General features: G+C 46.7%; 1 long non-coding RNA gene across 1 annotated transcript; it reads right to left on the reverse strand.

Annotated features, from left to right (window-relative positions):
• Positions 1-17,330: 17,330 nt before the first annotated feature.
• On the reverse strand, positions 17,331-20,928 carry LOC123190238 (uncharacterized). Its single transcript, XR_006496224.1, has 3 exons — positions 20,295-20,928; positions 19,325-19,401; positions 17,331-17,812 (listed from the first exon to the last, which is right to left on the reverse strand). It is a non-coding gene; the product is annotated as an uncharacterized lncRNA (long non-coding RNA).
• Positions 20,929-72,089: the final 51,161 nt, after the last annotated feature.

Below are 72,089 nucleotides of genomic sequence, written 5' to 3' on the forward strand. Positions count from 1 at the left end.
GAAGCTTTTGTCCTTGGAGTCATCTCTACACCACCTACCGAAGATCAAGCCTGAGAGACGTTTAGTACTATGCATTTTTGAACTTTTTGGTAACTTGTTGCCAAAGGGGGAGAAAAATGTATAGATCATAGGCTTCGAGAGAGAGTGTTGCTTTTTATCTCTCTTGCTATTTTGGTCAAACTACTTTATTGCATGCTTGTGTGAGATACTTTATGTCCTTGTGAGATACTTGTTGATCATGTGTTTGATCATATGCTACCTTAATGCTTGTTGGATGATATTATCTCTCATATCTCATATCATTATATGATCATTCACTTGCTTGGTGATGAGTGCATGTTTTTAAGTTATATCATTTTGAGCTCTCCACCAAGATGTATGTGACATGGAAGAGTAACCCATGATCCTAATCGATTGTGCATTTGCATTCAAAAGCAAATTTCTAAATAATGCACAAATTTAGGGGGAGCTCTTGCTTATCACATACTTCTCAAAGCGATGATGTTTTTCAATCTTATGATCATTTGTCGAAGCTTTGATCTATATGCTATCATCAATTACCAAAAAGGGGGAGATTGAAAGTGCAACTATCCCTGGGTGGTTTTGGTAATTTCTAACAACATATAGCTCATTGAGCTAATGCTATTTCAAGATAAATATTTTAGGAAAGCACAATGTTTGGCATGGCATGGGTAAAGAAAGTGGACCCCTCAAAATACTAAGGACAAAAGGATTGGCTCAAGCTCAAAGCTCAAGACTCTGCATTTTCTATTTTAGTGATCCAAGATCACATTGAGTCCATAGGAAAGCCAATACTATTAAGAGGGGGTGAGGTGTTGCTTAATGAGGTTCTTGCTCAAAATGCTTAGTGATATGCTCCAAAATCCTCAACTACTTTCTCATATCCAAATATGTCCCAAACCAAAAGTCAAACTCGGCCCCACCAATTTGATCTATCTGGCGCCACCGAGTTCACTTGACATAGCCACTGCCACAAACCCTAGTCTTTTCGGTCTCACCGAGATGGGATTGTAATCTCTCTGTTTCCCTTCATAACGTTTTGGTCTAATCGAGATGAGCAATCGGTCCCACCGAGATTGCAATGGAAACTCTCTATTTCCCTTTTGTAACGTTTCGGTCCAACCAGGATGAGTGAATCGGTCCCACCGAGTTTGCCTGACCAACTCTCTGGTTAGCTTATTACCCAATCAGTCCCACCGAGTTTGTGTAATCGGTCTCACCGAGATTACGTTATGCCCTAACCCTAATGACATCGGTCCCACCGAGTTGACATGTCAGTCCCACCGAAAATCCTAACGGTCACATTATGAACCAAATCGGTCTGACCGAGTTTTCTGATTCGGTCCCACCGAGTTTGGTGATTTGTGTGTAACGATTAGATTTTGTGTGGAGGCTATATATATACCCCTCCACCCACTCTTCATTTGTGGAGAGAGCCATCAAAACATGCCTACACTTCCAACATACATTTTCTGAGAGAGAACCACCTACACTTGTGTTGAGGTCAAGATATTCCATTCCAACCACATAAATCTTGATCTCTAGCCTTCCAAGTTGCTTTCCACTCAAATCATCTTTCCACCAAAGCCTATCCTATGAGAGAGAGTTGAGTGTTGGGGAGACTATCATTTGAAGCACAAGAGCAAAGAGTTCATCATCAACACACCATCTATTACCTCTTGGAGAGTGGTGTCTCCTAGATTGGTTAGGTGTCACTTGGGAGCCTTCGTCAAGATTGTGGAGTTGAACCAAGGAGTTTTTACGAGTAAGGAGATCGCCTACTTCGTGAAGATCTACCCTAGTGAGGCAAGTCCTTCGTGGGTGACGGCCATGGTGGGATAGACAAGGTTGCTTCTTCATGGACCCTTCGTGGGTGGAGCCCTCCGTGGACTCGCGCAACCGTTACCCTTCGTGGGTTGAAGTCTCCATCAACGTGGATGTACGATAGCACCACCTATCGGAACCACGGATAAAAAATCTCCATGTCTACATTGCATTTGCTCCCTCCAAACTCCTCCCTTTACCTTCATATGAAATTGTTTTACATTCCGGTGCTATACTCTTAGAATTGCATGTGTAGGTTGATTGCTTGACTTGTGCTAAGTTGCTAAAATCTGCCAAGAATTAAAATTGGGAAAAGGCTAGATTTTATTTGGTCAAGTAGTCTAATCACCCCCCTCTAGACATACTTTCGATCCTACAACTACTCCCTCCTTCCATTTACTATACAGGGCCTAATGCGTTTTTTGAGACTAACTTTGACCAAATGTTAGAGTAATAATATATGACATGCAACTTACACAAAGCATACGGTCAAATTCGTATGTGAAAGGAGCTTCCAATGATATAATTTTCACATTATACATCTCATGTACTATTGATCTTGTCAATAGTCAAATGCGGTTTTGAAAAACGCATTAGAGCATGGTTAATAATATAGCCAGTCGATGGCTATAAGGAACTGCCATGTCATCTATAGCCATCATCTATTATATGCACTCATATAGTAGTGTGGGCTATAAGGTTGGCTATTTCCCGCAAAAAAATTATAAGGTTGGCTATTGTTTTAGTACTTTTTTCCATCTCCTCTCCATCTCTTTCTTCATATTTATTGTATCTAACTAGGAATGTGTATATAGCTAGGCTCTTGCATGAGAGCTCACTCCCCTTACTTTTTCACATCTCTCTCCTCCACATAGGCCCTATATAAATGGACGGAGGGAGTACTACTATGAGCACTTCATACTCTAGTATAGATGTTGTCAGTACTCCACTAGTACTATTGGATAGGGATCTTAAAAAAAGTTACTATTGGACTGGCTATACGTGGCGAAATCCTAGTAGGAAGAGCATGCGCGAGAACAAGCACATTCACATGGTTGCAAACAAATTGGAAACCATCTCGAGTACAAATCTAGGAGTACGTACGAATCTAACAATATTGATTGGGCGTTGTTGAATGTTGATACTTTTTTTATCAAAGTAGAGATACTTTGACTACACATAAAACTTATATGTAAACTAGAAAGGATAGGAGGGAGTATATTGTACGTTCAAAAATGAAACAAACATTGAATATCCTTTATATATGATTTGCGGATGCTATGATCACCGGTTGAAAATTTTGAATCCGCCTTAGGTATCACACATGCCCCCGCTCGTTCTCTCTCAATTTCATCTCGGGGTCCGGAGATCGACTGAAAGAGGACTAGGGTGGGTACAATACGTTTGTTTCCCTTATGAACGTACAATATACTCCCTCTGATCCCCACATACCCCCCCCCATGGGTCATTTCTATCATAGAAACAGACCAAACCTTTATCTCCTTACACGACACGCAATTGATCTCTGAACATCAATCGATCTCGTCAACATGTGCCGGGACATGAACTGAATGGGATGTCAAAACTAAGACGCGAAGCGACATGTAGTGGAGGCAAAGTGAAACTTTAAATGAGCCGTTTGTTTGTATGCATGTCGGACAGATTACAAAACATTGGAAATACAAGCATGGTCAAGGCCCACATGCGAATGATACTCAGCAGAATGTTCAAATGAGGCATGCGGGAGGATGGACTCGACCAGAGGGCGACATGATCGATGGAGAGGAGGGTTGGAGAGGAATGAGAAATAAGCAAAAGCTACATGATTATACTTGAACGGCTCAAATAAACAATAAGTTGTCTCGCTTGGCCTACATAGTGAAAGGTCTAATGCGCAATGCGGAGCACTGACGCTTGAATATGGCCGGGAAAACAGGGAAACCGACATGTGGGGCACACCTGTCGGGACGACGTAGCGCATACTAGTCCAATGGAGGAGCTCGCCCACGACCTCCTCACCACCGGCAACCGTTCATGTGGGTCGTGGGGGCCAACAACGTGGCGCGACTCCAGCACCGCCTCTGGACACGGTGACCACGGTGAGCGACATGCTCATCGTCGCTAGACACGGTCAGTTTCAGTGTGCCGAGGGTGGCGTTAGTGCTGTGGCATGACCAATAGTATGTTTGGTTTGTGCCCAAGGTTGCCCCATCAAAGCATTGGGTAGCCAAAATTTTGTTTGAGATTTTGGTTGCCCATGATTTGGCCGACGTTGGCAAGAAAAATGAAGTAGAGTTGGCTAGAGTTCATTGGCATGCCAAAAAATGGCAACCATCCAAACAAAGACCAATCTTTGGGTCATGACCAAAATTTTGGTAAGGTGCACTTTGGCCACCATCCAAACACACCCCAACACCCGGCTCGTCGAGGATGCACGGGGCGTCGGGACGCGTCCGCGGAGTGGTGTAGCATGGCCAACTGCATCCTCAGGACCTGAGACCATGCTAGGTCGTCTTGCTTTTTGAATGACATGCGTCGATCGCATGTGAGCAAAGGGCATCTCCAACGTTGCCATGACTGCAGTTGGCTACCCTGGCACACCAAAAACCCTCACGTCATCGCGTTGTGCGTTCCTAGCCGGCGCCAGCTGCCCGCATTCATGCCGTCCGTCCGTATGCCGTCATTAAGAGGATCGGTGCCCGAGGAACTAACTCCGGTGACTTAATGACGCACCAGGACGCTTGGCCTCACCGGAATGCGCTACTTAAAGCGGCAACGCCCAGCTAACCTCCACACTATAGCGCATCGTCCTCTTATCTGGCACCACATCCGCCATGACCACAAGGGCGAACGCTCTGCGGGAGAGCTTGTCTTCGGGGATGAAGCTCGAGGTCGCCGGACGCGACTGCACAAGCGGTGGCCACGCTGGCGGCCGACGACGGGAGCACCATCAACCACACGTCCTACTTGTCACCGTCCAACGTCTGGCATCGCCGAGGTCGGGGACTCCTCCGAGGATGAGTAGGGCATGGGAGGCGGCAGGGCATGGTGTGCCAACTAGCCGGTCCGTCTCCCGTGTTCTACTTTTCCTCGCCGAAGACCGCACCTTCACTTCACGGGTCTTGAACCCCTCCCCCGTACATGGACATCGCAGATGGAGGACGTCGGTCGCCGCCGTAGAATAGGTTTAGGGTCGGGTTTCTTTTGTTTCTGTCCTATAAAAGTTCGAAATGTAATGAAAATCTGCCATGTTTGCATTAATCTCGGCTGGTGTATATGAACTTTCACAATAATATAGTATATTGTAGGAGCACTAGCAAGATGCCCGTGCATTGCACGGAAGATCAAGATCTTGTGGGAGAAAAGGATGAACGAGGGATGGCCTTATCCGCAAATGCAGAGAGGAGTGCGGGTAAATTGTCATAGTTTCCTTCATATCCGTTAGATATAGATCTGACGACCTATATTGCAGGATGACAGGCACACCATCATCACCAACTCTGCTTTTTATTGAACCGAGACAAAGCTAACATGCGAAGTAAGATAAACACATAGGGTATATACATACACAATTTATCTTAGGCACTCCAAAAGTACATCCACTACACATTCACGCATTTCACATCTTTGTACATCTACGACAACCTACGAAAGGGTTAACGTAAATTGCCTCTCTCTCTCCTCCCCTGATTTTCATGGTGGTGGGCCCCTCCCTCCCCCCAATCTACAATCAACAGCTCACACATTTCACATTACGTTAATTACATAACTGGGATTACGTAGGTGTAGCATTACTCGTCCTAAAAAAACCCAACTAAGCCAATCTCCTAGCATATCGCGCGGGCAAAGACCCGACCACGCCGTTTTAGTCAGGATTACCGGATTACTAGTAGTAGTATTGATGGATGGCGCGAAGAAACAAGTGTTTTTTGAGGGGGCAAAGCACCTAGTTTAAAAGGAAAAAAGGCGGTACACTCATAGCACCCTTCTCGCGGTCGCATTGCACCCCACACATGTTCGGTCCTGCACACGGCTCACGCAAACGGAACGCGCTTTGGCTTGCCTCTTCACTGACACATGGGACTGCACTTGGAGAAACCGACCATCCGCCAAACTCCCCCTGCCCATCGCGCAAAAATCCTCCCCCTCCCCACCCAAAAATTCCCCCCAAATCCTAGATTCAACCGCCCTTCGGCCAACTAGCCAATAGTATTCCCCAAACACCCTCCCCCCGTCCCCCTCCACTCCATTCGCTCTGCCAAAGCCGCCCTCCCCGCCATGCCGATACGTCGGTGCCGTAGTTCATCGAGGGGGACGCACGGCGATCCTCTCGCTCCCACAGTACGCTCTTGTAGACTACCGTCCTCTAGCCGCGCCGCCACCACTGGCGACGTTCTTGTGGAGGCGCACGGCGGTCAGCGCGGCCACCGCTGGCGACGTTCGTGTGGAGACACACGATGGCCAGCTTCTCCCACGGTACGCGCATTCTAGACTGAGGCCCCGTGCATGTCGGTGTAGCGTTGAATGTTAGCTGATAGACGCTGTTAATCTCATTGTTTGCTGAAGTAGTTTATAGTCAATATGCTCTGCTTAATAAGCTTCCTTGCCTTGTTCTGTACTCAACCTGCTTAGCTGAGATGGCATGCCAAGGCCGATTAGTTGCTAAAATATCCTGCCATATATTTATTGTGATGTATATTGCCATGGTCTAGTAGCCAATCTGTTTGGTGAAATAGCTCTACACCATTTTATACTCGATCTTTGTTGCTGCGATGGCCTTCGATAGTTTGATGGCTGTGTGCTCGACCTCATTGACTGCTGAAACAGCCTGCCATAACTTAGCACTCAAATCTATTTGCTAAATTAGCTTTACATATATTTTGTTACTTAGATCTGCTCGTCCAAATATCTTGCCATAGCTTTAGACATCGACCTAGGTATTTTTTTCTGGACTTCATAAAAAAGCATATATGTTTTTCCTGTAATATCTAGTAGAAGAACTAATTTGTATGTCTAATAGATGGACAGGACTTGGATAACTTCTGCTCGAAGATTCTCCGCTGCATATATCGAGGGGGTTGAAAACTTCATGAACTTTATCAGAGCTGAGTACGGTGGTTCGAAATCAGATGTGCTCTGCCCGTGTAGCAGTTGTATGAAGTCAGTTACAAGACCCCAGTCAACTATGCAAAATCATCTACACTTGTATGGGATGTCGGTCACATATACTAGGTGGGTTCATCATCGTGAAGCTGTGAACGTCAATGTTATTGACTACGTGGAAGCAGCAGATCACCATCTTGATCTTCCTGATGCTCAGGTGGAAGAGGAGGAGGAGGAGGTGGTGGTGGAGCCAGTGAGTTTGACCAACATTGAAACAATCCTATGAAATGCTCGTTCATTCCGTGAACTTTCACCTGTAGAACAAAAACGATGGGCCCGCATGTTGGAACAATGCCACGTGGTTGTCACCCCAGGAAATAAGTTATTAGTATTCTCAGCTATGGTAACCTTTCTTCAGGTGAAGACATCTGAGCGGATGACCAACAAATCATTCGATGCGATGTTGGCTGCTTTCCACAAAGCTTTCACAGATGCGTCTGAGCTGCCACACACCTACAGTAAAATGAAGAATTTCCTTCGTGCAGTTGGAATTGGATATGATATGATCCATGTTTGTAAGAATAATTGTGTTCTGTTCCGGAAGGATTATGCCAACTTAAGTGAATGCCCGAAATGCAAATCATCAAGATGGAAAGATGGCGATGCTGTGAAGAGGATTCCTCATAATGTTCTGAGACATTCTCCAATTACACCAAGATGGCAGAGGTTGTTTCATGATGCTGAAACAAGAGAGGATGTATTGTGGCATTCTAGGAACCAGGAGTACAGAGATCAGAATGTAATGAGCCATCCATCATATGATAGTGAGTGGAAAAGCTTCAATCAGAAACATGAAAAGTTTGTTGCTGACCTGAGAAACATTAGACTTGGCTTAGCTTCAGATGGATTTAACCCATTTGGCCACCAGAGCGCCCCATATAGCATGTGGCCAGTGCTTGTTATCCCTTACAACATGCCTCCAAATGTCTGCACCAAAGAATCAAACTACATAATGACCTTGCTCATCCCAGGTCCAAAAAGTCTTGGAAAAGATTTTGATTTGTTCATGGAGACTCTTGTGGAGGAACTTCAACAGCTATGGAGCCGATTTTTTTCATAGCAATGATGAAGATGTTAAGATGATTGGTGTTTCTTCTATTGATTCCTTGTTTAGTAATATTAAACTTGATGATAAGAGGACTGAAGAACAGTCAATTTAGCTAGAAGGCATCCTCATAATCCGGAGGGTGAAAATCTTGTTGAAAATTTTGATAAAAGTGGGTTTGGAGAGGTAAAAACTTTAACTAGTGATGTGCCCACCCTCTTGGATTACAAAGACTTTAATTATGATAGTTGTTATTTGATTGAATGCATTTCTTTGTTACAATCCATGATAAATTCACCCAAATGCCTATGAACAAAATAAAGCTTTTACTAAACATATTGTGGATGCCATGCTGAAAGCTTTAGAAGAAAAGTTGGAATTAGAGATTTCAATTCCGGGAAAAATATATGATGAATGGGAACCCACCATTAAACTCATGATAAAAAATTATGAGTGCAATGCTTTATGTGATTTGGGTGCTAATGTTTCCACAATTCCGAAATCTCTATGTGATGTGCTCGGTTTTACCAATTTGGAAGAGCGTTCTCTTAATTTGCACTTGGCGAATTCTACTATTAAAAAGCCTTTGGGAAGAATTGATGATGTTATCATTCTTGAAAATATGAATTATGTGCCCATAGACTTTATTGTTCTTGATATCAATTGCAATCCGTCTTGTCCCATAATACTTGGTGGACCATTTTTATGAACTATAGGTGTCGTGATTGATATGAAAGAAGGGAATATTAAATTTTAGTTTCCTCTAAAGAAGGGTATGGAACACTTCACTAGAACTAAAATTAAGCCAACATATGGGTCAATCATGAGGGCAACCTATGGAGCAAAAACCAAAGATGACAATACTTGAATCTATGCATTATGCCTAGCTAAGGGCATAAAACAATAGCGCTTGTTGGGAGGCAACCCAATGAATAAAATAAAATTTTCACTTTTATTTCTATTCTTGTGTGTTTACACAATTATGCTACTGCTATGATTGTGTTTTAGTGTTTTAGTTAGTGTTTGTGCCAAGCAAAGCCTTTAGGATTGTGTTGGGTGATAGTTGATTTGATCTTGTTGGAAAACGGAAATTTTTACGTCCAGTAGAAGAATTTTGAAAATTCACAAAAGCGATGAAAAATTCTATTTTTTACACAAGATTTATATACAAATTGCCTACATTTTCCTAATTTTTCAGAATTGTTGGAGTTACATAAGTATAGTCAATATTCAGATTGCTACAGACTATTTTGTGTGATTTTGTTGATATTTTTTTGTTGTAGACGGAAGAGAAAGCAACTTCAAGTTGGCGAAGCAGGTAATGCACCTCAAATACTTTGCCTTTGTCTGATCAGTCTTTTTAGTGACATGAGTTATCATGGATTCGCGATCAGGTAGATTTGAATATAAGATTTGTGCTCAAAGTCATACGAAAATGATACCGAGACATTGGAATTATTATGCTAGAATGTGATCTCATAGACAAACATCCATCCTCCCAGAGAAACACACGCACACATACACACACGCAGGCACACGCACACACAGAGAGAGTTCCTTTTGGATTTACCGGTATTACTATGTTACATCAGGAGCATAAAACTTCAAGTAATATGTGTTTTTGAATTAGTATAAGCCTTCTCCAATTAATGCATGTGATACCTTCTTCGATCAAAAGAGGAAACACTTTCATTGATCAACTTAACAACTCACGGCGGGTGGACTAATGGGCGTGCTGTTGGGAAACGTAGTAATTTCAAAAAAATTCCTACGATCACACAAGATCTAGGTGATGCATAGCAATGAGCGGGGAGATTGTGTCCACGTACCCTCGTAGACCGAAAACGGAAGCGTTAACAAAACGCGGTTGATGTAGTCAGACATCTTCGCGATCCAATCGATCAAGTACCGAACGCACGGCACCTTCACGATCTGCACATGTTCAGCTCAGTGACGTCCATCGTACTCTTGATCCAGCTGAGGCCGAGGGAGAGTTCCGCCAGCACGACGGCGTGGTGACGGTGTTGATGAAGTTACCAACGCAGGGGTTCGTCTAAGCACTACAATGATATGACCGAGATGGAAATCTGTGGAGGGGGGCACCGCACACGGCTAAGACAATTGTCAACTTGTGTGTCTATGGGGTGCCCCCTCCCCCGTATATAAAGGAGGGGGGAGGGAAAGGGCCGGCCCTCTATGGCGCGCCCTACTCCCACTAGGAGTAGGTTTCCCCTTTCCCTAGTAGGAGTAGAGAAGAAGGAAGAGGGAGAGAGGGAGAAGGAGAGGGGGTCCGCCCCCCTACCCCAATTCGGATTGGGCTTGGGGGGCGCGCCCACCACCTGGCCGCCTCCTCCTCTCTTCCACTAAGGCCCAATAAGGCCCATTGACTCCCCGGGGGGTTCCGGTAACCTCCCGGTACTCTGGAAAATGCCCGAACTCATCCGGAACCCTTCCGGTGTCCAAACATAGCCTTCCAATATATCGATCTTCATGTACATGATCATATTCGGGACTCCGAACTACCTTTGGTACATCAAAACACATAAACTGATAATACCGATCGTCATCGAACGTTAAGCGTGCGGACCCTATGGGTTCGAGAACTATGTAGACATGACCGAGACTCATCTCCGGTCAATAACCAATAGCGGAACCTGGATGCTCATATTGGCTCCCACATATTCTACGACGATCTTTATCAGTCAAACGGCATAACAACATACGTTGTTCCCTTTGTCATCGGTATGTTACTTGCTCGAGATTCGATCGTCGGTATCTCAATACCTAGTTCAATCTCGTCACCGGCAAATCTCTTTACTCGTTCCGTAATGCATCATCCCGTAACTAACTCATTAGTCACATTGCTCGCAAGGCTTATAGTGATGTGCATTACCGAGAGGGCCCAAAGATACCTCTCCGATACACGGAGTGATAAATCCTAATCTCAATCTATGCCAACCCAACAAACACCTTCGAAGACACCTGTAGAGCATCTTTATAATCACCCAGTTACGTTGTGATGTTTGATAGCACACAAGGTGTTCCTACGGTATTCGGGAGTTGCATAATCGCATAGTCATAGGAACATGTATAAGTTATGAAGAAAGCAATAACAACAAATTAAACAATCATTGTGCTAAAACGGATGGGTCAAGTCAATCACATCATTCTCTAATGATGTGATCCCGTTCATCAAATGATAACTCATGTCTATGGCTAGGAAACTTAACCATCTTTGATTAATGAGCTAGTCAAGTAGAGGCATACTAGTGACACTTTGTCTGTCTATGTATTCACACATTTACTAAGTTTCCGGTTCATACAATTCTAGCATGAATAATAAACACTTATCATGATATAAGGAAATATGAATAACAACTTTATTGTTGCCTCTAGGGCATATTTCCTTCACGTGCTTCTCAAACCAAGGCCTGGAGAACTCCAAGGAGTTTGTCGACAAGCTGTTCGGGACATGTTGAGGAACATAGAGCCGGAGGAATGCATTAACAAGGATCATCTTAGCGAGTTCTAGATGGAAATGACGGGCCACATCTCTACTCGTAGCTACGCATATTGTTGGACTAAGGTATGTTCAGTTTAATATTCACATCACCTGGATTAAATCAATCTAACCTAATGATGCAAATTTTCCTTTAGCAGTGTCATCAACAAGTGGAACAGGAACGTTGATGGGATGCATGGAAGATGAGGTCAAGAAGGTGGCTACGCTGATGATGTATCGATACATGCATCAATACTCGCACAAAAATATTTTGATTAGTATCTTTTGCCACGCTTTAGTTTTGGTAAGAGATTTCGTTGCACGTAGCAACGCACGAGCATTGTCCTAGTTGATAAAACAATATTTGAGTAGTGATTTGATTTGGTAGGTAGTGATTTGTTTTGTTAGTAATGATATGAAGATAGTGATTTGATTTGGAAATAAAAATGCGCATCTGGCTATGTTGGTAAGTAGTGATTTGATTTGAATGAGTTAATGCATGATGTTATTTTAGGGAAGTGTTGATTTCATTGAGTTAATGTACGCATCAAATGGGCTGGCCAAAATTGGGTGTGGTTGAGCGAAAGGTCGCATGTAAGATGCTTATAGGCGTAATACCTGGCCATCTGCCGGGCTAAGACGGGCTTCGGGCCGGGCCTACCAAAGCCCGAGGCAGAAAACCTAGGCCCGAGCCTAGACCGGCCGATCGTCGGGCCTGGTTTTTGGGCCCAAGCCTGGCCCGAAAGTGATAAATCCCGTCGGGCCCCTTCAGTAAATCACGAAAACGGCGGGCCCGACCTTCGGGCTCAAAATCTAGGCTCGGGCCCGGCCCGGGTGCAGCGTTGGGTCGGGCCGAGTCGGGCTTTTTTGGGCCGGGTAGGGTCGGGCCGTTCGGGCCGGGCTGCCCATGGCCAGGACTAGGTGTAAGGTTTACTAATGGGTTGGTGGGAGGTGAAGTGAGACTACCAACTCCCCCTTTTGGAGTCGAGATTAAGGCGCATCTTTTAGTGAAGAACTGGAACAAAGAAATAACACATAGTGAATACATGAACTCCTCAAATTATGGTCATCCCTCGAGAGTATCCCAATTGTTGTCACCTTGGGGTCTACCGATCAGAATAATAACAGGTGCATATAACTTTCAGATAGGATGAAGAACTCAAATATATTCATGGAAACATAAAAGGATTCAGATCTGAAATCATGGCACTCGGACCCTAGTGACAAGCATTAAGCATAGCAAAGTCGATTACATGATCAATCTCATCCATCTCCATATACCTCCAGCATGCCTACGATGAAATTACTCATTCCCGGTGGTGAGCATCATGATTAACTTTTTTCAGTTACTTGTTCAACATTTTTTGAAATACTTGATTAACATTTTTTTATACATGATCTATTTTTTCATCATTTTCTTAATACATTGGTCAACATTTTCCTATACACATATAACATTTCCCGAATGCCTTATTAACATTTTTAAATACTTGTTCAACATTTTTTAAATGCTTGATTAACATTTTTATATACATGATCAAAATATTTCATCATTTTTAATACATTGGTCGACATTTTTTCTATACACATATAACATGTCCCAAATGCTTGATTAATATTTTTAAATACTTGTTATTTTTTTAAATGGTTGATTAACATTTTTATATACATGATCAAAATATTTCATTATTTTTTAAATACATGATCAACAATTTTTTTCTATACACGCTCAACATTTTCCCGAATGCTTGATTAACATTTTTCAAATATTTGTTCAACATTTTTCAAATGTGTTTTGTAGAGTGTTTTATAGTATAAACAAAAGTACAAAAATAAAGCAAAAAATGAAAACAGAAAGAAAAAGAAAAAAGAAAAAAAGAGGGCCCATCCCGCTCGCCCCTTCATCCAGTTGGAAACAAGCCTTGCTAAAGGCGAGATATCGCGAAATCACTAGTTGAGGAGTACCTAGTGCAGACATCACTCCCACCCAAGGTTGTCAGAATCACGATTCTTTTGTACGATTCTACGGCTTTACGATCCAAACTAACCCCTCTAATTTCTACGATTTTAGTTCACGGAATCAACGTTTTTACGATCCTGATAGTTAAGATCTACGATTTATGATACTACCATCGGAGCTCCGATCCGATTCAGAATCGCGATTCTGACAACCTTGCTCCCTCCTCCCAGGTTGCGACAAGTGGCGCGCTGCATGTGCGCCACTTGACGCAACCTGGGAGTTTTCCCTTTTTCTTAGATTCGTTTATTTAAAACGTTTTATCTCTTAAAGTGTCCAAATCTCGAACCATTTTCACCGTTAGATTCCTCGCGTCGAGATCTTCAAAACTAGATCCCATGTTGATAGGTTTCGACGAACTTTCTTTTCACGAAAAAACCAGACGAAAAAACCGAGCCGGGAGCACGGGTTTTTTCCTTTTCGAAAGAGGCACGCCCATGCCTCACACGAAATCACAACCGTGACTCTCACGGAAGCAAAACTGTGCCTCTCGCGGAAGGAAAAAAGAAGAAGAAAAAACACATTTTTTTTCGTTTCTGAGGAGGCATGGCCGTGCCTCTCGCGAAAAAAAAAACATAAACACGTTTTTTCCGTTTCCGAGAGGCACGACTGTGCCTCTCGTGAAAGCACAACTCGCAAAAGAAAAAAACGCATCTTTTCGTTTTCGAGAGGCACGGCCGTGACTCTCGCGAAACCAAAACCGTGCCTCTCGCGGAAGCAAAACCGTGACTCTCGCGAAAGGAAAAAAAATGAAAACGCGTTTTGGTCCAAAAGTTATGAAAGACCAGTGGAAAAACGGAAACTTAAAAAAAAATCATTTAAAAAGCCGAAGACGCATACGAAAAAAAATCTGGAGGAAGCGCCCAGAGCGTGACACGTGGCGGGCGGCTGAGAGCTTGATTAACATTTTTAAATACTTGTTCAATATTTTCTTAAATGTTTGATTTACATTTTTATATACATGATCAAAATATTTCATCATTTTTTTAATACATGATCAACCATTTTTTCTTCACACATTCAATATTTTTTCCGAATGCTTGATTAACATTTTCCAAATACTTGTTCAACATTTTCCAAATGTGTTTTGTAGAGTGTTTTTTAATATTTTATATATATGTATATGTATATTAGTAATAGTTTTTTATGTATAAGAAAAGTACAAAAATAAAGAAAAAACGAAAACAGAAAACAGAAAGAAAAAGAGGGCCCATTCTAAAAGAAGTGATCAAAACTCTCCTCCAGTGGGGATCCTGGCCCGATTTTGGAGGCCCGGCCAACAGAAAAACTCAGACTCCGTGTCTCAGGAAAAACAAACAACAACTCCGACTCCGACAATAGCTCTGTCTCTCTCTCTCCCCACGCGCAAAGAAAAGGCTCTGCCTTTTTATTCTCCAGCCCACGCCGGTTTCTCCCCACAATTCGAGAGCTAGGGTTCGTCAACTCTCCTCCAAATCTCGCGGCGCGTTGAGTGAGGCGAGGCGCAGGAGATCAGATCAACCGACCAATGGCCGGTGAGGAGGGTTCGCGCATCACAGGAAGCATGGCGGCGGATAAGAGGCCGGCCAAGGACGCGCTAGCCGCCGGCGAGTAGTGCCAGCCTGCTTCGGTGGACAAGCGCGCCGGCGAGGAGGGTTCGCGCATCGCCGGAAGCATGGCGGCGGATCTAGTTGGGCCGGCAAAGGATTCGCTGGCCGCCGGCAAGGAGTGCCTGTGCCTGCTGAAGCGGTCTTCGGTGGAGAAGCGCGCGCTGAAGCCGGGCACCACCAAAAAAAGGAAGGCGACGGCGACCGGTTCTTCCGCGGTACTGGAAGCTGCTTATGCGAAGTCGGTTCCAGGGAAAAAAATGACGCGGCTGCCACAGGCGGACGTCGCTCGGATCCTTGCCCGTGTGATCGATGATGACCGTGATGCCCCGTCTGACTTCAAGGCCCTGAAGCTCCAGAACCCTGACTTGATTCCTTCGCCAGAAGAGGAGATGGATGAGGAAATGGTGGCTTATTATGCTGGTGTGCGTGCCTACTATAAAATTGGTGAGGACTATTCCAAATTTCAGGCCTGGGTACGCAGTGAGTACGCCAAGAATGGATACGTCGAGGTTGATGATGACTTTCTTGCTAAGAGGGCCCGAGTCCGAGCAGATAGCGACAGAGCACGGGAGGATATGCTCAAAACAATCGACTTCTCTGACGATGACGAAGATCTGAAGAGACTGCTTACAAATAGATGGTATTGAATCCATATGATTTGTAATGAGCAATCTTAAGTTTAGCCATGTGTTTTGACATTGTTACTGTGATCCATGTCAAACTGTGCTAAGCTAAGCACTGGTGAATGCTTTGTATAATTATTTGCTATGTTATACTATCAATCAGTTTGTCGTGAGGATGGGCTTTTGTAATTACATTGCAGAACTGTGTCTTCTCCTGCAGCTGCCAAGATTTAGTATTTCGTTACATTGCAGAATTGTGTCTTCTCCTGCAGCTGCCAAGCCAAAATCTGATGTAATGTGCTTCCTCTGATACAACTGCCTAAAATAGCCGGCCCTACTCGCTCACTCGTGTTATGCCCTTGCAACCTTTACATTAATTGGTTTTGCCTTTTGTTATTCTTCATTCGTTCATCGTCTCTTTGGGTGCTTTCAAGGACTTGATCTGTCCTCTAGCTAGGTTTGGGGGATGCAGAGTTGCAGATTCTTCTCTATTGTTTCTTAGACTTCTGGGTAGTGTAAATTGCAAAGTCCCAGTTCCATTGTTAAAGCAAAACATTTTCACCTGCCTAAGCTAGAGATTTAGATAAGAGAAACCGTTTTGATAAGTCAATCATACATGGAGATTTGTACAATTTCTTCTGAGACTTGGTTAAGTCTCAGTAGACCTAGCCCTAAGAGAAATACTATAGATGGAGACTGGGAATCCTTATGTATTCAGATCGCATCCAATTAGGAAACACCAAAGCCAACGAAATAACAATTGAATGGACTTCAACAAAAACATGCATATCAACACTATTCTAGTTCTATCATCAAGAGACACAAAAGCAAACAAGAAAAGGAAATGTGTCACACCAGTAACACCAGTATGAGCTTTCTACAAGCAACTTGTGCTGCCGGGCCAATATCCCAAACTAACTTTTAATGTCCAATGATCCTAGCCACGGAGCCGCAAAGATCCAAAACAAGTTCTGGTTTGCAACTCCCTTCTACTCCCTCCGTTCCAAAATAGATGACCCAACTTTATGCTAAAGTTAGTACAAAGTTGAGTCATCTATTTTGGAACGGAGGGAGTAACAATCAACATGTGCGACTAGTTGGAGGTCATGGCTTCTTGGTACTCGTCTGGGAAGCAAGGAGGTATCACGGCGGACTTGAGCACATACAGGGAGCCGCTTCTTGAGAATAGCCCGCATTGGTTCTGCAACCTCCGTGTCCCCGTAGGCGTTGTTTGGATAGGATAAATGTACAAAATCAGATCTCTATAGACTAGGAAATCTGTTTAACCGTATAAAATCTTGTTTGGCTACTCCACCTAATCCATGGATTTAGGAACTTAGTTTCCAGAAACCCAGGATTCTGGGTTTGCAGAAAAACGACTATTAGTCGTTTTTGCAAAAGCGCGTTTCTCAAATACTGGTCGTAACTACTACTTTCCTCCTCATCTCTCGTTCCTCAACAATTCGCTGGTTCTAGTTTTGCTTCAGGAAGAGTACAAGTCCTTCGGTCGATCAAACATTTACCTCCTCGATTAGCAACCGCGAGATTTTTAAATTTTTTTTGATAAAAGAGAGCTTGCCTCTCCGATTTCATATAAAGAAATCAACCGTTCAGACTCCAGACAAACCAAACCGAAACCTCCAACAAACTGGCGATGATATATGTTGGAGAGGAAGCCATCCCTTCCGTCTCCCCCATATCATCATCTTGCCAGAATATTTGGTAGATCCCTAACGAAGATCACGCAAACTAGACTCCAGGAAACATCGCTAGCTATTACATCATTCAAAGCCACACACAGGGGCAAATTGCATAGTTACAGCCTTTTGATTAGGATAGGAAGACGAGAGAAGGCAGGAAGGCTAGTAGCAAGCGCAGAGAAGATCAGGCATCAGCGTAGTCGATCTAGGGACCACCAAGTCTTGGAACTCCAGTTGCCCAGCCGCGCGTCGCCTTGAAGATCTCCATGGCCACCCGCTCAACCTGATTTACGCCCCCCTTCATGAGATCTATTTTTTCTTGGCTTTTCTGCAACACACACCACTCATGTACGTTTTTAATAATCAAGTTAACAGGAACACAGGGATCAGTAACCCTATGATTATCAAAGACTAATCTATTCCTTAATTTCCACATTGTCCACAACATTGCCGAAATACCCACAATCATGAGGTTCCTATTATCTTTACCAAATTTGTTTAGCCATTGCCCAAAGATGTCATTGATTTTTCCAGGGATATCATGAATATTAAAAGAGCATTTTAAAACCATCCACAGCATCTTAGCAACAGAACAGTGGACAAAAAGGTGCTCATTATCTTCTTCTCTCCCACAAAAGGAGCATTTTGTGTCTCCCTTCCACCCCCTCCTTTTAAGATTCTGCTTGGTCAGAACACTTCCCCTAAGCAGCAACCAAATTTAAAACTTAACTCTAGGGGGCATTTTCACTTTCCATAAAAATTTATATGGATATTTCATTTCATTCTGGATCAAATGTCTATAACAGGTTTTCACACTATAATTTCCATCCCCAGTAAGAGTCCACCTAATCTTATCAGAGGACTCATCAAGCACCACACTTTCGCACGCCTCTTTGATATGTTCCCATAACAGCGATCTCCTAAAGCCTATATTATCTAGTCCTTTTTCCAGAACCCAGGCCACTGACTTCTCCTTGTCAAAGCATATATTATATATACGTGGGTAACTATCTTTCAAGGCTTTTGGGCCAATCCACCAATCTTCCCAGAACCGGGTATTCTCTCCATTCCCCACAACAAATTTGCACAAGGAAAAGAAGAAATCCTTGTGTTTCAACATCTCTCCCCAGAATTGCGAGTCCCCTTTTCTCTTTTTCACACTAGTGACACAATTATTTTTAACATATTTTTCCCTCAGGTGATAGACTGAGCTCCATCGCCGGCATGGTCGCCGCCGCGTGGCTGGCCGCGATGGACGTCAGGGTGGACGGCGGCAAGCACTCTCACGAGTTATGCGATGCCTGGGTGTGGCTGCTCCATTCACATCATAGACGGCCTCGGCCACCAAGGTAAACGGTCGCCGGCGGCCGCGCACACATGATGGAGGTGCGAGGGCAGGCAAGCAGCAGCCCAGTCAGAGCCTATTCCGGGAGAAAGCAACGACCTCGGTGCCAGGGAAAGCGCCGTCGCCGGTCGATAGCACGTGGAGCTGTGCGGGCCTAACTGGAGGCGAGCAGCAGCCAGGGCGGAGGAAGAATCATATCTGGAGCTTGGTCATGTACTCTCGTCAATGGACGATAGAGGAAGAAGGAGAAGGTCACGGGCTCACGGATGACACGGAAAAGAAAAATAAGAGTTGGTTATCCAAACAATGGACTGTACCAGCCCGGTTCTATTCTTTGCTAACCAAAACAAAGTTTTCTATAAACTCGTTAATCATAAAAAAAAATACTAAAACCGGTTTTACAAAAATTCAGCTAAAAACTTGTACTATATATACCCATGGCTAAAATTCACTATCCAAACAACGCCGTAGGGCAAATCGTTTAGACCATCACACCTTTGGTAGATTGACCAAAGGCGCTCGAACTCAACTGACACGTCACAGGACCTTCGCCAAACGTAGTGCTCCGAACTCTGCAAAAACTCTAGGTTAATACTGTTGAATTCGAATATTGATGTTATGCAGAATTAACAGCACCATTGCATAAATTATGCCAAAACTACCAGGGCAGAATCACAGCATTATGAAAACTAGCATCTCTTCAGTGTCAAATGACATTTTGTAAATTCCAACCACAACATCGTTATACTGTTCGGATATAATTTACTTCATCAACTCTTTCTTCTCAAGTTCTCATGTAAAACCTTTTCTTTATGAAATGTGCCTGGCCTGACAATGTACCAAAAGAAATAAAACAACAACAATAAAGCCTTTAGTCCCACACAGGGTTGGGGTAGGCTAGAGGTGAAACACATAAGATCTCGTGACCAACTCATGGTTCTGCTGGCACATGGATAGCAGGCTTCCACGCACCGCTCTCCATGGCTAGTTCTTTGGTGATACTCCAGTCCTTCAGATAATGTATCAAAAGAAATAAAGTGCAATAATTATGATTGCACGGAAAACGCTCCCATGACTATAAGATTGGAACACAGTGCCGTGTAAGTGTTAAAACCATATAAGAAGGGTTTGAAATATGTCCAACCAAAGCTGCATAGGCATTTTCCTAAAACAGCTTCAACTGGTGGATGTCAAACCAACATTATCCAGACCGTCGTTTTTTTCTTTTCTTTCTTGCATTTGGCATATAATCAGGTATCACTTTCACACCTATGAACTTGATTGTAATTATTCGAAAGTATAAAGATCCACGCCCAGGAGACTATATCAAGGTAACATATGTGGTTTCTCAATTGATCCAACGCGTGCTCATTATGCTAGTAAACTAAAATACCAAGCACAAAGACAAAAGCGTCCGTACTGAAGAAATCCAGATCTTCAGAGTGATAAAATAGAATATGATTACCTCGTGCTGTAAGGGACCCTCGTCGCGAACTAGGCACAGGGTGTAGTTCAGTTGGCGCTGTAGTTGTGCACCTGCCGCAGCCCGGGCGACCCCAGCCCGGGGGGAGGAGAGGAGCGAGGTGGAGCGGCAGGGCGTCTCGGGGCGGGCTGGGTGGGGCCAGCTCGTTACGCCCCCGTGTTGGATCCGGGTCGGTGAAGATCACCGACGCCGGCCTTGACATGCGGCGAGGGGAGCCGGCGGGAGCCTGCGAGATCGGGAACCACCGCCTGCCCGCATCGGTGCCCCGTGATGCGCGCGGGCAGGCGATGCGCCCGACGTCGTCGTTGACGAACCCGGCAGGAGCCGGCGCGTCCGCAGGCGGAGGCGCACGAGGAGACGTAGGTGGGGACGGACTGCTGTCCCTATGGGCTCGAAGCAGTCGTCGGCGTCGTCGATGTACAGCCGGGCGAGTGGCTCGTCCTCCGCGAAGAGCTCCTCCAACGGATGTGGGAGGCGGTGTGACGACCGATGAACCCTAGGAAGGGGATCGATCGCACGGGAAGAATCTCTACTTCTAATGGAGCAGTTGGTAGTCTCCGCCAGTCAATTTTCGTCCCATTACTTTCGTCCGGATTTTTTCCGTAGGTTAACCGTCGTAGATTTTTTTCGATGCTGGTTTCTTATTCACCGGTTTATTTACCCCTCAGCTCTTTCCTTGCAAATCAGCACTTTCCAAACGTGCACGCAATCAAGTATCTAACTTTACTAACTTATCCAAATCAACCGATACCTCCCATTATTGCAAATTTCTTTAGGAAACAAATAATAGATTTTAAGGAAACAAATAAAAGATTTTAAAGACGCATCATACTTTAAGGAAACAAATCAGCCCCTGCTCTCATTCATAAAAAATAAATCGCAATCAATACAGGTATTGATGATCAGATTAGTTACCATATAAAAAATAAATCGCAATCAATCAAGTACTGATAGGATATTTCCTTATATTGATGTGATTTTCTCTTTCTTATCATCAATCATCTCTACTGCCTAAAAAAATGCCTAGCTTTCCTTTTCCTGCCAACCGACCACGTCCCGTCTCCCTACATCCGCCCTCGTTGCTCTGCCTCCCGCACGAAAAAAACCCTCTCGTTTGACCTCCCCCAAACCCCGCACGATGGAAAAACCCAGCCACCTGCTTCCCCTCCTCTCGACCGCTCCATACGTCCAGATCGCGGCCCCATCCCCATCCTCCTCTCACGTCACGGCGGCCGATGGACTGCCGCCACCACCCTCCTACTCTCTCGCCGCCGCCATCGCCACCAATCCCGGCGAAGGCGCCGTTGCTGCTATGTCGCCTCCTTTCCCCATCCAAGCCTGACCATGGCAATGGCGCCCTCTCATGTGTCCCGCGGTGAGGTTTGGGGAGGCGCGACCACAATCCAGTAGGGATCTCACCCCGGACCCGTCCGCTGGGACGGGTGTTGCCTCCGTTGTGAATGGGATCGAAGGGAGGGACTACTTCGTCGTCAAGGTCGGCGAGGCAGCGGCCGATTGGGAGCCCGGTTGTGAACATGGGAGTTCGTCCCCATGGAGGCGGCGGCCGTGGAGATTGGATGTGAAGCAACCCCACTTGCCGGTGGTGGAGGCTTGCCGTCCATGTGATCCTTTCTTCTCCCGGTATCCCCATTCCTTGCTTCCCATTACAAAAGCGAGCATGAATGAGAGCAGGGGCTGATTTTCATCAATTCATTTCTCATATTTTTAGTTGCTTTTTTGAGATTATACAAGATGCTCCCGATCTGTTTTGTCAAATTACTTGGATCGTCTTATGGAATTGACAACCATCGTATGTTTCACCTCATGTTATTTCTTAATCCTTGTCCCACTAGGCATCCACTACATGTTTGGTAATGACGTGATGTTGAGGCGGCTAGGAGAAGCTCAGCAGCCAGATCAAGGGCTATCAAGATGGATCTGGGAGCCAAGCAGTAGTTCTTCTGTTAAATTTTGGTTATTATCTTTTCTATTGTTACGATTGTGGGATGGTTGATTTTGACTCGGTGTAACATTTGCATTTGTTTCCCCAGCTTGTTGGCGTATATGTGTGGCAGTGCGGCAACTAATCAAGAGCGAGGGCAGTGCATATCAGAGCTACGCTGAATGTAGCGAGCCAACCACGAATTGGGTATGTTCACACGAGGGATGGGAGAGGAGAGAAACATTAACATTTTTCATGATTTGGATGAAAATTTCAGTTCATAGTTTCTCCGTACGTGGCAACACACTAGCGGTACTCATGGGCTTAGGATGAAAGTAGCGCCAGCAGAATCAGTAGGTTGGATGGGAAGGCGGTTGTTGCCCTTGTCCCTTGATGCTAGCCTACCGTGGCGGCCTCACTAACTTGCTCATTGTGAATACGAGTTCGTGGGGTCGCGAGTTGCTGCAGATTTGTTTTTATCACTTTTTACAATATTTATTGATGTATCCTTAACTCATCGAGTCATTTTTAGCTTTGATTTCCCATATACGCCAGCCTAAATATCCCATGGTCAGAATATTTGCATGGTTAGTGGACATTGTCCCTTTCTTTCTAATGTTTAGTATTTTATATCGCCGATAGAAATAATTTTATCCGCTTGTTTTGGGAAGTGCACATAGGTAGGTCAACATATTTTATAGCTCTTTCAGATGTAAAAGCATATGTTGCATAAGAAATTATTATCTTCCAAGCATACTCACATTTCACTAACAAATAGGGGGAGGTTCAGACTTCAGAGCAATGATAAAAAGGACGTTTGTTCCTCACTCTTTTGTTGGAATTTTAGTTCCAAGTTAACATGATTTCTTATCAGCTTCATAACTCATGCATTTGCTTAATTAGGTGATAAGTAGAGCAAAAAAAATTGATCATGTTATTGTGGGGTTTGTTTAAACTCCAGCATAAGGAATTCTGGTTTAAGAAAAAAACTTTTGGCTTCTTTAATTACAAATTGATTGCAACATCGTGTTAGTATGTGATTTCTCACATCTGGTTATAATATTTGTGAAGACGTGCATTGCACGTGCACTTGGAAGCGGGCCCGTGGCCCGCGCCGGACGGCGCCGACGCTGACCCGGGCCACCTCTTCCGCGTATTCTTGGAGCTGTGGCTGGCCGATTTATATGAAATTAATTCCCCCAGTTCTGGTGGCAATAATAATACACATAATCCATATTGTTATGCACTAGCGTGTGTGTGTGAAATAGATGGATTATGGTCCCGTACCCAATAAGATGGATATGTGTGTGTGTTAGAGAGAGGGAGAGGAGGAGAGAGAGTGAGGAAGAGGGAGGGAGAGTGTGTGTGTGAGGATTTGATGGTAAGAAAGGTCGCCAATGTCGTAATATTGAACTTTTAAAGTTAATGTGGCCCCGTTGCAACGCACGGGTCTTCTTCTAGTAGAGGTAGGTGAGGAGAGCAGGGAGGGAGATAGACGAAGGGGAACGAGAGAGAGAGACTTCCAGTGTTATCTCATTTCATAACCGATCCAGAATTACAGACTGGTTTATGTAGCACACCACACACTGGCCACAGGCGGCCCAATAGCCCACTCAGGCCTCGGCCCAGCACTTACACTTAGGCTGCTCTCCTCACCTCTCATGTGTTCATCGATACACTTGTATCAAGTGTGACAGTTGCCTCTTCATGAGCTGCAGCGTCGTCGGTCCAGCATGGTGCCGCTGGGTAGCGATGGCGCAGCACATTGTAATCTTCCCAGGTTGCAGACTCCGTAGAGAGCGATGACCACTGGACGCGTATCTGGACCACGGGGCTGTTTCATTTCTTAACCATGCGGCGATCCAAGATGGCGACAGGTTGGAGTGGAGCCGCGGTGAGGTCCGGTGTGCGGGGCAGCTCGGAGAACACCGGCGAGTAATCTGGTGTGAAAGGCTTCAGCTGTGACACATGGAAGACAAGATGGATACGACTGCCTTCTAGTAGCTGGAGCTTATAAGCCATGGTGCCAATGCGTTGCAGAATTGTGAAGGGGCCGAAAAACTTGTAGGCGAGCTTGGGGCAGGGGCGATTGGCCACTGTTGACTGTACGTAGGGTTGTAGCTTGAGAAGGACTTGATCCCCCTCGCTGAAGGAGCGCTCGGTCCGGTTCTTGTCTGCTTTCTGCTTGAACCTGTTCTGGGCGCGCGCTAGCTGCACGCATAGTGCCTCGGTGTGTTGAGCCCAGTCCAGCTCCTCACCAGCTTCTGTTGGTAGGTTGGCAGTGAACGTCGACAGACCTCCAAGGTTGGGCTCCTTCCCATACAATGCTTGGAAAGGGGAAGTGTTTAGGGAGGAGTGGTACGTAGTGTTGTACCAGAATTCCGCCGTCGGCAGCCACTTGTGCCATTCGGAGGGTGTGTCGTGGATGGCGTAGCGCAGGTACATCTCGAGGCACTGGTTCACGCGCTCGCTTTGCCTGTCCGTCTGCGGATGGTACGCCGTGGAGTAGCTCAGCTTGGTGCCAGCAGTTGCAAGGATGGCACGCCACATGTTACTGGTGAAGATGCTATCCGGGTCGGAGACGATGGAATGGGGAACTCCGTGCAGCTTGATGATGTTGCCCTAGAAAGCACGGGCCACTGTTGCCGCCGTGAAGGGATGACGAAGAGGCACGAAGTGTGCGTACTTGGTGAACCAGTCAACGACGACCATGATGACTTCATAGCCTTCGGACGCAGGTAAGCCTTCCATGAAATCCATGGTGAGGTCCTGCCAGGGCTCCGTGGGCATGGGAAGGGGTTGCAGGAGCCCCGGCATCTTGATGTGTTCATGCTTGGCGTGCTGGCAGATGGCGCACTGGTGCACGAACTTCTCGACCGCCTGTTTAAGGCCACACCAGGCAAAATGTTTTTTGAGGCGCTGGTAAGTGGCGGTCACGCCGGAGTGCCCCCCCCACTGCGCTTGCGTGGAAGGCGTGGATCAGCTTGGTTTGGAGGGCGGAGTTGGCCCCAATCCAAATCCTGTCATGGAGGCGGATGACGCCTTGCCGGAGCTCATAGCCTTGGTCGTCGGGGCTGGAGATGGCCAGGCGTTGGGGAAGATCTTGGGCATCGCTATCCATCTCGTAAGAGTTGGCCACCTCTTGTAGCCACTGCAGTTGGCATGTGGGCAGGGCATTGATGGCGAAGTGGTGGCCGACACGCGAGAGGGCATCGGCAGCGCCGTTCTCGACGCCGCGCCTGTACTTGAAGGAGAACTGGAGGCCAACTAGCTTGGACATAGCCTTGCGCTGGAGCTCCGTATCCAGCTGCTGCTCGCCTAGAGTACACAAGCTCTTGTGGTCGGTGACGATGACAAACGGAGCACGCTGGAGGTAGGAGTGCCACTTGTCGACGGCCATGATCATGGTGAGGAACTCCTTCTCGTAGATGGAGAGACGCTGGTTCCGTATCCCCAAGGCCTTGCTAAGATACACCACGGGGTGGCCATCCTGTACCAGCACTGCTCCGACACCGGTATCGCACGCATCTGTCTCGATGGAGAAGGGGCGTGTGAAATCCGGCAATGCGAGAACTGGGGTGTTGACCATTGCGTCCTTGAGAGCATCGAATGCCATTTGAGCCGGCTCGGTCCAGGCAAATCCTTTCTTGGTGAGGAGCTGGGTCAGTGGCTTGGCGATGATCCCGTAATGGGGCATGTCGGTGTCAAAACCGGTGGATCTCGGGTAGGGGGTCCCGAACTGTGCGTCTAGGCCGGATGGTAACAGGAGGCAAGGGACACGAAGTTTTACCCAGGTTCGGGCCCTCTTGATGGAGGTAAAACCCTACGTCCTGCTTGATTAATATTGATGATATGGGTAGTACAAGAGTAGATCTACCACGAGATCGGAGAGGCTAAACCCTAGAAGCTAGCCTATGGTATGGTTGTTGTTCTGTATGTTGTCCTATGGACTAAAACCCTCCGGTTTATATAGACACCGGAGAGGGTTAGGGTTACACAAAGTCGATTACAATGGTAGGAGATCTACATATCCGTATCGCCAAGCTTGCCTTCCACGCCAAGGAAGGTCCCTTCCGGACACGGGACGAAGTCTTCAATCTTGTATCTTCATAGTCCGGGAGCCCGGCTGAAGGTATAGTCCGGCCATCCGGACACCCCCTAATCCAGGACTCCCTCAGTAGCCCTTGAACCAGGCTTCAATGACGACGAGTCCGGCGTGCAGATTGTCTTCGACATTGCAAGGCGGGTTCCTCCTCCAAGTACTTCATAGAAGATTCTGAACACAAAGATAGTGTCCGGCTCTGCAAAATAAGTTTCCACATATGGCCATAGAGAGAATAATATTTACACAGATCTAATTCGCTGATGTATTCTGTAGTGCGACATCGCACCACGGCCAAGCCTTTATTCGAATCATTTTATTATCCCACCTCAGCGCGTCATGCGAGGCGGTTTCCTTGGCACGTCTTGTTAAAGCAGAGATCATGTCCCCTTATTCCGGGATTCTCATCAATACGGGCGTGGGTAACCCAACCGCTTCTAGGACTCCTAGACTATAGGCAAGTCCAAACGACCACAGAGAGGACGCTTGATATTCACCCTCTTTATAAAGGGACAAGGCTCTTACTTTTTTCCCTCCCGTGCTCAGTCGAATCCTTCCCCCACCTCAAGCTCAAACACCCAAGGTTCAGGTCAGGTGCTCCGAACCTTCAATCATGTCTGGATCTAGCCTTCAAGGCCGATGGGTGCCTTCCTCCGTCATGGAAGAAGACATCAAAAAGTTGAGGGAGGCCAGATATCTGACCGCCGAGGTTGTGCATTGGCTGCCCGCCCGAGGGCAGGCCATCCCCTCCCTCGAACCCAACGAGAACGTCGTGTTCGTCTCCCACTTCCTCCGAGGTCTAGGCCTTGCTCTGGATCCTTTCGTCAGGGGTTTGATGTTTTATTACGGGCTAGATTTCCATGATCTAGCTCCGGACTCCTTTCTTCATATCACGACATTTATTATCGTGTGTGAGGCCTTCCTCCGGGTTACCCCTCACTTTGGCCTGTGGCTCAAGACCTTTGAAGTAAAGCCGAAGATGATCAAGGGGCAACATGCAGCGTGTGGAGGTGCCTCAATATGCAAGATGACGGGAGCTCCATGGCCCAAAGGTTCCATTCCAGAGGTGTCTGAATTGTGGCAACAGGGGTGGTTCTACATCACGGCTCCTAGAAGTGCCAAGTGGGCGGCCGCCCCAGTTTTCCGCTCGGGACCTCCACCACAACTGATGTCATGGATCAGCAGAGGTCTGAGCTGGGGTCCAGCCAAGGACGTGCCTATACTGCAAAGTCGCATTCGAGATCTCTTCAATGGAGATTTTAGTTTGGTTGCGGTAATAAAAGTTATGCTGGTTCGTCAAGTCCAGCCTTGCAAACGCCAGCCCCTTCGCTTGTGGGAGTTCAATCCTGAGGGGCCGCGTGTCATTCAAAATTTCCTCGGCCTGACGCACGAGGATATGTACAAGTCATTCTTCGGACCTCAGGTAGAGTGTCCGGAAATTACCGAGGACGTGGGCCTGAGCAGTAACCGCGCCGCCGAACAGGTAAGGAATCTTCCGGCCGAACATACTATCTCTCACTTGTTACGAAGTTATTTTTGAGAGTTCGCTTTTTGACCAGGACTAGCTGACAAAGGCGAAGTTGATTCGGTGTTCGGCCCCCCTCCCTGAGGGTTTGGAGAATCCGGTATTGGAAAAGATGCTCCACGTCGCACCTTGCCTGGAGCCCTTGAAGGAAGATACTGGGAAGGATATGTTGGGGAACGTTGCAGAAAACAAAAAAAATTCCTACGTTTCACCAAGATCAATCTATGGAGTCAACTATCAACGAGAGGAGAGTGCATCTACATACCCTTGTAGATCGCGTGCGGAAGCGTTCAAGAGAACGGGGATGATGGAGTCGTACTCGCCGTGATCCAAATCACCGATGACCAAGCGCCGAACAGACGACACCTATGCGTTCAACACACGTTCGGTTGGGAAGACGTCTCCTCCTTCTTGATCCAGCAAGGGGGAGGAGAGGTTGATGAAGATCCAGCAGCACGACGGCGTGGTGGTGGATGCAGCAGTGATCGCAGCAGGGCTTCGCCGAACTTCTGCGAGAGGGAGAGGTGTAGCAGGGGAGAGGGAGGCGCCAAGGCTTGAGGTGCGGCTGCCCTCCCTCCCCCCCTTTATATAGGCCCCCTAGGGGGGTGCGCCGGCCCTAGGAGATGGGATCTCCTAGGGGGGGTGGCGGCCAAGGGGTGGAGTACCCCCCAAGGCAAGTGGAGGCGCCCCCTCCCCTAGGGTTCCCAACCCTAGGCGCATGGGGGGGCCAAGGGGGAGGGCGCACCAGCCCACTATGGGCTGGTTCCCCTCCCCACTTCAGCCCATGGGGCCCTCCGGGATGGGTGGCCCCACCCGGTGGACCCCCGGGACCCATCCGGTGGTCCCGGTACAATACCGGTGACCCCGAAACTTTCCCGATGGCCGAAACTACACTTCCTATATATAATTCTTCACCTCCGGACAATTCCGGAACTCCTCGTGACGTCCAGAATCTCATCCGGGACTCCGAACAACTTTCGGATTACTGCATACTCATATCTATACAACCCTAGCGTCACCGAACCTTAAGTGTGTAGACCCTACGGGTTCGGGAGACAAGCAGACATGACCGAGACGATTCTCTGGTCAATAACCAACAGCGGGATCTGGATACCCATGTTGGCTCCCACATGCTCCTCGATTATCTCATCGGATGAACCACGATGTCGAGGACCTAATCAATCCCGTACTCAATTCCCTTTGTCAATCGGTACGTTACATGCCCGAGACTCGATCGTCGGTATCCCAATACCTTGTTCAGTCTCGTTACTGGCAAGTCACTTTACTCGTACCGTAATGCATGATCCCGTGATCAACCACTTGATCACATTGAGCTCATTATGATGATGCATTACCGAGTGGGCCCAGAGATACCTCTCCGTCATACGGAGTGACAAATCCCAGTCTCGATTTGTGCCAACCCAACAGACACTTTCGGAGATACCTGTAATGTACCTTTATAGTCACCCAGTTACGTTGTGACGTTTGGCACACCCAAGGCACTCCTACGGTATCCGGGAGTTGCACAATCTCATGGTCTAAGGAAATGATACTTGACATCCAGAAAAGCTACAGCAAACGAACTACATGATATTTGTGCTATGCTTAGGTTTGGGTCTTGTCCATCACATCATTCTCCTAATGATGTGATCCCATTATCAATGACATCCCCATGTCCATAGCCAGGAAACCATGACTATCTGTTGATCAACGAGCTAGTCAACTAGAGGCTCACTAGGGTCACATTGTGGTCTATGTATTCACACATGTATTACGATTTCCAGATAATACAATTATAGCATGAATAATAGACAATTATCATGAACAAGGAAATATAATAATCATTTTATTATTGCCTCTAGGGCATATTTCCAACAGTCTCCCACTTGCACTAGAGTCAATCATCTAGTTACATTGTGATGAATCGAACACCCATGGAATTCTGGTGTTGATCATGTTTTGCTCTAGGGAGAGGTTTAGTCAACGGATCTGCTACATTCAGGTCCGTATGTACTTTACAAATCTCTATGTCTCCATTTTGAACACTTTCACGAATGGAGTTGAAGTGACGCTTGATATGCCTGGTCTTCCTGCGAAACCTGGGCTCCTTGGCAAGGGCAATAGCTCCAGTGTTATCACAGAAGAGAGTCATCGGGCCCGACGCTTTGGGTATGACTCCTAGGTCGGTAATGAACTCCTTCACCCAGACTGCTTCGTGTGCTGCCTCCGAGGCTGCCATGTACTCCGCTTCACATGTAGATCCTGCCACAACGCTTTGCTTGCAACTGCACCAGCTTACTGCCCCACCATTCAAAATATACACATATCCGGTTTGTGACTTAGAGTCATCCAGATCTATGTCGAAGCTAGCATCGACGTAACCCTTTACGATGAGCTCTTCGTCACCTCCATAAACGAGAAACATTTCCTTGGTCCTTTTCAGGTACTTCAGGATATTCTTGACCGCTGTCCAGTGTTCCATGCCGGGATTACTTTGGTACCTTCCTACCAAACTCACGGCAAGGTTTACATCAGGTCTGGTACACAGCATAGCATACATGATAGACCCTATGGCCGAGGCATAGGGGACGACACTCATATTTTCTCTATCTTCTGCCGTGGTCGGGCATTGAGCCAAGCTCAATCTCATACCTTGCAATACAGGCAAGAACCCCTTCTTTGACTGATCCATTTTGAACTTCTTCAATATCTTGTCAAGGTACATACTCTGTGAAAGACCAATGAGGCATCTCGATCTATCTCTATAGATCTTGATGCCTAATATATAAGCAGCTTCTCCAAGGTCCTTCATTGAAAAACACATATTCAAATAGGCATTTATGCTTTCCAAGAATTATATATCATTTCCCATCAACAGTATGTCATCCACATACAATATGAGAAATGCTACAGAGCTCCCATTCACTTTCTTGTAAATGCAGGCTTCTCCATAAGTCTGCATAAACCCAAACGCTTTGATCATCTCATCAAAGCGAATGTTCCAACTCCGAGATGCTTGCACCAGCCCATAAATCGAGCGTTGGAGCTTGCACACCTTGTCAGCATTCTTAGGATCGACAAAACCTTCCGGCTGCATCATATACAATTCTTCCTTAAGGAAACCATTAAGGAATGCCGTTTTGACGTCCATTTGACATATCTCATAATCATAGAATGCGGCAATTGCTAACATGATTCGAACGGACTTCAGCTTCGCTACGGGTGAGAAAGTCTCATCGTAGTCAACCCCTTGAACTTGTCGATAACCCTTAGCGACAAGCCAAGCTTTATAGATGGTCACATTACCATCCGCGTCTGTCTTCTTCTTAAAGATCCATTTATTTTCTATGGCTCGCCGCTCAACGGGCAAGTCAGTCAAAGTCCATACTTCATTTTCATACATGGATCCTATCTCGGATTTCATGGCTTCTAGCCATTTGTCGGAATCCGGGCCCGCCATCGCTTCTTCATAGTTCGAAGGTTCACCGTTGTCTAACAACATGATTTCCAAGACAGGGTTGCCGTACCACTCTGGTGCGGAACGTGTCCTTGTGGACCTACGAAGTTCAGTAGTAACTTGATCTGAAGTTTCATGATCATCATCATTAACTTCCTCTCTAGTCAGTGCAGGCACCTCAGGAACATTTTCTTGAGTGGCGCCACTTTCCGGTTCAAGAGGTAATACTTCATCAAGTTCTACTTTCCTCCCACTTACTTCTTTCGAGAGAAACTCTTTCTCTAGAAAGGATCCATTCTTGGCAACAAAGATCTTGCCTTCGGATCTGAGGTAGAAGGTATACCCAATAGTTTCTTTAGGGTATCCTATGAAGACACATTTTTCCGACTTGGGTTCGAGCTTTTCAGGTTGAAGTTTCTTGACATAAGCATCGCATCCCCAAACTTTTAGAAACGACAGCTTAGGTTTCTTCCCAAACCATAATTCATACGGTGTTGTCTCAACGGATTTCGATGGAGCCCTATTTAAAGTGAATGCGGCAGTCTCTAAGGCATAGCCCCAAAATGATAGCAGTAAATCGGTAAGAGACATCATAGATCGCACCTTATCTAATAGAGTGCGATTACGACGTTCGGACACACCATTACGCTGAGGTGTTCCAGGCAGCGTGAGTTGTGAAACTATTCCACATTTTCTTAAGTGTGTGCCAAATTCGTGACTCAAGTATTCTCCCCCATGATCTGATCGCAAGAACTTGATTTTCCTGTCACGTTGATTCTCAACCTCACTCTGAAATTCCTTGAACTTTTCAAAGGTCTCAGACTTGTGTTTCATTAAATAGACATACCCATATCTACTCAAGTCATTAGTGAGGGTGAGAACATAATGATAGCCACCGCGAGCCTCAACACTCATTGGACTGCACACATCAGTATGTATGATTTCCAATAAGTTGGTTGCTCGCTCCATTGTTCCTGAGAATGGAGTCTTGGTCATGTTACCCATGAGGCATGGTTCACACGTGTCAAATGATTCGTAATCAAGAGACTCTAAAAGTCCATCTGCATGGAGCTTCTTCATGCGTTTGACACCTATGTGACCAAGGCGGCAGTGTCACAAGTATGTGGGACTATCATTATCAACCTTACATCTTTTGGTATTCACACTATGAATATGTGTAGCATTACGCTCGAGATTCATTAAGAATAAACCATTCACCATCGGAGCATGACCATAAAACATATCTCTCATATAAATAGAACAACCATTATTCTCGGATTTAAATGAGTAGCCATCTCGAATTAAACGAGATCCTGATACAATGTTCATGCTCAAAGCTGGTACTAAATAACAATTATTGAGGTTTAAAACTAATCCCATAGGTAAATGTAGAGGTAGCGTGCCGACGACGATCACATCGACCTTGGAACCATTCCCGACGCGCATCGTCACCTCGTCCTTCGCCAGTCTCCGCTTATTCCGCAGCTCCTGCTTTGAGTTACAAATGTGAGCAACTGCACCGGTATCAAATACCCAGGAGCTACTACGAGTACTCGTAAGGTACATATCCATTACATGTACATCATATATACCTTTCGTGATGCCAGCCTTCTTGTCCGCTAAGTATTTGGGGCAGTTCCGCTTCAAGTGACCACTTCCCTTGCAATAAAAGCACTCAGTCTCGGGCTTGGGTCCATTCTTTGGCTTCTTCCTAGCATCTTGCTTACCGGGCGCGGCAACTCCCTTGCTGTCCTTCTTGAAGTTCTTCTTACCCTTGCCTTTCTTGAACTTAGTGGTTTTATTCACCATCAACACTTGATGTTCCTTTTTGACTTCTACCTCTGCTGATTTCAGCATTGCAAATACTTCAGGAATGGTCTTTTCCATCCCCTGCATATTGAAGTTCATCACAAAGCTCTTGTAGCTCGGTGGAAGCGACTGAAGGATTCTGTCAATGACCGCGTCATCCGGGAGATTAACTCCCAGCTGAGTCAAGCGGTTATGTAACCCAGACATAGTGAGTATGTGTTCACTGACAGAACTGTTTTCCTCCATCTTACAGCTGAAGAACTTGTCGGAGACTTCATATCTCTCGACCCGGGCATGAGCTTGAAAAACCATTTTTAGCTCTTCGAACATCTCATATGCTCCGTGTCTCTCGAAACGCTTTTGGAGCCCCGGTTCTAAGCTGCCGCACTGAACGAGGGAGTAATCATCAGCAAGTGTCTGCCAAGCGTTCATAACGTCTTGTTCTGCAGGGAGAGCAGGTGCTTCACCTAGCGGTGCTTGTAGGACATAATCTTTCTTGGCAGCTATGAGGATGATCCTTAGGTTCCGGACCCAGTCCATATAGTTGCTGCCATCGTCTTTCAGCTTGGTTCTCTCTAGGAATGCGTTGAAGTTGAGGACACCGTTGGCCATTTGATCTACAATACATGTTTTAAAGATTTTAGACTAAGTTCATGATAATTAAGTTCATCTAATCAAATTATTCAATGAACTCCCACTCAGATAGACATCCCTCCAGTCATCTAAGTATAACATGATCCGAGTTAACTAGGCCGTGTCCGATCATCACGTGAGACGGACTAGTCAACATCGGTGAACATCTTCATGTTGATCGTATCTTCTATACGACTCATGCTCGACCTTTCGGTCTTCTGTGTTCTGAGGCCATGTCTGTACATGCTAGGCTTGTCAAGTCAACCTAAGTGTTGCATGTGTAAATCTGTCTTACACCCGTTGTATGTGAACGTTGGAATCTATCACACCCGATCATCACGTGGTGCTTCGAAACAACAAACTGTCGCAACGGTGCACAGTTAGGGGGAACACTTTCTTGAAATTATTATGAGGGATCATATTATTTACTACCGTCATTCTAAGTAAACAAGATGCAAAAACATGATAAACATCACATACAATCAAATAATAGTGACATGATATGGCCAGTATCATATAGCTTCCTTTGATCTCCATCTTGGGGCTCCATGATCATCTTGTCACCGGCATGACACCATGATCTCCATCATCATGATCTCCATCATCGTGTCTCCATGAAGTTGCTCGCCAACTATTACTTCTACTACTATGGCTAACACATTTAGCAATAAAGTAAAGTAATTTACATGGCGTTTCTCAATGACACGCAGGTCATACAAAAATTAAAGACAACTCCTATGGCTCCTGCCGGTTGTCATACTCATCGACATGCAAGTCGTGATTCCTATTACAAGAACATGATCTCATACATCACATATATATCATTCATCACAACTTTGGCCATATCACATCACAAAACACTTGCTGCAAAAACAAGTTAGACGTCCTCTAATTGTTGTTGCAAGTTTTTACGTGGCTGCAATAGGGTTCTAGCAAGAACGTTTTCTTACCTACGCCAAAACCACAACATGAATTGCCAATTTCTATTTACCCTTCATAAGGACCCTGTTCATCGAATCCGATCCGACTAAAGTGGGAGAGACAAACACCCGCCAGCCACCTTATGCAACTAGTGCATGTCAGTCGGTGGAACCGGTCTCACGTAAGCGTACATGTAAGGTTGGTCCGGGCCGCTTCATCCCACGATGCCGCCGAATCAAGATAAGACTAGTAACGGCAAGCAAATTGGCAATATCGGCGCCCACAACTACTTTGCGTTCTACTCGTGCATAGTAACTGCGCATAGACCTAGCTCATGATGCCACTGTTGGGGAACGTTGCAGAAAACAAAAAAAATTCCTACGTCTCACCAAGATCAATCTATGGAGTCAACTAGCAACGAGAGGAGAGTGCATCTACATACCCTTGTAGATCACGTGCGGAAGCATTCAAGAGAACGGGGATCATGGAGTCGTACTCGCCGTGATCCAAATCACCGATGACCAAGCACCGAACGGACGGCACCTCCGCATTCAACACACGTTCGGTTGGGAAGATGTCTCCTCCTTCTTGATCCAGCAAGGGGGGAGCAGAGGTTGATGAAGATCCAGCAGCACGATGGCGTGGTGGTGGATGCAGCAGTGATCGCAGCAGGGCTTTGCCGAGCTTCTGCGAGAGGGAGAGGTGTAGCAGGGGAGAGGGAGGCGCCAAGGCTTGAGGTGCGGCTGCCCTCCCTCCCCCCCTTTATATAGGCCCCCTAGGGGGGTGCGCCAGCCCTAGGAGATGGGATCTCCTAGGGGGGCGGCGGCCAAGGGGTGGAGTACCCCCCAAGGCAAGTGGAGGCGCCCCCTCCCCTAGGGTTCCCAACCCTAGGCGCATGAGGGCCCAAGGGGGTGGCGCACCAGCCCACTATGGGCTGGTTCCCCTCCCCACTTCAGCCCATGGGGCCCTCCGGGATGGGTGGCCCCACCCGGTGGACCCCCGGGACCCATCCGGTGGTCCCGGTACAATACCGATGACCCCGAAACTTTCCCGATGGCCGAAACTACACTTCCTATATATAATTCTTCACCTCCGAACAATTCCGGAACTCCTCGTGACGTCCAGGATCTCATCCGAGACTCCGAACAACTTTCGGATTACTGCATACTCATATGTATACAACCCTAGCGTCACCGAACCTTAAGTGTGTAGACCCTACGGGTTCGGGAGACAAGCAGACATGACCGAGACGATTCTCTGGTCAATAACCAACAGTGGGATCTGAATACCCATGTTGGCTCCCACATGCTCCTCGATGATCTCATCGGATGAACCACGATGTCGAGCACCTAATCAATCCCGTACTCAATTCCCTTTGTCAATCGGTACATTACTTGCCCGAGACACGATCATCGGTATCCCAATACCTTGTTCAGTCTCGTTACCGGCAAGTCACTTTACTCGTACCGTAATGCATGATCCCGTGATCAACCACTTGATCACATTGAGCTCATTATGATGATGCATTACCGAGTGGGCCCAGAGATACATCTCTGTCATACGGAGTGACAAATCCCAGTCTCGATTCGTGCCAACCCAACAGACACTTTCGGAGATACCTGTAATGTACCTTTATAGTCACCCAGTTACATTGTGACATTTGGCACACCCAAGGCACTCCTACGGTATCCGGGAGTTGCACAATCTCATGGTCTAAGGAAATGATACTTGACATCCAGAAAAGCTACAGCAAACGAACTACATGATCTTTGTGCTATGCTTAGGTTTGGGTCTTGTCCATCACATCATTCTCCTAATGATGTGATCCCGTTATCAATGACATCCCCATGTCCATAGCCAGGAAACCATGACTATTTGTTGATCAACGAGCTAGTCAACTAAAGGCTCACTAGGGACACATTGTGGTCTATGTATTCACACATGTATTATGATTTCCGGATAATACAATTATAGCATGAATAATAGACAATTATCATGAACAAGGAAATATAATAATCATTTTATTATTGCCTCTAGGGCATATTTCCAACAGGATAATACGGGCGGACACGGGCCCCCAACGCTGCCCATTCTAACTGAGGGAGCGAGCGTCTCCATGAAGGAAGACGACCGGAGGAGGAAAAGGACTGCGCCCGGGGATTCGGAAGCCGAAGCTTCCAAACGGGAGAAAAAGTCTCCCACAGAGGGTCCTACCTCGGGGGGTGCTTTTGTCGCACAAAGTCCGCGGGGGGATCAATTCTCCAGCGAGTCGTAAGTGACCGGAAATACTTTAATAGTACAGGTATGCCATCTTTTTCTTCTGAGAAAATAACCACCGCATATATCTTTGCAGTTTGGGTCTTAGCCCCTCTCAAATGAGCTCGTCTTTGGGGGATGTAGCGACCCGACCCGAATGGATCAAGTCTCTGTGCTTAAGTGTCATCCCTGGATCGGTATGCTGACACACACAGTATTCGAGGATTTATAATAGAGGTAAATCACATGTAAAAAGTAACGTAAATACTATTACCTCAAACCAAATAGCGGAAGTAACAAGGTTGTGGATTCCCATCAACACCAATGGCAAAGTTGAGTGTAGAAATCGTAACCCTAATGTATCACTTACTCGTCATAAGATTCCTGCAACATGAGACGTTGCAACCACAAAGGGTCAGTATATTGAATGTACTAGCAAATTCACACCATAGAGAGAAATGATGAACAATGGCTATCACTACATGCATATTTGGCTGGTGGAAAAGCTCTATGGTTATAGTTTTTGCGAAAAGCCAATTTTTCCCTACTACAAAGGAATAAATTTTATTTAACTATCATGGTGGTTGTTGAACATTGAGAATGGTTGACAGCATTCTCAATCCCAATTAAATAACATCATTAAACCCAACAAACTTAATTTAAAGTAACATGATGAGATCAACAGGATAATCCAAGTACCAGAGACTCAAGATGTCCATAACCGGGGACACGGCTAATCATGATTACTTTGTACACTCTGCAGAGGTTTGCGCACTTTTCCCCACAAGACCCGATCTCCTCCGTTGGATTTCTCGCACTACAAGGTGTTTGAGAAACGGATGACCGAGACATAGTCTTTCAGAAGCGTTTGCACCTTACGATGGGTAGACCGTTCCACCTACAATCCCTACATCTGCTAGTCTACCACTGTAAGAGTTCACACGACTTAATCAACTATGCTAGAGCCCATAATAGCTTGTGGCTGCACACGGAAGTTTCTAGCATGAATAATCTTATGATCCCTTTGAGCTTGGGTGGCGGACCATAGGATGATCACACGGTATATCCCCAGGATCTCCTAGGACAACACTGGTATTTCCCCAGGTGTCCGGGCAAGTCCACTGGTATATCCCCAGGGTGCCCCTAGCAATCCACCCAGATGTGTATTAAAGTTGCCACCTTAAGTTGAACCATTAGTTAACAATCTCACATCTGTCATGAAATACTCTCAAACTGTCACGACCGGTTTTCCAATAAAAATATTTATTGAGAAACCAATCTTTTGAGTCCAGTATGAGAGAAATCCTCCTCACTGGTAGACAATTTCTTGATACAATAAGCCAGTAGCATAAAATATATTACAGGGTTGAACTACGGTTGCTCAACCAAATTATTACAAGCACGCCAATAATTATACATAATGGCGGACATGACACAGTGGTGTGGAGGCATACTACTGACTCGAGGATATGGCGGTGGTGGAAAAACACAGCGGGGAGAGAAATACAAGACTCTATGTCTATCATCTCATCGAGCGTCGAGGTGAGGCTCGATGAATTTATTTGGTAGCGGAAGCGGATATAAAACAGTGACCAAATCCAGGGTCGCACGAGACTGACTGGGACTCCTCTAAGTGTCGGACTCGCTATCGAACTCTTCATCCATGAAATCGCCTTCGTCAGCATCTGGCCAAATCAACAAGCCAGTGAGTACTTTGAAAGTACTCGCAAGACAGTTCGGACGTAAGATATAACAAATGCATGCATGGATGCGTCATGAATATATTCACCAATGTTCATTCGAAATTATCATAACAAGGTAAGTAAAAGGGAAACGGCGGTAGTCCGCCTGAAATCCCAACAGAACATAAATAAATTCCGATCGGGTGTCTGAAGCGACGCCTCGAAAGGTGAACAAATAAATATAAGGAAAAAGATGCCACAGTCGGGCGTCTTAGCGACACCACATAAAGGGCTTTAAAAGAAATACCTCAGTCAGACGTCGGGGCGACGTCACAGAAAGGGCTTTAAAAGAAATGCCACAGTCGGACGTCGGGGCGACATCACAGAAAGGGCTTTAAAAGAAATGCCACAGTCGGACGTCGGGGCGACATCACAGAAAGGGCTTTAAAAGAAATGCCACAGTCGGACGTCGGGGCGACATCACAGAAAGGGCTTTAAAAGAAATGCTACAGTCGGACATCGGGGCGACATCACAGAAAGGGCTTTAAAGGGCAGATAAATAATAATCATAATAAACTTTTAATTCATAAGAATAAAAGGGTTAGTCCATCCACAGGAATATCATTTAACCGGAATTATTACTCATGCGAAACACTGGAGTCTCTGTCATCAACACTGTCATTGTTAGGACAAGATAATACGAATTTGGACATGGAATAGATGATTTGGAGGGATATATGACTCTGCAGAGTTTGTACAAAATTATTCCCACAGCCAACGGATTTCCGTAGTCACGAAGGACTAGTTCCGTTTACGGTATTTCGGAAGAAAACACAGCTAACCAGTACACACCCATCATACCTCTCGATGCTAGGAATCACCCTAGACATCGTCCAAGAAAAACTTTTGAGACGGGGAGATCACAATCTCGAATAGCATGGGATCAAATTTATATACGCGCGCTCTAAGGGGTGCCCCCCTCTCGGTCCCAACCGGAAACACCCATGCCCCCTGATCGGATGACTGGCTTTAATCCAGGGCCATGGAACCATCATCACGGCCTCTCCTCTTTGGTGTGTACCATGAAAGCGGTTTGCAACTTACTAAACCATATTCCTTGCGGAAAACATGTGGTAGTACATGGAAGGAAATGAGAGGTACTGGACCGATACGGTTTGACGATGAAGTCACATAGTCTGGCGTAAGACTGGCATGCTACAACATTGCCATCTTACCCATCCTCATGCCAACACATGGCCATTCATATTCACATTCATCCACGTATGGATCATCGAACTCACTTACCTCATTATCACATAAAATAACGTTCATCGATATGCTTCTCAACATGCCATGAAACTAACTAAATGCAAAACATGCCAAGACACTCATCATATCAAAAGTTCAAACATGCTTGCCTGGTTCGGAGTAGTCGGAGCCTAGCTCGGTGAAGTTCACGGCTCCGTCACCTCCCTCGGTATCTACGGTATAAAGAAAATATATGCGCTATCGTGAATACCAAGGAGTGCACAGAAAGTACTTCAAATAATTTTCAAATAAATCTGATAAAAAACTAGACAAAATTTTAAAGAGAACAGAAGAAGAATCAACCAAAAATACTTTTCTGCTTAAAAGTTATAAAGGTTTTTGTCCAGGGACTCATCTGTAATGAAACAGAAGTTTTCTAGGGGCTAGTTTATAAAAACAGAAAGCGCTTCAGTAGCGACTACGCCAGCCCAGAGGAAAGACGTATTTTGCCCGAAGGCGCTTCCAGAAAACGGTTCGATAGAAAGGGCAGAGAGGCTGACGGTGGGGTCCCACTCGTCAGGTTCAAATGTTCAAACGGGGCGGCAGAGTTCGCCGGTGCCCGAGAGCCGCGGTGGTCGCCGGCGGCGATCCACGGCGAGGCAGAGAGATCGGATGGTACCTCCGTGCTCAGGGCACCCTTCCGCGTCGGTTGATGGTGGTGGAGGCGGTCGGCGAGCACCACGTCGACGGCGAGCTTTGCTCCGGCGGACGGCGGCTCGGGTGGTCGAGGGGCTCGTCGGAGAGGGCTGCAAGGGTTAAATTGAAGAGGGGGTTATGATCCTGGTAGCTAGAGAGGGTAACGAACGGGGTTTGGGCGCCGGAGACGGCCTCACCAGAGCGAATCGAGGTGGCGGCCGAGGCGGATCGGGGCGGCCGGAGTTGGGGGAGGAGACCTCCTCGAGGTCCTCCGAGTGGCCTGGCGTGGCGCTGGTGCGGAGTGGGGATGAGGCGTGCACGAGGTTGAGCTCGGGGCCCTTTTTATAGGCGGCCCGAGGTGGTTGCCGTGAACGGGGTCTCCGGCGAGCGATTACGGTGGCGCAGTGCTCGGTCGGGGGTGGTTAGGGAGTCGAGCGCCGTCGTGGGAGTCTACTAGGTCCGTTTTGGTGCTAATCGAGCTGGATTAGAAGCTTAGGGCAGGCTTTGGTCGGAACGGGACGGCGCGGGTCCGTTGGCGGCAGAGAGCGCGTCCAGGGCTGTCGGGCCACGGCGACGGTGCAGCGGGGGTGTGCTGGTGTGCATGAGGCCACGCGGAGAGCCAGGGAGCGCTGGGCGGCGCGGAACGGCGTTGAGCCGCCGTTCTTGCCCCCTGTCAGCCGCCACGGGAGGTCCCGACGCCGCGGAAGACTCCGGCGAGGGCGGGCCATCGTGCCACCGACGCCAGGAAGAGGCCAAGTGAGCGTGTGGTGCTCCAGACAGTAGGAAGAGGCGGAGAGAAACGTGCCAAAGGCACTGTGAGCGCGTGAGAGGAACTGACGAACGCACACGACACTGAATCTGAACTTTTCTGAATTTTTGAACAGTAACAGTGCCCACAAGGTGTTCGACAGAATGAAAATGGCATCTAGGGATTTTTCCTTGAGCTGATAGTTGGTGGAGTGGCTTCTCATTGATCAAATAGGTTGCCTGAATTTTGGTGGAATTTTTGGAGTAGTGTAGATATGAATTTCATCAAATTTGGCAAATCTGGTCCAAACTTGCAGAGGCTGAATTTTGAAAATTTTGAAAAGAGAAGGAGTGGATCAAGATGGTTCTGGGTTGTGGGTACAAAGGACTATCCAGGGGAGTTGGTTTGAGGTCAAAACTCAAATGCAATATGGCACTTGCTTTGAAAATCATTTGGGCTTAAGATAATTTTCAGAATTGATTTGAGGGGGAAAATAATTAGAATAAAATCCAAAACTTGTTTGGATTAGCTGGGACAGAGAACTTAGGTTGATCACAAGGTGTAGGGGAGATTTTGGAGGATTTTACCACATGGGAACAATGCAAAGTCAAGGGTGGTTCCAAGATATGAAAATCCCCAAATTTTCATAGAGCTTCATTTTAAAAGAAAACAATTTAAACTCAAAAATAAATTTGAGAGAGAACCAACAGAGAGGAAGTTCCAAAAGATCAACCACCAAAGTTTGAAAATAAAATCCTTGCCAAGGCAAAAGGAAGTTTTTAAGTGGAAGGTTTTTTTTGAAAAGATTTTTTTTTAAATAGCGTCTCCTCAAAAACCACAAAGTTTTTGATAAAAACCAAATAAAAATTTTGGAGTGTCACAACACCTACCCCCTTAGGAAAAATCTCGTCCCCGAGATTTCAGCTGATCCTTAAATAGGTGTGGATGCTCAGTCCGAAGAAAATCCTCGCTTTCCCAAGTTGCTTCACTGTCGGTGTGATTGCTCCACTGGACTTTGAAAAACCTGATGGTCTTCTGTCGGGTCCTCCTTTCAGACTCCTCTAATATTCTTATGGGATGTTCTCGATAAGTGAGGTCTGGCTGCACATCAATGTTTTCATGGGATACTTGTTTCTCTGGGTTGCTTACATACTTCCTTAATTGAGAGACGTGGAACACGTCGTGAATGTCGGACAAGTCTTCGGGTAAGTCTAGCTGGTAGGCTACAGTGCCTCTTCGTGCCACTATGCAAAATGGTCCAATGAATCTTGGTGCTAACTTCCCTTTTATCTTGAATCGTTGCAATCCCCTCATAGGGGATACTCTCAGGTATACGAACTCACCTGGTTCGAAGCTGACCCTACGATGTTTCTGATCATAATAACTCTTCTGTCGACTTTGAGCGGTCTTAAGTCGGTCTCTGATTAGCTTGACCTTTTCCTCGGCTTCTCTGAGCATGTCTGGTCCGAAGATGCGGCTGTCTCCGGTCTCTGACCAATTTAACGGGGTACGACATCTCCGTCCGTACAAAGCCTCAAATGGTGCCATTTGTAGGCTGGCCTGGTAGCTATTGTTATACGCGAACTCGGCGTATGGCAGGCTTTCTTCCCAACTGGTTCCATATGTGAGGACACATGCTCTCAGCATGTCTTCTAAAACCTGGTTTACGCGTTCTGTTTGTCCATCAGTCTGTGGGTGGTATGCGGTACTGAAGGCTAGTTGGGTTCCCAGAGCCTGTTGTAAATGCTCCCAAAATCTTGAGACGAACTGAGTGCGTCTGTCGGATATTATAGTCTTCGGGACACCGTGCAGACAAACTATGCGGGAAAGATAAATCCTGGCAAGCCTCTGAGTGGTGTAGGTTGTCTTCACTGGAATAAAGTGTGCCACTTTGGTCAACCGGTCAGTGATGACCCATATGGCATCATTCCCTTGTCGAGACCGAGGTAGTCCGACAATAAAATCCATCCCTATTTCATCCCATTTCCACTCAGGTATTTTGTTAGGTTGCAGTAGTCCGGCTGGTCTCTGATGTTCAGCTTTTATGCGTTGACATGAGTCGCAACATGCAATGAAGGCGGCTATGTCCCTCTTCATACCGTGCCACCAAAATCTTTCCTGAATATCCTTATACATTTTGGTTCCTCCAGGGTGGATCGAATATGGAGTGGTGTGTGCTTCAGCTAAAATTTGCTGTTTAAGGTCTTCTATGTTTGGCACGCATAGCCTTTCTCCGTACCATAACATTCCTTCATTGTCTATGACGAATTTCGAGGCCTTGCCCATATTTAACTTTCTTTTAATTCCTTCAATGCTGGGGTGACCGGGCTGAGCTTCTTTAATTTTCTCCACAAGGTTGGGTCGTATTTCCAAGTTTGATATGGTGCCTTCTGCTACCATCATCAAGTTGAGCTTGGCAAATTCTTGATGGAACTCGGGCCTCAAGCTGTGCAGATAGTTTCCGTTGGAGCTGGGGTTCCGACTCAGGGCATCGGCCACTACATTTGCTTTCCCTGGATGGTAATGGATCCCAAAATCATAATCCTTTACCAATTCCAACCAGCGTCGTTGCCGTAAATTTAGTTCTGGCTGCGTGAAAATATATTTGAGACTTTTGTGGTCCGTATATATTTCACATCGATTCCCAAGTAAGAAATGCCTCCATTCCTTGAGTGCATGAATAACTGCTTCCATTTCTAAGTCATGAGTGGGATAATTTTCCTCATGCTTGCGAAGTTGCCTTGAAGCGTAGGCGACAACCTTGCCTTCTTGCATCAACACGCATCCGAGACCCTTTCTGGACGCGTCACAATATACTTCAAAATTCTTGTGTATGTCGGGTACAATTAATACCGGTGCTGTTGTTAATTTCCGCTTTAGCTCTTGGAAACTTTTCTCGTAGGCTTTTGTCCACTCAAATTTCTTATCTTTCTTGAGCAATTGTGTCATAGGCTTGGCTATGGTGGAAAATCCTTCAATAAATCTGCGGTAATATCCTGCCATTCCCAAGAAACTCCGTATGTCCGTTACGCTGGCTGGTGATTTCCAGTCAAGTACGGCCTTAACTTTCTCTGGGTCCACTGCGATACCGTCTTGAGTCAGCACGTGGCCTAGAAAACCTACTTGTCTTAGCCAAAATTCGCACTTGCTGAACTTGGCCTACAATTGGTGTTTTCTTAGCTCTCCTAGCACAATCCTGAGATGTTCTGCGTGCTCTTCTGGTGTCTTGGAGTATACCAGAATATCGTCGATGAATACCACGACGAACTTGTCCATAAACTTCATAAATACTTTGTTCATGAGGTGAACAAAATATGCTGGGGCGTTAGTTAATCCAAATGGCATCACTGTGAACTCGTACAGTCCATATCTGGAGGTGAAGGCTGTTTTGGGGATATCTTCCGTTCGTACCTTCAATTGATGGTATCCAGACCTTAAGTCAATTTTTGAGAATACTTTGGCCTGAGCGAGCTGATCAAATAAATCATTTATTCTTGGCATTGGGTATTTGTTTTTGACTGTGACCATGTTAAGTGCTCGATAGTCAATACACAATCTTAGTGTTCCATCCTTCTTTTTGGCGAATAAAATTGGTGATCCCCAAGGTGAGGAGCTGGCTTGAATGTATCCTTTTTCCAGTAATTCCTTTATTTGCTTCTTCAACTCGACCAACTCGGATGGTGCCATTCTGTATGGTTTCTTGTATATGGGGGCGGTTCCTGGCGCTAGCTCAATGCGGAATTCTATTTCTCGGTCTGGTGGCATGCCTGGCAGCTCTTCAGGGAATACATCTGGAAATTCACACACTACTGGAACCTTGTTTAGCTCAGAAACGTCCACCTTATTTAATCTCGGTTGCCGGGGTCTTCTTCCTTCCTTGGCTGATACTCTTATTGTCTTCCCTTGGTGGTGTGTGAGAATCACGGTCCTGTTGTAACAGTCGATGAAACCTTTATTGGTGGTTAGCCAATCCATTCCTAGGATGACATCTAGTCCTTTATTTTCCAATACAATAAGATTTGCGTGAAACTCCAATCCTTCGAACTCAATGACCACATTTTGACAGTAATTATGAGAAACTTGCTGAATCCCAGGGGACTTGATGATCATGGATTTCTCCAAAGGAAGTATCGAAAATTTATTTTGCAAAGCAAAACTTTTCGAAATGAAAGAGTGAGAAGCTCCAGAATCAAACAAAACCATTGCAGGTATTGTGTTGACAGGAAACGTACCGAGTACGATATCCGGAGCATTTTGTGCCTCCTCTTTGGTTACGTGGTTCAGATGACCCTTCCTGTGGTTATTGTTGGGATTGAAATTGTTTCGCTTGGGTGCTGAATTATTGCCGCCGTTGTTCGGCTTTGGGGTTGAACTCCTTGGCTTGGGGCACTGTTTGGCATAGTGCCCTTCTTCTCCACAAGCGTAACAAGTAACGCCGGGGCGATAGGTGAATTCCTTGTCCCTTGCATGAAAATTCTTGATTGGGCGTGAGGCATTGGATGAGAATTTGTGTGTCCCACCCTTTTGAAAATCTGTCTTGCTTCGGTGATTGCGAGCGAGATTCGTCTGGTCCCTTTTTCGTTTGCGGATATCTTCCAGACTGCGTCTCTCATTTTCCAGAGTAATGGCTTTGTCCACCAGTGTTTTAAAATCAGGAAAAGTGTGCACGACCAGTTGGCATTTAAGCGCGGGCGCCAGACCGTCAAGGAATTTCTCCATCTTCTTGATTTCAGTCATACGTTCCTCATTGGCGTAGCGGGATAATAGGGTAAATTGACTGTTGTAATCTGACACTGTCATGTTCCTTTGTTTGAGGTCATCGAATTCTCTCTTCTTGATTTTCATAATACTCTTAGGAATATGTGCACCACGGAAACCTTCCTTGAAATCATTCCAGGTTATGTCAGTTTCGTTGGGATGCATGTGCAGAAAATTCTCCCACCACGATGCGGCTGCTCCTGTGAGATAGTGTGGAGCATATAGTACTTTCTCGAGATCTGAACACTTTGCAATAATTAATTTCCTCTCCATATCTCGAAGCCAGTCCTCGGCTTCAAGAGGCTTGTCAGTGTGAGAAAATGTTTGAGGACGTGTCTTCTGTAGTTCAGATAACTTGGAATGCTGTTGATACTATCCATGGTGATTTCCCATGTTGATGACTTGGTTCATCATCTCCCGATGTTGTTGCTGACTCTGCTCATAAAGGCGGCACATTTGTGAAAGTGCCGATTCACTGCCCTGTTGGCTTGACTGTCCCTGAGTGAACCCGTTGTTGGGTTGCGTATCATAATTTTCCTCTGGTGGAGTTGGCATGGAGCGTGTCCAAGGACGAGACATTTTTCACTCTGGGGATATATTTTGTAAAACTCATAAGAAAAGCGGAAAGAGTCGCAAAACAAAACCATAAATGCATAAAGTTGGCAGATATAATTAAATATCCAAGCTTACTTAAGAAAAACAAATCGACTTGCGCACGGAGAAGGACTGCTCATTACATATCTTACACGTGGGCGGTAATTATACAATACATCACTCAGGATATGCGTACGAAATCCTGACATGTTATTTAGGCTAGTGCACTTCTCCAGATCCTACATGATGCGCAAACAGGCTACTTCTCACAACCTATGTACATATCTTACAAAGCGGTACAATACACGGCAGCTAAGCGTACTCAGGCGGAGATGTCGACGATCTCCTTTGCCCTGCCGAGGGCGAGGCGTAGCGAGGTTGGGGACTCGACTTCCTCCTCGCTAATGGGCTCCATACGTGTAGTGTTGCGTAGAGCGGACGGAGCGATTGCCAGGGGCGGAGCAACACGTACAGGAGTGGGCGCGAAGGTTGGTGCAGTGCGCGCTGGAGTGGGTGCAATGACTTGGTTGAATTCTTCGGTAGAAGGCAGGCGACGAGCAGGCGTAAAAGATGCTGATGACGAGACAAAAGTCAGTGGCGGAGCGATGGGTAAGAGCTCCCTCCTGTTGGCAGCACAGCCATGGACCGAGTCCATGCGGGTAGCTACGAAGTCGTCCACCAGGTTGTCGAAGGCTGCCTCCAGGGCCCGGAGATACTCAATGAGCATCTCAAAAGCCTCGTCTCGTTCTCCTCTAGCGCAGGAGTATGCGTAGTGACAGGTGTAAGGCACATGGCACGGAAGATAACGGTAACGACGAGTCTTCATCATGGGAAGGACATCCCTGAGACGAGCTATCGCCTCGCGGGCTGCCATCTGCATAGCATGCCTCTCCGTAGGCATGGCTCTTCCCACGAACCGGAAGCGGCGTAACTCACCACGCCCTCCCTTGAACTGCACCGCGGCCTGGTGCATGGTCAGACTGTCGTTGACTCGGTGCTGGTAGAGTGTGAAGACTGGGCACACGGATGGCCCCATCGCGACCTGCACGATGAAAGAAAGAAGTTTGACGAACCCATCGGGTACGTTGGCGAAGGTCTGAGACTCGCAGCTGTTGTCGGCCATCTACAAAAGTAGGCAAAAATTCTGCATGGTCAGATCATAAATTTATGCTGACTGACAGAAAATGACTACAATTGCAAAAATATAAATTAGCTCTATCATGGTAATAACCAATTAGCGATTGCACCTAGTGGCTTCCTACAGTCAGCCTGGCTCTGGTACCAAGCTTGTCACGACCGGTTTTCCAATAAAAATATTTATTGAGAAACCAATCTTTTGAGTCCAGTATGAGAGAAATCCTCCTCACTGGTAGACAATTTCTTGATACAATAAGCCAGTAGCATAAAATATATTACAGGGTTGAACTACGGTTGCTCAACCAAATTATTACAAGCACGCCAATAATTATACATAATGGCGGACATGACACAGTGGTGTGGAGGCATACTACTGACTCGAGGATATGGCGGTGGTGGAAAAACACAGCGGGGAGAGAAATACAAGACTCTATGTCTATCATCTCATCGAGCGTCGAGGTGAGGCTCGATGAATTTATTTGGTAGCGGAAGCGGATATAAAACAGTGACCAAATCCAGGGTCGCACGAGACTGACTGGGACTCCTCTAAGTGTCGGACTCGCTATCGAACTCTTCATCCATGAAATCGCCTTCGTCAGCATCTGGCCAAATCAACAAGCTAGTGAGTACTTTGAAAGTACTCGCAAGACAGTTCGGACGTAAGATATAACAAATGCATGCATGGATGCGTCATTAATATATTCACCAATGTTCATTCAAAATTATCATAACAAGGTAAGTAAAAGGGAAACGGCGGTAGTCCGCCTGAAATCCCAACAGAACATAAATAAATTCCGATCGGGTGTCTGAAGCGACGCCTCGAAAGGTGAACAAATAAATATAAGGAAAAAGATGCCACAGTCGGGCGTCTTAGCGACACCACATAAAGGGCTTTAAAAGAAATACCTCAGTCAGACGTCGGGGCGACATCACAGAAAGGGCTTTAAAAGAAATGCCACAGTCGAACGTCGGGGCGACATCACAGAAAGGGCTTTAAAAGAAATGCCACAGTCGGACGTCGGGGCGACATCACAGAAAGGGCTTTAAAAGAAATGCCACAGTCGGACGTCGGGGCGACATCACAGAAAGGGCTTTAAAAGAAATGCCACAGTCGGACGTCGGGGCGACATCATAGAAAGGGCTTTAAAGGGCAGATAAATAATAATCATAATAAACTTTTAATTCATAAGAATAAAAGGGTTAGTCCATCCACAGGAATATCATTTAACCGGAATTATTACTCATGCGAAACACCGGAGTCTCTGTCATCAACACTGTCATTGTTAGGACAAGATAATACGAATTTGGACATGGAATAGATGATTTGGAGGGATATATGACTCTGCAGAGTTTGTACAAAATTATTCCCACAGTCAACGGATTTCTGTAGTCACGAAGGACTAGTTCCGTTTACGGTATTTCGGAAGAAAACACAGCTAACCAGTACACACCCATCATACCTCTCGATGCTAGGAATCACCCTAGACATCGTCCAAGAAAAACTTTTGAGATGGGGAGATCACAATCTCGAATAGCATGGGATCAAATTTATATACGCGCGCTCTAAGGGGTGCCCCCCTCTCGGTCCCAACCGGAAACACCCATGCCCCCTGATCGGATGACTGGCTTTAATCCAGGGCCATGGAACCATCATCACGGCCTCTCCTCTTTGGTGTGTACCATGAAAGCGGTTTGCAACTTACTAAACCATATTCCTTGCGGAAAACATGTGGTAGTACATGGAAGGAAATGAGAGGTACTGGACCGATACGGTTTGACGATGAAGTCACATAGTCTGGTGTAAGACTGGCATGCTACAACACTGCCATCTTACCCATCCTCATGCCAACACATGGCCATTCATATTCACATTCATCCACGTATGGATCATCGAACTCACTTACCTCATTATCACATAAAATAACGTTCATCGATATGCTTCTCAACATGCCATGAAACTAACTAAATGCAAAACATGCCAAGACACTCATCATATCAAAAGTTCAAACATGCTTGCCTGGTTCGGAGTAGTCGGAGCCTAGCTCGGTGAAGTTCACGGCTCCGTCACCTCCCTCGGTATCTACGGTATAAAGAAAATATATGCGCTATCGTGAATACCAAGGAGTGCACAGAAAGTACTTCAAATAATTTTCAAATAAATCTGATAAAAAACTAGACAAAATTTTAAAGAGAACAGAAGAAGAATCAACCAAAAATACTTTTCTGCTTAAAAGTTATAAAGGTTTTTGTCCAGGGACTCATCTGTAATGAAACAGAAGTTTTCTAGGGGCTAGTTTATAAAAACAGAAAGCGCTTCGGTAGCTACTACGCCAGCCCAGAGGAAAGACGTATTTTGCCCGAAGGCGCTTCCAGAAAACGGTTCGATAGAAAGGGCAGAGAGGCTGACGGTGGGGTCCCACTCGTCAGGTTCAAATGTTCAAACGGGGCGGCAGAGTTCGCCGGTGCCCGAGAGCCGCGGTGGTCGCCGGCGGCGATCCACGGCGAGGCAGAGAGATCGGATGGTACCTCCGTGCTCAGGGCACCCTTCCGCGTCGGTTGATGGTGGTGGAGGCGGTCGGCGAGCACCACGTCGACGGCGAGCTTTGCTCCGGCGGACGGCGGCTCGGGTGGTCGAGGGGCTCGTCGGAGAGGGCTGCAAGGGTTAAATTGAAGAGGGGGTTATGATCCTGGTAGCTAGAGAGGGTAACGAACGGGGTTTGGGCGCCGGAGACGGCCTCACCGGAGCGAATCGAGGTGGCGGCCGAGGCGGATCGGGGCGGCCGGAGTTGGGGGAGGAGACCTCCTCGAGGTCCTCCGAGTGGCCTGGCGTGGCGCTGGTGCGGAGTGGGGATGAGGCGTGCACGAGGTTGAGCTCGGGGGCCCTTTTTATAGGCGGCCCGAGGTGGTTGCCGTGAACGGGGTCTCCGGCGAGCGATTACGGTGGCGCAGTGCTCGGTCGGGGGTGGTTAGGGAGTCGAGCGCCGTCGTGGGAGTCTACTAGGTCCGTTTTGGTGCTAATCGAGCTGGATTAGAAGCTTAGGGCAGGCTTTGGTCGGAACGGGACGGCGCGGGTCCGTTGGCGGCAGAGAGCGCGTCCAGGGCTGTCGGGCCACGGCGACGGTGCAGCGGGGGTGTGCTGGCATGCATGAGGCCACGCGGAGAGCCAGGGAGCGCTGGGCGGCGCGGAACGGCGTTGAGCCGCCGTTCTTGCCCCCTGTCAGCCGCCACGGGAGGTCCCGACGCCGCGGAAGACTCCGGCGAGGGCGGGCCATCGTGCCACCGACGCCAGGAAGAGGCCAAGTGAGCGTGTGGTGCTCCAGACAGTAGGAAGAGGCGGAGAGAAACGTGCCAAAGGCACTGTGAGCGCGTGAGAGGAACTGACGAACGCACACGACACTGAATCTGAACTTTTCTGAATTTTTGAACAGTAACAGTGCCCGCAAGGTGTTCGACAGAATGAAAATGGCATCTAGGGATTTTTCCTTGAGCTGATACTTGGTGGAGTGGCTTCTCATTGATCAAATAGGTTGCCTGAATTTTGGTGGAATTTTTGGAGTAGTGTAGATATGAATTTCATCAAATTTGGCAAATCTGGTCCAAACTTGCAGAGGCTGAATTTTGAAAATTTTGAAAAGAGAAGGAGTGGATCAAGATGGTTCTGGGTTGTGGGTACAAAGGACTATCCAGGGGAGTTGGTTTGAGGTCAAAACTCAAATGCAATATGGCACTTGCTTTGAAAATCATTTGGGCTTAAGATAATTTTCAGAATTGATTTGAGGGGGAAAATAATTAGAATAAAATCCAAAACTTGTTTGGATTAGCTGGGACAGAGAACTTAGGTTGATCACAAGGTGTAGGGGAGATTTTGGAGGATTTTACCACATGGGAACAATGCAAAGTCAAGGGTGGTTCCAAGATATGAAAATCCCCAAATTTTCATAGAGCTTCATTTTAAAAGAAAACAATTTAAACTCAAAAATAAATTTGAGAGAGAACCAACAGAGAGGAAGTTCCAAAAGATCAACCACCAAAGTTTGAAAATAAAATCCTTGCCAAGGCAAAAGGAAGTTTTTAAGTGGAAGGTTTTTTCTGAAAAGAATTTTTTTTAAATAGCCTCTCCTCAAAAACCACAAAGTTTTTGATAAAAACCAAATAAAAATTTTGGAGTGTCACACAAACCCAATCCACGTCTACGAGCATAGCATGGCAATGTAAGCATAACGTAATAGTAACTCCCAAGGTTTGAATGCAGGGCAATAGGTTCCTACCTCATCAACTACTTCCCAATACCCACATGTTATCAATCCTACTCATGCAATGTTTGAGGGTGAAACTAATGCATAAAAACTGGGTATGAAAGGGGATATGATCAAAGTGTGAACTTGCCTGCAATGTTGATGAAGATGATTCACACTCAAAACTCTTGATAGATCTACTCATCTCACTCCGGTCAATCTATGGTAAGCAAGCAATAGTAACCACACATAAGCAATCACTCAAAGATCAGAAAGATCGAAGAAGACAATTCGGAAAACATCAAAACCAAGTAAATAACTCTTGCAACATAAAACAATTTCTAACAGTACCAAAATTACATTAATTTTGCCTTATCATAAAGTTTAGGTCAAGAGCTTCGATTTGCAAAAAGAATCAACTCAAACGGAGCTACGAAACTCAAGTTATGATCAAACGAAGTTTGAATTCAAATATGATCTAATTCAAATTTTAAACTTTTCAAAAACATGTTTGAGTTGGATTACTGGATAGAGGAGATCATAACAAAGACGTGGGCGTTGGTTTCGTTGGATTTAGATAAACGAGTAAAAAGATGTGGTCGTTTGAAGTACAGGGACTAATCTGTGTAGAAAATTATCACGAATAGGTCCCTGGCCGGAAATTAAAAAGAAAAAGAAAAATCTATCGAGCGGACGCTCGCTACAGAACCTAAACCGATGAAAACCATTCGTTACAGAGGTCTAAACGACGAACGCTCGTTAAATAACTAGACTAAAAGAAAAACCGCGTTTTAAGAAAAACCGAGAAGACCAAACAAAATAACCGATCCAGGGTTCGGTTTTTTTTATACCGGTCCTTGGCGGTGTCACATCCCTAGTTCTGGTATGATCCTAGGCTTGCTTTGTGCATCATGTTTAAATTTTAAATGAAGTTGAAATGGGGATGTTTCAAACCCTAGCACCAAAGCAAATTCAAATAGGTTCAACTTTAAAATGGATTTTCAATGAACCCAAAATGCTATTAAAAAATGTTCATGCTCTTTGGATAATGTTGGGAACAACAACCAGAAGTGATGCACATTTTTGCTACACATTTTGGATTTTTGAATCAATGCATAAATATTTGATTTGGAGCTGTTAAATTATATAAATATTTTATTGGCTCCAAAAATGTTGGGAATTGGTGAGGGCCTCTGGAATATTATATCTAGATGCCACAAATATTTTCAGCATTTATGGAAGTGTTTTAACATTTCTTTTGGATCCAAAACAAATGTTAGAAATAGAAAAAGAAAACAGGAAATAAGAAAAACACCTACCCAGGCCACTTACCTGGCGGCCCACTGGCCGGCCGAGCCCACCTGGCGGCTTGCCAGTCATCTTCAACCTCTGCCAGTAGGCAGAGGGAGAGACCTCGCACGCGACTGAGCGCGCCACCTCCTGCTTCACGCTGGCTATCCTTCCCCGAGTCCACCTGCACGCCCAGGAGATGAGGACGACCCCCTCTCACTTTCCCCTCCTTCCTCTGCCTCGTCCCCTTCCTCTGGCCCCTCTTCCTCGCGCCGCCGAGCACACCCGGGACCGCCGCTCGCTGTAGACATGGCCACCGGCCACCCCACTACCTGCCGATGAGACCTCGAGCTCTGCACCGTCGTCTTCTTCATCCACGCCGAGCCAAGCAACCAGGGAAGCACCACAACATCGTCCCCGACGTCTTCTTCAACCTTGGTGCCCAGAGATCCTCGGCGTCGATTCGCTGCCCACCGGCCGTCCCCGCGCCCGCCGACCCCTCCGGTAGCCTCTCTGTGAGCTTCCACGTCGAACTCGTCTCCTCTCTCTCTCGTTTATGCTCGCTAGCTCCGGTCCCCACCATGCCGTGAGCTCACCGCCGGCGTCCTCTTCGCCGCCGTCACTTTAGTTTGCGGTAGTCGCACCCGAGCGCACGGTCGTGCTCCTGGTTACGCCAGGAAGCCGTAGACAACCCCATTCGGGCTCCTCGTGCTCCGTAGCCCCGTGCCTGTGCACCACCGAACTCCGGCCGCTGCCTCCATGGTCGTGGCCGTCGTTTCCGGTGACCCCACGGCCTCCCGAGCAGCCAGCTAGATGCGGGCGTGTGTGGGCTTTCTTCTGGTGGCCTTCGCGCGTCCACCCGCCGCTTGTAGCGCATTCCGGCGAAGCACCGCCGCGCGGTTTGGTCGTCGCCGGCTGAACTCCGGCGACTACCGATGTGGCCTGGTCATTAGGACTAATCCCGCAGCCTAATCCCCCCCCCCCTGAGACTGACAGTGGGCCCCAGAGCCAAGTTAAACCCTAGTCAGTGCGGGTTTGACCCGGGGTTAACCCCAGTGTCACTGACGTGTGGTCCCCACACGTCAGGTTTGACCTGGTCAGCCCTGCTGACGCCTCTGTGACGTCACACTGACGCAATAAACTATTTTCTGGATTTGAAATAAATTAGGAAATTTCAGAAAATAGTTAAAACTTCTAAAATTCATAGAAATTAAACCGTAACTCAGAATGAAATAACTTATATATGAAAAATCATCAGAAAAATGCAAGGAATCCATTTATGATAGTTTCATCCATGAAAAACCAACTTATACTTGCTGTATAAGTGAAAACATAATAATGGCATGTTATATATTTAATTTGGGGTTTGCATATGAACCCTTGGTTCATATGGACTTCAACCAAATTGATGCTAGATGCATTAGGGCAAATCATAACATCTTTGAAATGTCATCTTCATGCATCATATTGTTGCATATGGTTGTTTATTGATTGCCGGCACCGTCCCCTCTCGATAGGTTCTACTCCGGAAGGTGTCCCGAGTACCTGTCTGAGGAGCAGTGCTTCTTTGTGGATCTATCAGGCAAGCAAACCCCCTTGAGCATCTCGATAAATTCCACTCTCTCGCTCCTGCTCCTTTTACTGCATTAGGACAACAATGATTCAAACTGCTATTTTCTGCTGCGGTAGCTGAAACCATTCCTCTGCATGACCTGTCATTGCCACAGTAAATAGTTGAAACCCACTAGCATGAGTAGGAGTTGCTTGAGCCTTGATGTGCCTGCTCATCCATGCTTGTTTTTCTTAGAGTTATGCCAGCTATGCTTAGAGTTGTGTCAGGTCTGATTCATCGGGAATGAATCGGAGTGGTGAACATGTCCTACCGATAAAGGCTAAGTGTGTGAACACGTTTTGGTAAAGGTAGCGATGAGAGGCCATGTAGGAGTACATGGTGGGTTGTCTCATTGGAACCATCCTTAAGCACTAAGTTCTGTGTATGTTATCCAAGTCCAGTTACTACCACACATTGGGTTCCGGTTATCCGGCCCCTCTCGGCTTATTAATCCGCTTGATCTCTGTCCAGGAGTTGCAACTAGTTTCTGGCGTTTGTAGGTAGTGCTACTTGTCTACCAGGTGGTGTCCGTCGGGACGGGCTTGGGACAGACTAGGCATGTTGCACGGTGTACCAAGTGGCACCCGGATGGTGGGCTTGGGAACCCTGCACACATCGTTTGGGGCCGTGAGCGACACCCCGGCCGGATCTCCTTGCAGATGGAACCCAAATAGGCGATAAACCTGGACGAGAGACTTGTGTGGTTAGTCAGGTCGTGGCCGAGACCCTCGCCCGGCATCCGCTTGAAGGTTGCTGAGGTACATGACGTGTACAGGGCTATAAGTGGCGAGAGCGTGTGTGATGAAGTACACCCCTGCAGGGTCAACATTATCTATTCGAATAGGCGTTTTCCTCGGATATGGAAACTTGGAGGACTTATGTAGTACATAGACAACTTGAAGTGGATATTCTAAAATCCGCAAGATAAGCGTGAGTGCTATGGATGGCCTTCTCGTAGGAAGACGGGAACGGATCCATAGTGGAGTATTGATATGGTGAATATGTGGACTCATGTGCGTCTTCTCACCTCAAAGAAGTTTCTGATACTCGTAGTATAGGCTAGCCACCGAGTCAAAGCTGGCTTGCTGCTGTTAACTCCACCACCCCCTTTGTTGATAATGTTGCATATGTAGATAGTTCTGATGTAAGACTTGCTGAGTACCTTTGTACTCACGTTTGCTTATTTATGTTTTGCAGTTGGTTACGCTAGTGACTTCGACGAGTAGCTTGTATCCCAGCTACGAACTTGTACCCTTGGGAGGGTCGTGTTTAGTCAGGCTTCTTAGTCTTTGCCTTTTGTAGTTGTCTGTACTCAGACGTGTAATGCTTCCGTTGCTTGTATGCTCTGAATGATGGGTCATGAGACCCCTGTTTGTATTGATGCTATGTGGCTCTTCTGGGCCTTTATCTATATGAGTTTGAGTTATGTTGTGATGCCATGTTGTACAACACATACTTGCATGTTATGCGTACGTGTAACGTGTATTGCTATGTGTGGGATCCGACAACCTAGTGGTTTACCTCTGGTAGCCTCTCTTATGGGGAAATGTAGTCTTGTGCTTCCATGAGCCATAGTAGTCCGCTACAGCCCGGTTCATCGGAGTCCTGCTAGCCCAGCACTACTGCTCCGGAACACTTGACTGGCCGGCATGTGATTCACTTCGTTCCTGTGTCTGTCCCTTTGGGGAAATGTCACGCGGTGACATCCGGAGTCCTGCCTAGCCTGCTATAGCCCGGGTTCCCGGAGTCCTGTTAGCCCAGTGCTACAGCCCGGATTCATACGCTGTTGACCGACATGCTCGAGGTTGATTCATGTATGCCTGTCCCTGTAAGTTAGTGCTACTTTGGGTTCACGACTAGTCATGTCGGCCCAGGTTCTCTGTCATATAGATGCTAGCGACACTATCATATACGTGAGCCGAAAGGCGCAAACGGTCCCGGGCCAAGTAAGGTGGCACCCGTGGGAATACCGTGCGTGAGGCCGCAAAGTGATATGAAGTGTTACATGCTAGATCGGTGTGACCTAGGATCGGGGTCCCGACAGCGTTGGTATCAGAGCCTGACTGACTGTAGGATTACCAAGCCAAACTGGTCGAAGTTGAGTCTAGAAATGCTTTAGTTATATAAGGGAATTAATTGTGGAAGGGAACATAAGGCTCTTTTTACTCCTTTACCTCATGTCATTCTTTCTGAGTTAGCCTCTTCTTTTCTATGAGGGTTAAGGCCTAGGCTTCTCCTCTATCTCTCAGGATGACGTGTTACTAAACCGTAAAGTCTTAGGATTGTTGGGTTGTGTCTCCTTAGAGTTCTACTACTTCCGTGTGTCCTCAGTTTGACCCAAAACCTTGATGTTATGATGCTGATTGATTATGCTATTCCTTTGATGAATGTCTCAAAAATCCTTTTGAGCATTTACAGCCGTTATGCTGCCAAAATTGTCCCAGGATTTCAAGAATTTCCAATGCTTTTGCATTACATTCCGCATCCCTATGTTGATGCTAATTCCATCCTTGTTTCCTTGGTTTCTGTGCCAGGATGTCGTCTGCTAACCGAGGTTTAGTTGCTCATAGCAAGAATCACGGAGATGGTAGGGACGAGGATCCTCCTGCCCAGCCTTTGATGGCAGAGTTCTTGTTAGCATCCGAGAGGAACAAGCGTGAGACTAACCGCTTGCTGGCACAGATTGAGCAGAACACCGCACATCAGCGTAAGAAGTTGGTTTCCATCACCGACTTCATTGGTCTAAAACCACCCACCTTCCATCATTCCATTGAGCCACTCGATGCAGATTACTGGCTCCGGAGCATCACTCACAAGTTGCATTCTGCGAGCGTAGCTGAAGGTGACAAGGTCACCTATGCTACCTATCACCTGGAAGGTCCTGCTAGTATTTGGTGGCAGAGCTATGAGGCTATGCTTCCAGCTGGTCAGATTCCTACCTGGAGGGATTTCACCGAGGCTTTTCGTGAGCACCACATTCCTCAGGCTCTCATTGACCGCAAGAAGGAAGAGTTCTGTAGTTTTGCCTAGGGTAAGTTGCCTGTTGATGCTTACAGTAGAGAGTTTGGAAGCCTCGCCCGCTATGCTACAGAAGAAGTGTCCACGGACGCTAAGAAGTAGGCTAGGTTCCGGAAGGGTCTCAACCCTAAGTTGCGTCGTGATCTCCACCTGCATCATTGTGATACTTTCCAGGCTCTTGTGAACAAGGCCATTAATGCAGAGACCGCTCAGCTCACTTACGAGGAGTCTCGTAAGCACAACCGTGATCTGGGTTCTTCCTCCCGCTCTGGCTCTCAGAAGCGACGGATTTGGATTCCGAACTCGGCTCTTCCACCTGGATATGCACCGAGGCCATCCGATGTGGCGCCTCACCCAACTCAGCAACGTGCTCCACCCAGGCCTATTAGTGGACCACTTGCCAATGTAGGTCCACGTCCTACCTCAGGAACTTGCTTCACCTGCAGAGAACCGGGACACTACGCACGTGAGTGCCCTCAGTCCAGTTTTACTCCACCCCAGTCTGAGAGGTCTGTTGGCCATGAAAAGCCATCAGGCAAGATGATCAGTACCAAGCCAGCCTCCATTGAACGAGCATGTGTGCACCATGTCTCAGCTACAGAAGCTCAAGATGATCCCGACGTCGTACTAGGTACGCTTCTTGTCAATTGTCACCCAGCTTCAGTTCTGTTCGATACTGGAGCATCCCACTCCTTCATATATGAAGGATACGCTCGGTTGCACGACATGTCATTTTGTGATATGCCGACTCCACTAATAATCCAGACTCCTGGTTCCAAATGGCAAACCTCCAAGGTAAGCCATGGTAATGAAATCCTTGTTGACAGACTGGTATTCCTTGCTTCTTTGATATCTCTAAAGTCCTCAAATATTAACATCATCTTGGGTATGGACTGGATGACAGCTCATCATGCCAAGATCGATTGTTACACTAGATCTGTTCAACTTACACATCCATCTGGCAAAATAGTCACTGTCTCCACTAGAGTTGCAAGGCGTCAACTCTATTCTCTTAATGCCAGCCCTCTTCCAGACCTTGAAGATATTCCGGTAGTCCGTGATTTCCTGGATGTTTTTCCAGAAGAACTGCCAGGTGTCCCACCTGACAGAGATGTAGAGTTTGTCATAGAACTTATCCCAGGAACTGTTCCAATCTCTAGGAGACCATACAAGATGGCACCTTTGGAGTTAGCCGAGCTTAAGAAACAACTTGATGAGTCCTTGCAAAAGGGTTTCATCCGTCCCAGTTCTTCTCCTTGGGCTTGTCCTGTCCTCTTCGTCAAGAAGAAGGATGGTACGGATCGGATGGTTGTAGATTATCGTCCCGTTAATTTGGTCACGATAAAGAACAAGTATCCGCTCCCCAGGATCAACGACCTGTATGATCAGCTCGCTGGATCCTCAGTCTTTTCCAAGATGGATTTGAGGTTAGGCTACCACCAAATCAAAATCAGAAACGGGGACATCCCCAAAACGGCCTTTGTCACTCGTTATGGTCAATACGAGTACACCGTGATGTCTTTTAGCCTAACCAATGCTCCAGCTACTTTCTCCCGCTTGATGAACTCGATCTTTATGGAGTACTTAGATAAGTTCGTCGTGGTTTATCTTGATGATATTCTTATTTACTCGAAGAACGAGGAAGAGCATGCCGAACATCTTAGGCTTGTGTTAGGTAAACTCAGAGAGCACCGCCTTTATGCCAAGTTCTCCAAGTGTGAATTTTGGTTGCCAGAAGTGACCTATCTGGGCCACGTGATCTCTGGTAAGGGCATTGCTGTTAACTCCGAGAGAGTCAAAGCCGTTCTCGATTGGACTCCACCCGAATCGGTCAAACAAGTTGGGAGTTTCCTTGGTCTAGCCAGTTATTGTCGCTGCTTCATTGAAAACTTCTCCAAAGTGGCCAAACCCCTCACGGAGCTTCTCAAGAAAGATAAAAGGTTTGAGTGGACCCCACAGTGTGAGCACAGTTTTCAGGAACTGAAAAGACGCCTGACTTCTACGCCCATACTCATGCCACCGGATTTCACTAAAGACTTTGTTATCTATTGTGACGCTTCGCGTCAAGGACTAGGTTGCATTCTTATGCAGGATCGTCATGTGATTGCCTATGCATCTCGACAGTTGCATCCACATGAGGAAAATTATCCTACACATGATCTAGAGCTTGCAGCCGTAGTCTATGCACTTAACACTAGGCGATATTACCTTCTTGGTAACCGTTGCGAAATCTACACTGACCATCAGAGTCTCAAGTATATCTTCACCCAACCGGATCTGAATCTCAGACAGAGACGTTGGTTGGAGTTGATCTCGGATTACGACTTAGGAATCACCTACACCCCAGGTAAAGCCAATGTCATGGCTGATGCTTTAAGTCGTAAATCCTATTGCAACAACCTCATGTTGCAACAATGTCAACCACCCCTCCATGAGGAATTCTGTAAGCTTAACCTTCACATAGCTCCTCATGGTTCCCTTTCTACCTTGGTAGCGAAACCTACCCTTACGGATCAGATCATAGAGGCTCAGAAGCATGATAGGGAATTTCCCGAATCCAGAAGAATATTTCCAAGGGAGTTGCTGGCTGTTTCTCTATGGATGAACGAGGTGTTGTTTACTTTGGAAACCGTTTGGTGGTTCCCAAATGTCAACAGATGCAGCAACTGATCCTTAAGGAGGCCTATGAATCCCCTCTCATGATTCATCCCGATAGTACAAAGATGTATCAAGACCTACGCCAGAGGTTCTGGTGGACTAGGATGAAGAGAGAAATCGCTCAGTATATTGCCAACTGTGACGTTTGTCGTCGCGTTAAGGCAGAGCATCAGAGACCTGCTGGCACCCTTCAACCTTTAGCTATTCCCGAGTGGAAATGGGACAAAGTTGGTATGGACTTCATCACCGGCTTTCCCAGGACCAAGAAAGGAAATAATGCTATCTTCATAGTCATTGATCGTCTCTCCAAAGTGGCTCACTTCCTACCTATTCGAGAGAGTATCACTGCTAGTCAGCTCACTGACTTATATATCTCCCGAATAGTGTCACTCCATGGTGTTCCACTAGAGATCAATTCAGACCGTGGCAGTCTTTTCACCTCTCATTTCTGGGAAAGTTTCCAAACTGCCATGGGCACCCATCTTTCCTTCAGTACCGCTTTCCACCCTCAATCAAGTGGTCAGGTGGAAAGGGTCAACCAAATTCTCGAAGACATGCTTAGAGCTTGCGTTATCTCATTCGGTATGGATTGGGAGAAATGTCTTCCCTTTGCCGAGTTTGCTTATAACAATAGCTACCAACCCAGTCTTAAGAAAGCACCCTTCGAGATTCTGTATGGACGAAGATGTCGAACACCTTTGAACTGGTCAGAAACCGGTGAAAGACAATTCTTTGGACCGGATATGATCCAGGAGGCAGAAGAGCAAGTTCGCATCATTCGTGAGAATTTGAAAACAGCCCAATCTCGTTAAAAGAGCCAGTATGACCGTTGTCATAAGGAAGTGGCTTATGAAGTTGGCGACAAGGCTTACCTTCGGGTTACTCCTTTGAAGGGTACCCATCGTTTCAGTATCAAGGGCAAGTTGGCTCCTTGCTACATTGGTCCTTTTCGCATTCTCGCTAAACGAGGAGAGGTTGCCTACCAGTTGGAACTACCCCCACATATTTCTTGAGTTCATGATGTCTTCCACGTCTCTCAACTCAGGCGTTGCTTCTCGGATCCCATCCGTGGAGTGGACCACAAAATGCTTGATCTCCAAGATAACCTTACTTATCGAGAGTACCCCGTTCGCATTCTGGATCAAGCAGAGCGTGTCACTCGACATCATAACATCAAGTTTCTCAAGGTTCAGTGGTCTCATCATGCCGAGAAAGAAGCTACTTGGGAGCGAGAAGATCGTCTTCGACTTGAGTACCCCGCTTTCTTTCCGCGAACTCCTGAATCTCGGGATGAGATTTTTTCGAGTGGGGGCGAGTTGTCACATCCCTAGTTCTGGTATGATCCTAGGCTTGCTTTGTGCATCATGTTTAAATTTTAAATGAAGTTGAAATGGGGATGTTTCAAACCCTAGCACCAAAGCAAATTCAAATAGGTTCAACTTTAAAATGGATTTTCAATGAACCCAAAATGCTATTCAAAAATGTTCATGCTCTTTGGATAATGTTGGGAACAACAACCAGAAGTGATGCACATTTTTGCTACACATTTTGGATTTTTGAATCAATGCATAAATATTTGATTTGGAGCTGTTAAATTATATAAATATTTTATTGGCTCCAAAAATGTTGGGAATTGGTGAGGGCCTCTGGAATATTATATCTAGATGCCACAAATATTTTCAGCATTTATGGAAGTGTTTTAACATTTCTTTTGGATCCAAAACAAATGTTAGAAATAGAAAAAGAAAACAGGAAATAGGAAAAACACCTACCCAGGCCACTTACCTGGCGGCCCACTGGCCGGCCGAGCCCACCTGGCGGCTTGCCAGTCATCTTCAACCTCTGCCAGTAGGCAGAGGGAGAGACCTCGCACGTGGCCGAGCGCGCCACCTCCTACTTCGCGCTGGCTATCCTTCCCCAAGTCCACCTACACGCCCAGGAGATGAGGACGACCCCCTCTCACTTTCCCCTCCTTCCTCTGCCTCGTCCCCTTCCTCTGGCCCCTCTTCCTCGCGCCACCGAGCACACCCGGGACCGCCGCTCGCCGTAGACAAGGCCACCGGCCACCCCACTACCTGCCGATGAGACCTCGAGCTCCGCACCGTCGTCTTCTTCATCCACGCCGAGCCAAGCGACCGGGGAAGCACCACAACATCGTCCCCGATGTCTTCTTCAACCTCGGTGCCCGGAGATCCTCGGTGTCGATTCGCTGCCCACCGGCCGTCCCCGCGCCCGCCGACCCCTCCGGTAGCCTCTCTGTGAGCTTCGACGTCAAACCCGTCTCCTCTCTCTCTCGTTTATGCTCGCTAGCTCCGGTCCCCACCATGCCGTGAGCTCACCGCCGGCGTCCTCTTCACCGCCATCGCTTTAGTTCGCGGTAGTCGCACCCGAGCGCACGGTCGTGCTCCTGGTTACGCCAGGAAGCCGTAGACAACCCCAGTCGGGCTCCTCGTGCTCCGTAGCCCCGTGCCTGTGCACCATCGAACTCCAGCCGCCGCCTCCATGGTCGTGGCCGTCGTTTCCGGTGACCCCGCGGCCTCCCGAGCAGCCAGCTAGATGCGGGCGTGTGCGGGCTATCTTCTGGTGGCCTTCGCGCGTCCACCCGCCGCCTGTAGTGCATTCCGGCGAAGCACCGCCGCGCGGTTTGGTCGTCGCCCGCCGAACTCCGGCGACTGCCGACGTGGCCTGGTCATTAGGACTAATCCCGCAGCCTAATCCCCCCCTGAGACTGATAGTGGGCCCCAGAGCCAAGTCAAACCCTGGTCAGTGCGGGTTTGACCCGGGGTTAACCCCAGTGTCACTGTCGTGTGGTCCCCACACATCAGGTTTGACTTGGTCAGCCTTGCTGACGCCTTTGTGACGTCACGCTAATGCAATAAACTATTTTCTAGATTTAAAATAAATTAGGAAATTTTAGAAAATAGTTAAAACTTCTAAAATTCATAGAAATTAAACCGTAGCTCAGAATGAAATAAATTATATATGAAAAATCATCAGAAAAATGCAAGGAATTCATTTATGCTAGTTTCATGCATGAAAAACCAACTTATACTTGGTGCATAAGTGAAAACGTAATAATGGCATGTTATATATTTAATTTGGGGTTTGCATATGAACCCTTGGTTCATATGGACTTCAACCAAATTGATGCTAGATGCATTAGGGCAAATCATAGCATCTTTGAAATGTCATCTTCATGCATCATATTGTTTCATATGGTTGTTTATTGATTGCTGGCACCGTCCCCTCTCAATAGGTTCTACTCTGGAAGGTGTCCCGAGTACCTGTCTGAGGAGCAGTGCTTCTTCGTGGATCTATCAGGCAAGCAAACCCCCTTGAGCATCTCGATAAATTCCACTCTCTCGCTCCTACTCATTTTACTGCATTAGGACAACAACGATTCAAACTGCTATTTTCTGCTGCGGTAGCTGAACCCATTCCTCTGCATGACCTGTCATTGCCACAGTAAATAGTTGAAACCCACTAGCATGAGTAGGAGTTGCTTGAGCCTTGATGTGCCCGCTCATCCATGCTTGTTTTTCTTTATGCCAGCTATGCTTAGAGTTGTGTCAGGTCTGATTCATCGGGAATGAATCGGAGTGGAGAACATGTCCTACCGATAAAGGCTAAGTGTGTGAACACGTTTTGGTAAAGGTAGCGATGAGAGGCCATGTAGGAGTACATGGTGGGTTGTCTCATTGGAACCATCCTTAAGCACTGAGTTCTGTATATGTTATCCAAGTCCAGTTACTACCACACATTGGGTTCCGGTTATTCGGCCCCTCTCGGCTTATTAATCCGCTTGATCTCTGTCCAGGAGTTGCAACTAGTTTCTGGCGTTTGTAGGTAGTGCTACTTGTCTACCAGGTGGTGTCCGTCGGGATAGGCTTGGGACAGACTAGGCACTGTGGCACGGTGTACCAAGTGGCACCCGGATGGTGGGCTTGGGAACCCTGCACACATTGTTTGGGGCCGTGAGCGACACCCCGGTCGGATCTCCTTGCGGATGGAACCCGAATAGGCGATAAACCTGGACGAGAGACTTGTGTGGTTAGTCAGGTCGTGGCCGACACCCTCGCCCGGCATCTGCTTGAAGGTTGCCGAGGTACATGACGTGTATAGGGCTATAAGTGGCAAGAGCGTGTGTGACGAAGTACACCCCTGCAGGGTCAACATTATCTATTCGAATAGCCGTTTTCCTCGGATATGGAAACTTGGAGGACTTATGTAGTACATAGACAACTTGAAGTGGATACTCTAAAATCCGCAAGATAAGCGTGAGTGCTATGGATGGCCTTCTCGTAGGAAGACAGGAACGGATCCATAGTGGAGTATTGATATGGTGAATATGTGGACTCGTGTGTGTCTTCTCACCTCAAAGAAGTTTCTGATACTCGTAGTATAGGCTAGCCACTGAGTCAAAGCTGGCTTGCTGCTGTTAAGTCCACCACCCCCTTTGTTGATAATGTTGCATATGTAGATAGTTTTGATGTAAGACTTGCTGAGTACCTTTGTACTCACGTTTGCTTATTTATGTTTTGCAGTTGGTTACGCTAGTGACTTCGACGAGTAGCTTGTATCCCAGCTACGAACTTGTACCCTTGGGAGGGTCGTGTTTAGTCAGGCTTCTTAGTCTTTGCCTTTTGTAATTGTCTGTACTCAGACATGTAATGCTTCCGTTGCTTGTATGCTCTGAATGATGGGTCATGAGACCCCTGTTTGTATTGATGCTATGTGGCTCTTCTGGGCCTTTATCTATATGAGTTTGAGTTATGTTGTGATGCCATGTTGTACAACACATACTTGCATGTTATGCGTACGTGTAACGTGTATTGCTATGTGTGGGATCCGACAACCTAGTGGTTTACCTCTGGTAGCCTCTCTTATGGGGAAATGTAGTCTTGTGCTTCCATGAGCCATAGTAGTCCGCTACAGCCCGGTTCACCGGAGTCCTGCTAGCCCAGCACTACTGCTCCGGAACACTTGACTGGCCGGCATGTGATTCACTTCGTTCCTGTGTCTGTCCCTTTGGGGAAATGTCACGCGGTGACATCCGGAGTCCTGCCTAGCCTGCTACAGCCCGGGTTCCCGGAGTCCTGTTAGCCCAGTGCTACAGCCCGGATTCATACGCTGTTGACCGACATGCTCGAGGTTGATTCATGTATGCCTGTCCCTGTAAGTTAGTGCTACTTTGGGTTCACGACTAGTCATGTCGGCCCAGGTTCTCTGTCATATAGATGCTAGCGACACTATCATATACGTGAGCCAAAAGGCGCAAACGGTCCTGGGCCAGGTAAGGTGGCACCCGTGGGAATACCGTGCGTGAGGCCGCAAAGTGATATGAAGTGTTACATGCTAGATCGGTGTGACCTAGGATCGGGGTCCCAACAGGCGGTTCAGCGGTCTTCGGCGGAAAACCGGAGGCTCTCTGGTGAGGCTGCGGACTCCGGCGAGTCCGGCGAGCTTCGGCGTCGGCGGATCCGGCGCGGCAACGAGGCATCGAGGGGCGAGGGCAGCACGGCAAGGCGGCGAGAGGCGGCTGCGGCGTCGCGGCAGAGACGGCAAGGCGCAGCGGCGAGATGCGGCGCAAGGGCGGTGGCGCGATGCGAGAGATGCGGCGGCAGCGTGAGGTGAGGGGCGGCATGGCGAGAGAGAGAGAGAGGGGGGCCCGGGGCGCCCAAATATATAGGAGGCGGGGCAAGGTGGCGTGGGGGAGGGGGCAGAGGAGGCCGGAGGCGGAACGGCGTCCATGGCGGCGGCGGTTGGCGTGTGGGAGGAGTCCTGCGGGAGCTCAGGGACGGCTCGGCTGGCTTGGCCTGGCCCGGTTGGGTGCTGGGCCGGCCCAGTCAGCAGAAAAGAGATTTTTTAATAAAGATTTTTTTCCAGACAAACAAAACAGAATAAAACAAATAGAAATAAAAAAAATATTATATAGGCATATAATATACCAAAATTTGCAGAAAGAGATTTTCTACAATATGGACATTTTTATAATGCCAAATAAAATCCGCACAAACTTAGATAATTCAAAGAGTGCTACTGGTCTATTAAAATCCAACAAAAATCATTTTAAAAATACCAAAATGATTTCAAATTAATTTTTCTCCAATTTTCTATTGTAGGGAATCATGTTACCCTATTTCCATATATTTTTATTTTGGAGAAAAATAATTTGAATAAAACTCAAATAACTCCAAATTGAAAATAAATTCAAAAGAACTTTGAATTTAATTCTTTGAAACTCCCAACTCATATTTCATATAATTTGAAGAAGTTATTTTATCTTCTCTCATGAAAATCATTGAGCTGCATGAAGTTTATGAATTGAAATATTTCCAAATTAAATTCAATTATTTTCAAATACCCTTTCATTTAATTTAAATGGAAGAAGTCATGTCATCTTCGCTCAAGGGTTTTGTATTTGAAAATAATTTGAATTCATGGAGATCAGAAAGCAAATATGAAAGTTTGGGAAAGTCCTTTTATTCCCTCTCATTTAACTTTCAAAAAGTTTTGAATTCACTCACTTTCAGACAATCAATCAAAGAATCAATCAAATCTATCTATTTATTATAACATTCCAAAATTTAGAATTTTGGGATGTTACAAACCTACCACCCTTAAAAGGAATCTCGTCCTCGAGATTCGGAGAGGCTAGAAAGAAAAGGTTAGGTTCGGGGTCTCTTCAAAATTTCATCAATCGTCTCCGGGGTCTGGGGTGCTACCACCCTTAGAAGTATGGTTACGGTTTCATCAAAACTCATATACTTCATCCATATTGTTAACAGTGTTGGTCTTCTCAGATCTTCAGGATAATTCCTTATCTGGGCTCTTTCAGTAGTGGCATAACCTTTTCCTCAATTCTTGGGTACTTTCATCCTGGTAAGGTCATTCCGAGACTGGGTCTTCTTAGCTGACGGGTCTGGCGCTAATACTAATCAACTATCGATATCTCTCATGGTGGTCAACAATTTATGGTTTCTCCTGCAGGAAATGGGTCTGGGTTGATCCTCACCGTATAACCTACGGTTGGCAAAAGTTGCCTTATACAAGGGAAAAATTGCTATACCATTCTAAGGTTTAAACAGGATTTTGATCGTCGTCTCTCTACTATAGGTAAGTCACTCAGATTTACCATCCCACATAGTAAGGCGAATAATAAGAGTAAGTCGGTATGGTGATCAATCCATCCCGCACCCAAATCATTACCTTGTATACGGTTTAGCGAATCTCGCATTCTAACACTCGGTCATCCTCACAAGCATTGCAGAATTTCTCTTGTCCACGAACTGCGTTCGGAATAATCCATTGATTCTGCAAGCCAAACAAACATCTATCGTTCCTTCACCACTCTCAGGTTTTGCGTAAACTCCTATAAAATCGTCGGTTGATAAGTCGTAACTCCTTCCAGGGTTTTTTTTCCTTCAGCAAAATGTGCTTGCTTCTTGGCAGGTCCTGGGGCCTGTGGGTTATGGCCCATCTCATCACTTGTAGTCCTTGAACTTATCATCGGACAACTGATCATTATTCCAACTTCCAACTTCCTAGTATTCTTAAATCCACCAATTGTAATGTCTTCCTTCCTTCTATTGGCACCAAACTAGGACATGATTACTCAGACTCATCAGGGAATTTCCCTTGATCCATATTTCCAACATCATACCTCCTTTATATCCAATGGTAATTCATCTCTTCACCCTCGTGGGATATCCCACATATCGAGATAAAATTTATACTCATGAAGTCCATATTCCACTTCGTGGAACATCATTATCCTTTCCAGGGTCAAGCGTCCTTACAGGGGAATATTGGCCATCTCTGCATGGCACTTCTTCAACTGGGAAACGTGAAACACATCTTGAACTCCTGACAGTCCTTCGGGTGACTCCAACTTGTTGGCCACTTCTCCCATACGCTCCAAAACTCGGTATGGTCCTACAAATCTCGGGGCTAACTTCCCCTTAACTCCAATTCGTTTAACTCCTCACAGAGGGGACACACGAAGACATGCTCTATCTCCAATTTCATAGGCTACCTCCTTGCATTTTTCTTTGAGTCTGCATAACTCTTCTGCCTGGACTGAGCTACCTTCAGTCTATCTCGAATCAACTTAACATTCTCTTTGGACTCCTTGATCACCTTTGGTCCAAACAACTGACGTTCTCCAACTTCATCCCACATACTCTTGGGGCATCACACATATCGAGACAAAACTCATATTCATTTTGACCGAAATCCATTACAGGGTACTACCATGTCAGGACCCCAATTCCAAGTCACATCAATCTAGCCGGTAACACCTCATATCACTTTGCGGCCTCACGCACGGTATTCCCACGGGTGTCTCCTTACCATGGCCCGGGACCGTTTGCGCCTTTTGGCTCACGTATATGATAATGTCGCTAGCATCCATATGATAGAGAACCCAGGCCGACATGGCTAGTCGTGAACCCAAAGCGGCACTAACCTATGGGGACATGCATACATGAATCACATCGAGCATGTCGGTCAGCAGCGTGTGAATCCGGGCTGTAGAGCTGGGCTAACAGGACTCCGGATGTCACCGCATGACATTTCCCCGAAGGGACAGACACAGGAACGAAGTGAAACACATGCCGGCCAGTCAAGTGATCTGAGCACTAGTGCTGGGCTAGCAGGACTCCGGTGAACCGGCTGTAGCGGACTACTATGGCTCAAGGAAGCACTGGACTACATTTCCCCATAAGAGAGGCTGCCAAGGATAAACAACTAGATTGTCGGATCCCACACATACCAAGCATTTCAATCATACACACAATATGTTCAATATGTGTAAATACAACATGGCATCACAACATAACTCTACGACTCAAAGTATTATTCATTAGGCTCCGAGGAGCGAGATATTACAAACATGGGTCTTATGACCCAACATACAGAGCATACAAGCAACAAGCACATGCGGAAGCTTAACTTGTCTGAGTACAGACAACTACAAATGAAGAAGGCTGAGAAGCCTGACTATCTACCAGATCCTGCCAAGGGCACAAGATCGTAGCTGAGGTATCAAGCTAAACGTCGAAGTCCACGCGGAACTACTAGCGAGACTGACGTCTCTCTGCAAAACATAAAATAGGCAAACGTGAGTACAAATGTACCCAGCAAGACTTACATCAGAACTAGCTACATATGCATCGGTATCAACAAGGGGGGGTGGTGGAGTTTAACTGCAGCAAGCCAGCTTTGACTCAGTGGCTAACCTGAACTACGACTGCAAGCAACTCTTTTGAGGTGGCGCACACGAGTCCACATATTCACCATTCAATACACCACTATGGATCCGCTCCCGTCTCCCTACGAGAAGGCCATCCATAGCACTCACACTTATCTTGCGAGTTTTAGAGTATCCACTTTCACTCGTCTATGAACTATGCAAGGGGTCCAAGTTTCCATATCCGAGGAATCCGGCTATTCGAATAGATAATGATAACCCTGCAGGGGTGTACTTCTTCACACACGCTCCCACCACTTACCGTCGTTTACACGACATGTACTCGGCAACCTTCAAGCGGAAGCCCAACGAGGGTGTCGGCCACGGCCTACCTAAACACCTAAGTCTCTAGTCCAGGTTTATCGCCTATCCAGGTTCCATCCGCAGGGAGTCCGGCCGAGGTTTCCACATACGGCCCCGAACGATGTGAACAGGGTTCCCGAGACACCAAACGGGCGCCCGGTACACCGTGCCACGGTGTATCTACCGCAACATAGCCCACCCCTAGGGTCAGCGCTACGCACGGCCGCCAACACATAACCTACAAACACCAGAAACTAGTTGCAACTCCTGGACAGAGTACTAGGGTGATTAAGAAGCCGAGAGGGTCCATTGGTTTCGGGCCCAATGTGTGGTAGTAACTGTTTCATGGATCACAAACACAGAACTCAGTTCCTAAGGACGGCTCCAATGAGACAACCCACCATGTACTCCTACATGGCCTCTCACCGCTACCTTTACCAAATCGTGTTCACACATTTAGCTCTCAACAGTAGGACATGTTCACACACCTCCGATTCATTCCCGATGAATCAGACCTGACTCAACTCTAAGCAGTAGCGGGCATGACAAACAAACATGAATGAGTAGGCACATCAGGGCTCAAACAACTCCTACTCATGCTAGTGGGTTTCATCTATTTACTGTGGCAATGACAGGTCATGCAGAGGATAAGGGGTTCAACTACCGCAACAAGTAACAGAGGAATCGTGTTGTCCTAATGCAGTAAAAGAGAGCAGGAGCGAGAGAGTGGGATTGTATCGGAATGAACAAGGGGGTTTTGCTTGCCTGGCACTTCTGAAGATATCATTGGGTCTTCATCAGTGTCAACGATCACAGCGTCGGTACAACGTCTATCGAGAGGGGACAACCACCGGCAAACACAGAAAGAACACAATCAATGCAATGCACAATATGATGCATGATCATGACATGTCAATATGCTGTGTTTTCAGCTAATGCAACTAGCAACAGGTTAAATGGGGTTGGTTTGAACCCTAAGTTCAAATTCAAACTCCATATGTGATTTCTTAAATGCCATTTAATTGGATTGTCCTAAACAGCAACTTTAAGTTGTTCCAACATGCATGAAAATGCCAGATTCAGATTCTTTGGATTTTTCTGATAATTTTTCATATATAAATCTTTTCAATCTGAGTTATAGATTATTTTCTATGATTTTTCAAAGTTTTGGATATTTTCTGAAAATAAATAAATCATTTAGATTTATTTAAAATGCAGAAAAGGTTTTACTGCGTCAGCATGACGTAAGAGTGACGTCATCAGGTCAACTGTGGCTGGCCAGGTCAAACCTGACCAGTGGGGCCTACTGGTCAGTGACACAGTGCTGGCTCGAGTCAATGACAGGTGGGACCGGTCAAAGGCCACGTCAGCAAAGTCAACCTGACGTGTGGGCCCGGTGGTTTAGTCTAAGTTAAACAGGGAATAAATCCTGGGGTTAATTAGCGCGTGGGGCCCATCCGTCAGTGGCACAGTGATTAGCTAATGGCGTCATTAGTGTTAACTAAGTGTGCCACGTCGGAGTCACCGGAGTTCAGCCGGCGGCGACCAAAACCGTGGCGGCAACTCGCCGGAGTTGCTCGGGTTTCGCGTACAGGCCGCGGTTTGAGCCGCGGTTGGTCTCTACGGGTAGCTGGCGTTGCAGCGCGTCGCCTGGTGGCAGTAGCCGGGCCTGGGGTGGCCGGAAAAGACGCCGACGACGACGTTGGCGGCTGCCGGAGCTCGGGCGAGCTCGGGGTCGTCGCTAGGAGGCACAGCAGGAGGTGCGGAGGGGTGCTGCGGGCTCCTGGGGACACAGCGAGTGCGGTGAAGTGCTCGGTTGCGAGCTTGCGCGGGTGTGGCCACGGCTACGCCATGGCCGGCGGCGAGATGCTCTCGGGCTCGAAGAGGGCGGCGACTACACGGC

The sequence above is a fragment of the Triticum aestivum genome, chromosome 2A, assembly GCF_018294505.1.
Source record: "Triticum aestivum cultivar Chinese Spring chromosome 2A, IWGSC CS RefSeq v2.1, whole genome shotgun sequence".
Taxonomy (NCBI): Eukaryota; Viridiplantae; Streptophyta; class Magnoliopsida; order Poales; family Poaceae; genus Triticum; species Triticum aestivum.